This window comes from Rhinolophus hipposideros, assembly GCF_964194185.1.
Source record: "Rhinolophus hipposideros genome assembly, chromosome: 4".
NCBI lineage: Eukaryota > Metazoa > Chordata > Mammalia > Chiroptera > Rhinolophidae > Rhinolophus > Rhinolophus hipposideros.
This window is the reverse complement of record NC_138050.1, coordinates 63895658-63956605: the sequence shown is the minus strand read 5'-3', so window position 1 is coordinate 63956605 and position 60948 is coordinate 63895658. Positions and strand designations below refer to the sequence as shown.

Here is a 60948-nt window from a genome sequence, read left to right as displayed (position 1 = left end):
TGGGAAGAGCTCGGCTACTGTCAGGCAGTAAAGATGGGCGGGGGTGGAGGGGAGGTGGGCGGGACTCCTGGCGACGTCACCGGCTTGGGTCCGGCTTCTACAGTCTCTGGCCTTCACCGCCTCCAGCAGTGCGCTGCAGAGGCCTGTCACCTCTCACTCAGTGTCCTGACTGACACTGAAAACAAAGCTTCACTTGGTTGTGTTTATGCTCGGACCCTTAGGCAAAGCTTCTCGTTCTGTGTATGCAAGATAAAACCAAAGCTCTCAGGAATGCTGACAGCCGGGTGGTGTCGGGCAACACCCTCATGTCAAGGCCTCTTCTTGGACCTTGGCCGTCTCTTTTTCTGACTCCTCACTCCAGAGATTGCTGTAGATCGTTCTGCTCCTTTTAACATCTTGTCTCCGCCAAATTCTGAGCGTGGGATTCTCAGGTTGATGCGGTTCCCGGCTCTGGCAGACAAACTGCGCATGCTCAGATGCAGTGACTGGCAGAGAGCGGGGTGGGGTGGTGTTGGGTGGCCAAGGTGGTTGTTTATCCCAGCCCGGGCTGAGGCTTCCGCGCCGCGCAGAGCCTCCCGGGAGCGCGCGAGGCTGGTCGCCTAGGCGACTGGGGAGCAGGGGCGGGGCTGCGCCCCGGGGCCCCGCCCCGGGTCGCCGGGCCCCGCCCCCGACAGCGCTGCGGCTCCAACGCCGGCTGGGGCGCGCGCTACGGCGCCGGAGAAAGCGGCGGCGGCGGCGGCCGCAGGAGGGAAGCTGGGCGTGGAGGCGTGAGGGGCGGGGCTGGCGGGCGGCACTGCGGGCCCGCGGCTCGGCCGGCTCGGGCGGCTCCGGCGGCTCGGGCGGCTCGCGTTCGCTGCTCGCCCTTAGTTCCTGCCGGCCCCCGCGGGGCCGCATTGCCGCCGGGATCGGTCCATGTCTTGGGCCGCCGCTCCTTCCGCCGGCGCCCGGGGGGCCGCGACGGCTGTGAGGTGGGGGCGGCCGCGGAAGGCGGCGGTGCCGGCCGCCGGGGCAGGGTCCGGGAGCTCGGCGCGGCGGGCGTAGGTCTATGTCGCGGGCGGCGGCGGCGGCGGCGGCCGCGGAGGGACGATGCGCGAGTACAAAGTGGTGGTGCTGGGCTCGGGCGGGGTCGGCAAATCCGCCCTGACCGTGCAGTTCGTGACCGGCACCTTCATCGAGAAATACGACCCCACCATCGAGGACTTCTACCGCAAGGAGATCGAGGTGGACTCGTCGCCGTCGGTGCTGGAGATCCTGGACACGGCGGGTACCGAGCAGTTCGCGTCCATGCGGGACCTGTACATCAAGAACGGCCAGGGCTTCATCCTCGTCTACAGCCTCGTCAACCAGCAGAGCTTCCAGGACATCAAGCCCATGCGGGACCAGATCATCCGCGTGAAGCGGTGAGAGGGCCGGGGGCGCGCGCGGGCAGCGGGGTTCGCGGTGCAGCCGCAGCCACCGTCCCGGGGCCGGCTCTCCCTCCCCGTCCTCTGGGGTGGCCGTGGGCAGGGGGGAGCTTTCTGGGGACTTGCCTTTGGGGTCTTATGCTTTATGATAATTTTTCTTTTTGCCAGCATCACCCTCCTCATCATCTGGAATCTCACATTTTAGTGCTTTGTGTCACAACTCAAATTTGGCGTCCCGTGGACCACAGCACAGCTCTTTTGTCTCTTGGATATTGTTAGTAGCGCTTGTGGCAGAGCCCCGAAGGAAACAAAGTTTAAAACTTGGAGGGAGGGTGAGGAGTGGGTCGGTTTGGGTTAGGGAGAGGGTGGCTGGCTGTGCCTGTATAGTGGAGACATGTTCAGATTCAACAACAGCAACAACAAAATCTACCTTTACAATATTTGACAGCAAAAATCGCTCACCCGTGTACCTACTGTAAAAATGTCAAATCGGGAGGAAAGAGACCTTTCTCATCTCATGAAAGATTGAATGGTGCCAAGGCGTTTTAGAAAAACGAACTCTGCAATTAAGATGAAACTTGAAAGGCAGATTATCGAATTATTTGAAGACATCATAACAGCTTAGTGGGGCTGATAGAATATCAGCACATAGGGGTACAAATATGCCATTCACATTAAAGAATGCGGTTTAACTTTTTTGGGGAAAGAAAAAATAGGCATTCTTGCAAACAAAACAAGTTTCTTCAAAGCTATAACTTAAGTATACTATCAAATGTAAAGTTAATGCATGATAAGCTCTTTTCTAATATAAACTCTCTTCTACAGTATACGTTTTGGAAATATGGCTGGTAGCTTAAGTGGCTTAAAAATGTTTGCTTTCTCTTAAGTTGAGTATTTTTCCATATAGCATTAGAAGTGTAATATATTATCTTACATCAAAGTTTTAGCAAATTTTTCTAATGACTATTTAATTACACATTACAGTTTTGTCTGGTTCTTATAATTAATTAATAATTGCTAATAATTTTGATTAGTGTCATTTTCTTTCTCCAACATAATCCTACCTATGGCCCTAAATTGGAAGACATTTACAGAAATATAGTTGTAAGTGTATTATAGACATAATCATGTTACATGTAGGTGTGAGACTACTCATTAAGAACAAGGACCAAGTCACGTGTACTCAGGAGGTACTCAAAAACGCATTACCTGAAGTGGATTTTTAATGAACATACGAGATCCAAGGAAGGTCCTTTCCCCATTGCTCCCCCTTAACTCATCGACTATGCACTGTAATAGCTAAACTAAAATTTTGTATATTATTTTTTCCATTAAGTTTCAAACTAGAATAAAGTGGGTATTTTCATGGCCTCTGTAGCTTTCCTAAGATCTGTGAATCTGGTAGCTTTTTACTTCTCCAGCTTCATTTAATAATGCTTTTTATTTAAACCTACTGTATCTAAAAATATATAATCAACATTAAAAAATTATTGACGTATTTTACTTTTTCATACTAAATTTTCAAAATCTGGTGTGTAATTTACAGTTACAGCACATCCCAATTCAGACTAGCCATATTTTAAGTGCTCAGTAGCCACATGTGGCTGCAGGCCACCATGTTGGACAGCACATGTCTAAAGTGTATATATTTTGAGGAAATGCTTGGGTCTTTAAGCCTCAGTTCCTTTAGCTGTGAAATAGAGCATAACATGCACCTCTTAGAGTCTTTTTTAGGATTAAATGAGATCATGTATTCTAAGGTGCCCAACATAATACTTTGAACAAAGAAATTGCTCCAAAATTCCAGCTGTTCTTTTATTAATAATAACTTTGTTACCCTACCCTCTTTAAAATGATTCTTAATATAAATGTAATATTAGAGGAAATAAATTTGTGATTGCATTTTGAAATTCATTATCTAGTGTAGGCAAGATGAGATTAAAAAGCAATTAGGATTAAAACAATCATTGGAAAAATTTTGTTGGTGTTCTTAAAATATTTTCCCTTAGTAAGGATCTTATGGAAAAGGGCAGAAAAATGAATATTTAACTTCAAGTGTAGCACTAATGTATAGCCAAACAGTGAAACGGAGCTTTTCATTGGATTGTTATTGTATAGAATGTTTTGCTTTTAACAAATGTAAAACAGGCCCATACTCCCTTAAGTATTTACAAGTATACAGACATACACAACCTCTTGTCAAAGCTATGTGGGCAGAAAGATGGTTGTAAGTTGTAACTGAAAGTGGCTGTATTTATAAATTCATATACTTAATTTTTTTAACTGGACTTTGAACAAGATCACACAGGTAAGAGTAATAGGGATACAGAAAATGTTTCAAGTGAAATAAAACTAGAATTCTTTCTGATTTCATAATCGCTTCTCTCATTCCTCTCAGGGTAAGCCATGGCTCTGACTTGAAGTACCTTGCAATGTGCTACTCAAGTTCTGTTGTTCTTAGGATAAAAGCCCAGCAATCTTCAACTTGACCTTCCCAGGAGAAGGGTCCTCTTGTCCAACCTCCCTGCCTTGGTAACCTCACCTTGCAATCCTCTTCAATGTCTTAGATTCCAGCACCCAAACCTCTCAGTCTCTTGAAAGTGCCTCTCTCTGAACTTTCCTTCTACCAGTGGAAATCATCTACCCTTTTTCAGAGTTAATTCCTACTCACTTTTTTGCCCTTGCTTAAAAGATTTACCACTTAGAGAAGCCTCCTCCCCAACTGAATTAACTCCTCCCCGTCTTCCCACACTAGATTAACTTCATGCCACACCCCTTTTCTCAGCCACCTGTACTTCAGACTTCAGTGACACCCTGCTTCCCTCTTCTGATAGCACTTGTGAAAGCTTTATTATTTGTGTGATAATTTACTTGCGGTTGGTCTTTCTCATTAAACTCTAATCCCATGTGACTAGAATAGTTCCTGGTATAGAGGAAAAAATCAAGAAAAATACGTTAAAAAGAACTGGTGTTCAGAAAGAACTATTGTCCTTTGGCTTCAGTTTCCCCAAACATTTTAATTTTCTAGATGGAAGAGATGATTCTTTAAACGTCATTTTGCAGGTGGAGTAAGTAATCTTCCTTCAGCTCCAACATTCTTTGAGAGTTCTTCTCTCTAGTTGGGGCAGTGGGAAGAGGTAAAGTTTAATATGAACCTTAAAAAGTCAGGAGCACATTGTCTTCCAGATGGAAGAAATGGCATGGAAATGCATAAGATATGTTTGTTAGCTGTTAAATAGACCAGATTGGCTAAACCAGGAATTTATATGAATTGTGAGAGGAGGTAAGGCTAAAAAAATGTAAAGTTAAATTATAGAAGGTTAAAGAGTTTGGACTTGATCTAGTCAAGGATCATGATCAAAAATGTTAGAAATAGTAATGTGGTGATACGGTTTAGTGGCAATAGACCAGAGTCAGGAGGAATAGTTGTGAAATATTATGATAGTCTAGTTCTGTATAAAGATTCTGAATTAGCATGGTGTCTGTAGGGACAGAAAGGAAAGAATGGATGCAAATAATGTTATAAAGAATGTGTTAAATCAAACCCAGTGGGAGACGGAAAGGTCAAAACTAACCTTGCATTTTGAACATGAGTGAATAGAGTTATGGAAGAATAGCTGGGAGAGATTATTTTAACTTTGGAGATGGTAACCATCCAGATCAATACACCTAAGAAGTAATTAGAATATTTGAATAAAGCCTGAAACATCAGTTTATGTATAAATAATTTGCATAGTTCAGATTTAGAGAGTTGATGAAATCTTTTCGGTAGAGTATAGAGGGATGGAAATGAACGGATATGGCCAGAAATAGAAATTAGAAATTAATATTGCCAAGGATAGAACTTGAGAGTTATACTCGTAAGATATATAGAGGCTTCATACTTTGCAATAGGCTAGAAAGCATGGCACGTTTTAAGACGAGGAAAAAGATTGGGAAAAGGGTTGTTGATTTGTACTACCCAAAGTAAATAAGTTACTATTATTATAATCACTATTACTATCATTACTATTACTAATATTTCTATATCATTTAAGTGATCACTTTCAAATGACCTAAATGACAATTTGTACTTTTTCTCCTCGTAATAAGTAGCCATATAAAAACCTCTAAAATAGAGGCAAGTTGCCAATTGCTACACATAAATCTTGACCCATAACATATTGGTCCTGTGAGCCAAAACCAGAGAACACATCAAATGATGTCTCTCCCAAGTAAGTGAAACTTCTGGAGTCTGCCATGATTCCTTCCTCCACAAACACCTCCTTTCCCAATTTGACACCTCCGGGAACCAAAATTATAATCAAAATCTGGCCCTCCAAGGCACAGAGCCTAATACCTAGCTATAAGTCACTTTTTATATCCCAAAGTTTTTTTCTGAAAGGGAAACTTATTTTTGCTGCATTGTAAAACTAGAAATTACAATATAGTTTTCTTTTTTGCCATCCCAGTATGGCAGATTTTTAAATTTCACTTTGCAGATGGAGTAGATGATTTCCAGTTCTAACATTCTGTGAGTACTTCTATCTAGTTGGCTCACTGGTAAAATTTAATACGAACCTTGAAGAATCAGCAGCCTGTGATCATGCAAATCTTGTCTAGTTAAGATTTGGTAATAATTGTATCAATAAAATCTATAATCAGAGGAATCATAATGATTTTTTTTAAGGGAGAGGGGGCAAAAGGAACTTAAATAGCCAGCCAATCATTCTACTGAACACAGACAAGATATCAACTGTCCCTGAATACTGATAAATCCTTTGACAAGAACATATGGGTGATTTGAAAGGTGATATGACTGACCACTGCATGAGAAATCTTTAGGCCACCATACAAATGGATGATGATGACTTTCTAGCTCTCCTTTAGGAAAATGTTGGATAATTAATCAATAAACATTAAGGAGGAGGTGGAAGAACTGATAAAATGTCTCTAGATTATACAATCAACAAAAGTGCCAACAAAGTTGGAGTCTTCTTTTGTATTAAAGTTTCCAGTAGCAATACACTTGAGTAATTAATTTCTGTATGCTATCTTTTACGAAATTATATATGGTACATTAAAATGCATAGATTATATATTTATACACATTTGTAATCAATGGTCTTTACATAAAACCAGGTAAACCTTACTTAATTTAAGGAATTGTTTTTCAAGGATAATTTTTGTTTTACACAGTTTTTCTCTTAGCCATTGTCTTTAGAACCTAAGCCCCTGGGGAAGGATGTGTGATTCCACTCTAGGGTTTCCTTTGCTTCTGTTTCAACTTTGCCCTGTTACTTGTTTCTCTCCATCTGTTCTTACATACGGTTTTCTTATGTAATAATATTTTTCTGGCCTATGCTATAAAAAGAGTTATAAGTTCTTTAAATTTTTTTTTGAAAAATATTTGTGTATATGAGTAGACTTTCAAACAAGATCAAACTGATGGACACAGAATAGTTACAAAAGTAAAATGCAGTTACTATTCCTGTATGAAATGTATCATGAAATCTTAATGGTGTGCAGAAATATGCCATAGATGGTTGCCTTTCTATTTATTTGTTATTTTGACAATGGTAGTTCATTATATTAAAATTTTTTCTCAGCCTGACAGGGAAAAGTTTCTTAAACATACATTTATGCTTTACCAGATCAAACTGAGTATTTTTAGTAGAGTAGTATCAATAATGGTTTTTGACATCTTCATTTTATTAAGGTGTATATGTAAAATATAAATATATTGGTAAAGTTTAAGGTTATCAAAATATTTAAAATAATCAATTTCTAGTTGGGAAGATTTTTAACATGGTATATAAACACACTATTTAAATAGATTTAACTTTATTCTTCTAAAAGATTGAAACCTCTGAAAATATCATACCTAATAGTCGAACTATTTTGCATTTTATTCTTGTGAGAAAGCTCTAATAAAAAACAAACACCACGATTACCCTGATTTTTAATGTTTCAGTTTAAATTAAGGGTCACTGCTATGAAATAAGATTTTTTTAAGCCAGTGAGTCAAAATAAGGTTACTGGGTATCTGAATCCAATATCAACATTATATAATATTGAAGTCAGAGTTTGGGAAGTCTAGCCATAAAGCAGCAATTTGAAGTCTTTGGAAGTTTGATGCATGTGGTTACTTAATGTTGGAAATGTACTACTCACACATGTCTGAAAACTCTCTCTGAATAACCTACTTAAAATAAATTACAATGCGTAAATTAAGTACATTTGTAAATTTTATATTCTTTTTACTCAAAATGCTGAAATGTAATCACTGGCAGAATAAGATAGATGGTGGTTTTTATTTTGCTTTTAGTTATTTCTAATATGTTTTTCAGTAACTTTTTATTTTTGCTACGTTTAATATGTTTAAGATTTGAAAACATACCAAAATTGATATTTTAGGTAGAAATACAGTGATTTATTATTTTTGTAGGTTTTAAAATTCAGTTATTTGTATTGAGCTATAATTGACATATAATGTATTAGTTTTAGGTTTTTTCACTTAGTAAAATTACCCCAGAGTAACATCGTAAACCTTAAAACATTTAAGAGTGTTATTTCTCATAAAACATAATGATTTTATATATATATATATTGCAAAATGATTACCAAAATAAATTTAGTTAACGTCCATCATCACACAGTTACAAAATTATTTTTCTTGTGGTGAGAGCTTTTATGATCTGTATTAGCAACTTTCAAATATGTAATACAATAAAATATTGTTAAATATACTCACCTAGATGTATATTACATCCCCAGTGCCTATTTATCGTATAACCGGAAGTTTGTACTTTTCAGTACCTCAGCCATTCCTTTTTCCCCACCACCACCCAGCCTGGCTTCTGCAACCACCAGTCTGTTCTCCTTATCTGTGAGTTCGTTTTTTCGTTTTTGTTTTTTTTCAAATTCTACATATATGTGAGATCATACAGTATTTGTCATTCTCTGTCTGACTTATTTCATGTAGCATAATGCCCTCAAGGTCCATCCATTTTGCCACATGTGGCAGGATTTTCTTTTTATGGCCAAATAGTATTCCATTGTGTGTGTGTGTGTGTGTGTGTGTGTGTGTGTGTAAAAATGTATACACATTTTTTTTGCCAAAAAAATACACATTTTAAGAAAAGAAGAAACTATTAATATATACCAATAATAAAAGATGAATACAAGTCGCGTTTGACTTCTGCAATTGGAAGAGGTGCTCAAAGTGGTTACCATCAGCGTCCAGACACTTCTGGTTAAGGCGAACTATTGCTTGAGCAACGTTGACCAAAGTGTTAACATCTCTTAAAATGTGTATACATTTTTTTGGCACCCCACATTTGGCACCCCACATATGTATATATATGTACATACATATATGTATATATATGTACATACATATATGTACATATATATACATATATATATATGTAATTTTCTTTATTCATCCGTCAAAGGACACTTAGGTTGTTTCCATTGCTTGGCTGTTATAAATAGTGCTGCAGTACACCTGGGGGTGCAGATATCTTTTCGAAACACTGGTTCTGTTTTCTTCAGATAAATACCCAGAGGGGAATTGCTGGATCACACAGTAGTTCTATTTTTAATTTCTTGACGAACCTCCATACTGTTTTCCATGGTGGCTGCAAGAATTTACATTCCCACCAATAGTGTCCACAGGTTCCCTTTTTCCACATCCTCGCCAACACTTAGTATTTCTTGTCTTTTTGATAATAGCCTTTATGACAGGTGTGAGGTGATATCTCATTGTGGTTTTGATTTGCATTTCCTTGGTGATTAGTGATGTTGAGCATCTTTTCATGTACCTGTTGGCCATCCGTATGTCTACTTTGGAAAAATGTGTATTCAGATCCTCTGCTTATGTTTTATCTGATAGTTTATTTATTTGTTTTTTTATTGAGTTGTATGAGTTCTTTATATACTTTGGATATTAACCCCTTTTCAGATACATGATGTGCAAATATTTTCTCCCATTCCATGGGTTACCTTTTCATTTTGTTGATGGTTTTCTTTACGTTTCAGAAGCTTTTTGATTTGATATGGTTCCACTTGTTAATTTCTTCTTTTTGTTGCCTTTTCTCTTGGTGTCAAATCCAAAGAAATCATTGCCAAGACTGATGTCAAGGAGTTTACCCCCCTATATCTTCTAAGAATTTTATGGTTTTGGGTGTTACGTTCAAGTCTTTAACCCATTTTTGAGTTGATTTTAGTGTACGGTATGTGATAGTGATCTAGTTTCATTCTTTTGTGTATGGCTGTCTAGTTTTCCCAGGACCATTTATTGTAGAGCCTGTCCTTTCCCCATTATATATTCTTAGCACCTTTGTCATTAATAAGTTGAGTATATATTCACGGGCTTATTTCCAGGTTCTCTATTCTGTTCCATTGATCTTTGTGTCTGTTTTTACGTCAATTCCATACTGATTATTATAGATTTGTAATATAGTTTGAAATCAGGGAGCATTATGCCTCCAGGTTTGTTCTTCTTTTTTGGCCATTCGGGGTCTTTTGTAGTTACAAACAAATTTTAGGAATGTTTGTTCTATTTCTGTGAAAAATGTCATTGGAGTTTTGATATGGATTACATTGAATCTGTAGATTGCTTTGTGTAGTATGGACATTTTAACAATATTGATTCTTCTAATGCATGAGCATAGAATAGCTTTCCATTTATTTGAGTCTCCTTCAGTTTCTTCCATCCGTGTTTTATAATTTTTATTTTTTAATTGTTATCTATAAAAAATATTGAAATAATGACACATTTCTCTCTCTACTTCTGTTCATTCACTCAGCAGTAGCTTTCACTTAATCATGGCCCTCAGTAAGAAATACATTTTACATTGTGACACAGTGCACACACAGGCATAAATACATGTAACTGAAACCAAAGTTTTATGAAACAATAGTTACACTTGCTATTTTGCTTATAATACTTTCTATTTTATTGTTTTGTATTTTATTTCATTGTTTTTAAATGTTCCTCTTGATCCAGTAAGTTGATCATCACCCACAATTTGAAAACTGCTATCCAAAAACATTTAACTCTAAGAAAAATAAATGGAACTATATCTTTACTATTTTGAAACAACTTTTATCTTCTCTTCCGACTTTCCTAGTTTCCAACAATGCTATATAAGTGCTATGAAAATGAAATACTTCCTAACATGAGTTAGTAAATGCTACTTTCTGTCACAGAGAAAGATAACATTTAGACACCAGAAGAAAGATACATAAAGTATATCTTTTGAGGAAGCACTTATTACTGTTGTTGTGCATATTAGAATTACGAGTATATACTTATGTAATTTTGTTCCTTCTGATAAGGCAGTGTCCTCCCATAGAAGAGGCAGGATGGGAAATTGGTTTCTACTTAGCTATTAATATTTGGAAAGTTCAGTTACCTGAGCCTGGGCATAAATTTGGGAGGATGGTTGCACCACTTGTCAAACCTGAAGATCGAAACATTTAGTTTTACCCATGCTTCTGAACTCTATCACAAGGGAACTTCAGTCCTTCTCAGCACGTTTTATAAAATGGCATTTTGACCACTTGGTACTAAGCTGAGTGGCCTAAAGTGCCTCTGGAGTGGGGCCGCCCAGGTTTAAAAAAGAAAAAAGAAAAAGAAATAGGACATAATTTATGTAATTTTATTCATTCTGATAAGGCAACATAGCTTCTGCCTTGTGAAAACTTAGAACAGAGAAAGGGCCGTTGGTAGTAGGATTCAGACTAAAATGTGATTGCAAGGATTCTCCATTGCTACAACAGTTTGCTGAGGAGATTTGGGAAACATCTTTTTAAGAGGTTTGCTGCATCTGTCCAGGACAGTATTGACTCAGCTCTCTCTTTAAGACAGTAAAAATAGATGAAGATGACCATAATAATAGATATCATAAAATCAGTTAGTAAAATTACCCAAGAGAAACATTGTAACCCTTTATTTAAAACATTTAGGAGTGTTATTTCTCATGCTTTCCTAGTAGTAGCCTCTTAAAAATTAATAATTCAGATGTGGAAATTCTACATCATATTAATAATTCAGTACATATTAGTATTTTCTTCTTTACTAGGTATCTTTACAGCTCTCCATAAGTGAAATCTTAGAGTGCTTTTACTTTGTTTTTGGATGAAGAATTTTGTTCTACATACATCCATCCTTCGGTTTTCAATGAACGTAACAAATACTATATATAATTGCTGTAATTCAGTATTTTATTTTATTGTGCATACTGATCTCATCATCTCATCTATGAAGACAGTAAGTGTTAATCTCATTAAAGCTGAGCTCCAGCACTTACTAGTTATGTATTTAGGGGCAAGCTAACATGTCAATGTCCTCATCTGCAATATGGGTATAATATAATAACTAACGAGGTAATAAATAGAAAGTTTCTTTATGTAGTAACACTAAAATATCAATAATGTTTCATCAAAAATTACAGAAGTAGTAATGAAACCCAGGCATTTATCAGACTTTATAAAACCGTATACTGCCTCATGATTTCTTAGGAATGAGACTCAGTCGCCTTTCCATGTCTAGATAAGTTATGTAGCTTATCTAGTATCACAATTCCATTTTTTCCATTGCTTTCTTCTCTGTGTCAGAAGTGCTAGTACAGTGTGGTATAGAATTTAGAGCATAGACCCTGAGTGCGTCGTGTCTTTCCCTTCCCCTGGAGACTTACTGTGTTGGCTATAAAATGTGACAGTATGTTTTTGTGACTCAAATAATTATGATTATTTTTAATACATATATTTTAAATATGAAAAATACAAAAAAGCAGTTGGGCATATAATAGTAAATATCTGTTAAATAACATTTTTCTTTTCAAAAATGATGGTGATAGTAGACCTTTTTATAAATACTAAAAACTGCATGGGGTAAAGATAAGGTTTTCAATTTGTGTGTGTGTGTGTGTGTGTGTGTGTGTGTGTGTACAGAGCTTTTCAATAAATTGATTACAGAAGAAGTTGTATCTATCTTTGCATAAAAGTCATCACTATCAATGTTAAATCTATGGTTTAAGCCACTTCATTTACATAACATTGCCCTGGGCGTTATGCAAAATAAGTACAAGATACTGTAATATCTTTGTCCTCCTGGGTACCAAAATGTACTATCAATGAATATACTTATTTGTCAATGTTGTTTTATATATGTATATCTATAGATATATCTATAGACATATAGATATAGATATATACACAGAGAGAGAGAGAGAGAAATACATTTTTAAAACAATTTGATTTCTTAAGTTTCAAAATATTTTCCACCAAAAACATTGCTTTTACTAGGCTCTTTTCTAATAAATTTTTGATGCATTCTAACTCATCATAGAAAGTCAAAAATATGTAAGACTAATGCTAAAAATTATGTACGGATAATCCCCAACTTAAGATGGTTCAATTTAAGATTTTTCCACTATATGATGGTGCAAGTGATACACATTCAGTAGAAACCGCACTTTGAATTTTGAATTTTGATCTTTCCCCGGCTAGTGAAATATGGTGTGATACTCTTTTGTGGAGCTGGCCATGGGCAGCGAGCTGCAGCTCCCAGTCAGCCATGTGATCACAAGGGTAAACAGCCCATACTCTCTAGTGTGTTCATTGTGTTGGGTTATTTTGCCCAACTGTCGGCTAATGTAAAAGTTCTGAGCACATTTAAGGTAGGCTAGGTTGAGCTGTGATATTTGGTAGGTTAGGCATATTAAATGCATTTTCGACTTAAGATATTTTCAACTTAGATGAATTTACCAGGAATGATTTAAGGAGCATCTGTATTTATTTGTTGTACTTAGATTCTTCTTGGAAATGATATCTTATTTTCTATTTGTATTTAGTTATAGAATGGTTTGAGCAGAATTACTATTTTTGAAAGCATTAGAAAAGTAAACTGATATATGGAAAATTGAAAACACAATAGATTAGTGCCCAATGGAGCTAGCGGGGTAGTTTTTTATGCAGCAGTAATTATCTGGAAAACTAAAATATTTTTTTAATATTTATTAAAACTAAGTGATGAGTGAATGAATGGTTTTATCTTAACTCTTAAAAGATGGAAGATTGATACAAGTACCTACCATCTGCCCTCACAATTTATCTGTCCTGTGTCATTTTGCTATTCCTGCCCACACATGACTCACTGCGTTTGTTAATTTAGGTCAACAATTCCTCGTGAACTAGAAATTTGTTAAAGATGCCATCTTTTTTTCTAAGTGAGCTGGATTAAAGACAGCTGCAGATTCTTTGAAACAATTTCCGGTGAAAAATAGGATCTATTTCTCCTCCTCTTGAATCTGGGCTGGCCCATGACTGCTTTAATCAATAGAATATGGCAGAAGTGATGCTAAGCCAGTTTTGGGCCTAGTCTCTAAGAGGAATGACACCTTCCACCGTGGTCTCTTAGACCAAGCTGCCATGTAAGAAGTCCAGCTACCCTGCTAGAGAACACATGAAGCGGCCACGAGGCTGCGTGGAGAGGGGAAGGGAGCTACCCTTTCAGCAGTGCCCAGTCAGAGGCCTGTGGGGAGGCCTGTGCGGAAGCCGTTTTTGAGCCTCCACCCAGCCCAGCCCTGGGTGAACACCACTGAGTGAGCCCAGTAAATACCACTTGCAGCAGAAGAATCACCCAACTGAGCTCTGTCCAAATTCCTGACCCACACCATCATAAGATAGAACCAATGGTTATACCACCGAGTTTTGGGGTAGTTTTTTTTATACCACAATAGTTACATGGAAAAATAAAATATTTTAGATAAATGTTGATATTTTAGAAATTATCTTGATAAAAGAGTACTATTGATCCTTTGGATTTTTCTGTGAAAATCTTAAAATATATTTATTGAAAGTAAGTGATAAGTGAATGAATGAATGCATCTTAACTCTTAAAAGGCGGCAAATTGGTGCAAGCAACTACCATCTGCCCTCACAATTTATCTGTCCTGTGTCATTTTACTGCTCCTGCCCACACACGACTAACTGCACTTTTAAGATCACATTTAATTTTAGGAATCTAACATATTAAAGTTGGTTGTCAGCAGAAAATCTCAGTATATGTGTATGCCCTTTGCAGCCGCTTACAATAGTCCACACTGCCTCCTCCCTGTTCTACCTGTAGTGTGTATTGCTCAGAAAGGAGTTAACATATACCATCTAATTTACGTTAACAGAAAAAGCTTCATCCATGTATTCGGTGGAAATCTGCTCAATTTTGACATCCAGCCCCTGGCACATGAAAACCCTCAGTAAAGATTGGTTGAATTTATGAATAAAGGTCCCTTTGGGTCATTACATTCTGTATTTTCACAGTTTTCCTCCCAAATCTCTGGAGACCCCGTGTTGCTAATCAGTTTGAGCATTTCAGAATCTAATGCAAGGCATGATAAAGGATAAAAAATAAAACATTGTAGACAGTGTACATCCAAAAATGCTTTTTCAGCCTGGTGACCATGGATATGTTTCCATTGTTTCTGTGGCATTTTCATTATGGGCTGCATGCAAAAACTGTCCTATTTGAATATCACTTCATTAAGTCATTCTATTTTGTGTGCCTATGTCAAGCATTGATTCCAGCACTGGAGATAGAACTGCATAGAAAGCATACGTGGCCCTTGCCTTCCTGAGGTCCTAGATCTAACTTCATAGGTAGTACAGCTGGCTTAAGGCAGAAAGAAGACTTTATTTCAGGACTCCTAGCTCTATTCAGAGTTTTGTTATCTATTATCATTATCATTATTATTATTATTACTACTACTACTATTATTATTCCATATTGTATTACGAGGGTTTCAGAGCAGTGGCTCATATCTAGTGACTTGACTTAGCAATATTTGGATCAAGAATATGAATAGGAGGTTTAAGAGATATCAATCAAATGCCACGTATAGACCTTGTTTGAATCCTGATTCAAACAAACATAATAAAGGACATTTCCTGGACAATGTTCCTGGAACAACCAAGAACTTTGAACACTGACTGGATTAAATGACATTTAGCAATTACTAATTTTTTTAAACATAACTACAATGTCAATTATCAAATCTAAAGAGTCCTTCTCTTTGAGAGGTCCCACTAAGTTGTTTTTTTTTTTTTTCCCTGCCATCTCTTAAAGTTTTACTTACTTTTTGCCATTTATTTATTGAAAAATCTGAGTTAAGTTTTCCTGGACTTAGCTGCTGCATCCAAATTTTTTTTCATGGTTATGAGGTAATATATGATCATTGTACAATATTTGAAAAATAAAATGTACAAAATAAAAAGTAAAATCATATCACCAAGGGATAACCAATGTTAAAAAAAAAAAGAAAAAGAAAAAAGAATATGAATAGGAAAAGAAAGACACTTCTGTTTTAAAGAAGATGGTAAATTGTCAGCCTCTGATTAGAGGGAATAGTATCTATCCTGTTTTTCTTAAATCTCTCCCATAAGGATTAATGATCTTCAGGCTAGATGGTTAGATTTGTTCATCTTTGCCAGGGGAATGGAAGCCAGAAATAGGAGATAAGATATTAAGTAAAAAATTTTGTACTCTTTTACAGATATATCACCACAATTTAGAGTCTAGAACTCACTAATGGTTTGAGAGAATTTAGAAAAGAATAATTAGCATTTCTGTAGTATTTTACAGTATCCATAATACTTTAATGCATAATTCATGTGACCTGCTTAGTGTAGTGTCTGGTACCTACTAAATGCTCTACTGATGACAGCTAAGATTAGTAAAGTTATCACCATCATTTTCCTTAACATAATACCTAAGTATCGTTAATATTTCTGTTTCACAGAAAAGAAAACTGATGCTCAGAAAGGTCACATGACATGTCCGAGAGCAACGCTGGGACTTATTTCTAGGTCTTCTAAATCCAAATCTAGTTCTCTCCCCCTTGCAGTGCATTCCATCTTGATTTTAGCCCGAGACTAAATTGTGGTTAGCCTCGACTGTTACCATAGGGATAGACTTCATCTGGTCCTCGTAGAGTACCCCGTATTTCTCAGAGGTGGTGGGTTAGGGAAATGGGGAGAGGACTGTGTAAAAGGAATGTTTTAAGACAATTAATGTGCCCTGTAGGATAGAACAGAGTGGTAAGACATTGGAAGTTTGAATAATTAAGGGACTTGCATAGCTCAGATATGAGTTATTTTGGAAATGAAAGGGTGTTTGCAGTGAGAATGAAAATGAAGGGACAGATTTTCTCACATCCAATTCTTGCTCTGCCCATCCCCTATGATCAGTATATACCGTGTGTCCCCGAAAATAAGACCTAGACGGACCATCAGCTCTAATGCGTCTTTTGGAACAAAAATTAATGTAAGACCCAGTCTTATTTTACTATCATATAAGACTGGGTATAATATAATATAATATAATATATAATGTAATATAATACTGGGTATAATATAATACCTGGTCTTATATTAATTTTTGCTCCAAAAGATGCATTAGAGCTGATGGTCCTGTTAGGTCTTATTTTCGGGAAAACACAGTGCTAGACTAGTTGTTACAGCTTCTTATCCTAAACCTGATTACTACTAGAGACTACTGAAGACTTTTTTGCTTTCCACTCATTCTCCCATGTGCCAACCATGACTTCCTGTTTCTAACGTCTTTTACTTCAGTGTTAGCTTGAATCTTGTCAAAGTATCTGTAGCTCATCATTCTCCATTGGCTCATCATTCACCATAATCTCTGCCAATAATAATAGTTTCCAGCTCCTTTCTTCATTGTGCATTTGTTTTGTTTTTGTCTTTTCTGTCACCTGTTACTTCTCCTGGTTCAAATGAAAAAAAACCTTTTTAATAGACATCACCAATCAATCTTACGCCAGTTGAACCAACCGGTTAAAACATGTAATGTATATTTGATGTAATCTTCCCCCAAGCTGTTTTTTGCTGGAGAAACGAAATGCTAATTCTATTGATCTGATAACCTGAGCTTTCTAGAAAGCTGATAGAGATTCAGTGGTTTTCTTTTTTAAGTTTTATTTGGTACTGTTTAGTGATTTGGAAATAAGGAATATTTTAAGATATTACTACAAGAGTAGAAAAATCTCCTGGGACATACAATCTTCTGTTAATTTTAAAACTTCTTAAAGTCTTGGCTCTTCATAGCTTCGATGAATCTTTAAATCTTTAGTCAGAGGTAGCTTTAAACAAGTATTTGTAATTGAACTTTAAACCAGATACATATGAATTTTAATTCATAAACATTTTTGCCAAGAATTGTGAAATGAAGGAGTACTGAGAAGATATATCCTATCATCCAGATGTGAATTTAGATAGCAGGTCAAATAACTTGCAAATTCCTGAGCAATTAACTCAGTTTAGTCTTTTCAAGTATTAATGTAATAGATGGACCTGTTTCTTAATGCACGTGTTTCAGATTACAACTCTCAACTAAAGTTAAAATTCATGTTTTATGCCTGAATACCTTTGTTCCTTTGATAGATGAAAGCTGTGTGTTCTTCACATGTGTGCTTGCATTTTCCCTGCTCTTTAATTTATATAAGAAGAATCATACTTTTGTTTATAGATTTTTAGATGATATATTTTTGATATGGTGACTGTACATTAAAATGCAGATTGAAATTTAGCTACACATTAAAGTATCAAATATCAATGACAGCTTTCCTCTACGTTATTCTGGATAGCTTAGATTTTGTGCTTTAAAAAAAAAAAAGAGAGAATCAACTGGTTTATTCAGACAATTTTTGCGTTTCATTCCTAAAGGACAAAGTCTTAGGCTTCTAGTTGCGTACACTTCCTCCTAAAATAATACATTACTTGTGTGGATAATCTCTATTTCTAGTAAATAAAAAGCCAAATTCAATGTAGTCATCATATTTTTTTTCTTTCTAACATGGATATTTAAAGTACCATGATATCTTCATGTGCCTGAAAAGAATTGTGATCAGACAGATGCAATTTATAGATCTGATAGTAAAGAAAATGTTCAGAATTATCATTTTTATTTCCAATAATGTACTTTAGTACTAATATTTCTTTTGTTTGTCTTTAGCCAATTGTGAGCATAAATTAAACATGATAGGAGTTGCACAGAACTTTAAAATTGATAAGCAGTATTCAGCTGAGTAATAAACTGATTGACTTAATCGTGCACTTATGTAACTTAAACCTCGTAACCTTAAACCCCAACATGCATGCTCACTCAGTTTTTGTCTTGAAGGTTATTTTTACTACTGTTTAAATGAGGAAATCTTTTAGATAATTATCTTATTTATTGATTTTTTTTTTTTTGTATTTCAGTTTGTTTTTTTATTGAGGTACATACGCTATGTAACCAAATCACAGATGAAGGTATAGGACAGACATTTCAAGCAACATTTCCACTTGTTTCCTCATGTTCCAGCCCGGACACTTCCATGCTCACAGACCAACACATTTAGTTTTGCCTGTTATTGAGCTTCTGGCTTCTGTCCTTCAACACCCTCTTTGGGAGATTCATCCATGTTGCTTGTAACAATCTTTGGCTTACCTTTTCACTTGCTTAATAGTTTCTTTTAATGAGCATAAATTCTTAGTTTTAATGAGGTACATTTTATTCATCTTTTATGGTTAATTCTTTGTGTCCTTTTAAATATATTTCCACCCCAAGGTTATGAAGATCCATCCTCTGTATTTATTTCTAGGTTTATGATCTGACTTTCGTTCTCTGACTTTCGTTGTATGACTAGTATGAGATAGTGGGTCAAGAGTTTTTTTGTTGTTGTTTTTTTACATATGGAGATCCAGTTGACCCAGAACCATTTATTTAATAGACCATTTCCCCAGTGAATTATAGATGCATTTTGTTATGAATCAGTCAAATCTGTACATGTGGGTTTATTTTTAGGCTCCCTATTCTGTTCCATTTTTTCTCTTCTCAGATCTAATCCTCCAGCTTTGTTACTGTTTTTTCCTAGATACTTTGCTTTTCCATAGAATTCTTTGCATTTCCAAAAATCATCTGTCAATTACCACACACACAAAAAAATTACCAAATACCTGCTGTTACATTTGATTAGGATTACATGGAATTCATCAGTCAACTTAAGGAGAATTGACATGTTAATAATGTTGAATTTTTCAGTCAGCGAATGTACGAGGTTAGACAGTTCAGTTTGCGAACTTGTTGCAATGATGATGATAACCTTTTTTTGATATCAGAGGGATTATTTATTATGAATTTGTACCAACTGGACAGTTAACCAAGTTTACTATTTGGAAGTGCTGAAAAGGCTGCATGAAAAAGTTGGATGACCTGAACTTTTCAACAACAATTCATGGCTCTTGCATCGTGACAATGCACCAGCTCACACAGCACTGTCTGTGAGGGAGTTTTTAGCCAGTAAACAAATAACTGTATTGGAACACCCTCCCTACTCTCCTGATCTGGCCCCCAATGACTTCTTTCTTTACCCAAAGATAAAGGAAATATTGAAAGGAAGACATTTTGATGACATTCAGGACATCAAGGGTAATACAACGACAGCTCTGATGGCCATTCCAGAAAAAGAGTTCCAAAATTGCTTTGAAGGGTAGACTAGGCGCTGGCATCACTGCATAGCTTCCCAAGGGGAGTACTTCAAAGGTGACCATAGTAATATGCAGCAGTGAGGTATGTAGCACTTTTTCTAGGATGAGTTTGTGAACTTAATTATCAGACTTTGTAGTACATTCTTCCACTTATTTAGGTCTTCAATTTATCTAAGCACTGTTTTGTAATTTTCATCATGAAAATCTTTTACATCTTTGATTAGATTTATGTCTGGTATCCGATCTTATTTTGCACTATTATAAATGCTTCTTAGTGGATTTTCTAGTTGTTTTCTAATTCTAACACCATTGATTGCCATATATAGATTGGGCTTATATCCACCACCACCTTGCATTTTTAAACATTTTGTAAATTATGTTTATTTTTTGTTTGTGTTGCCTTTTTTTTTTTTTTTTTTTTACCTTTTTTTGCCTTTTGCACTGACTGGGAACATAATTATACTTAAATGTTCTTTTTTTTTTAACTCAGATTCTTTTTATTGGAAAGCATAACCTATGTAAATAATTACATTTTTAAATTATTTTTACTTTTAGATCATTGTAGATTCACATGCAGTTGTAAGAGATAATCAAGTCCATGTACCCGTTAGTCCAGTTTTTCCCAGTAGTCATGTCTTGAAAAACTGTTGCGTAACATCACTAAAAGAGTATTGAATTGATAGTCAAGATATACAACATCTCTATCCCCACACAATCGTTCATGTCGCACTTTTATAGCCACATCTACTGCTCCCCACTCCTTAACGACTGTTAACTATTAATCTGTTTTCTTTTCCTATAATTTTGTGATTTCAGGAAGGCTATATAAGTGAAATCATACAGGATGTAACCTTTTGGGATTGGATCTTTTTATTTAATTTCCAGGAGATTCATCCAAAGTGTTGTATCAACAGTTCACTCCTTTTTATTGCTGAGTAGTATTCCTGGTATGGATTTCCACAGTTTAACTGTTCATTTCTTGGAAGACATCTTCATTGTTTCCAATTTTTGTTTATCATGATTAAAGATGCCCTGAATATTTGTGGACAGGTTTTTGTGTGATCTTAAGTCTTCATTTCTTTTAGATAAATGCCCAGTGGTGCAATATCTCGTGGCATGGTAATTAGCTGTTTCATTTTTTACAAAACTGCCAAACTTTTCTAAAGTGGCTGTTCCATTTTACATTCTACCATCAGTTTATAAGTGATCTAGTTTCTGTACATACTCACTAGCATTTGGTATTGTCACTGTTTTTCATTTTAGACATTTTGATACTTATGAAGTGAATCTCATTGTGGTTTTATTTTACATTTCCTTTATACCTAATACATCTTTCATGTATTTGCCATCCATATCCTCTTTAGTGAAATACCTATCCATGGTTTGTGTCCATTTTCTATTTGGATTGTTTGTTTTTACTGTTGAGTTTTGAGGGTTCTTTTAAAATATATAGTCTATAGACACTAGTCCTTTGTCAAATATAAGGTTTGAACTCAGTCGTTTTAGGAGGTATTTTTTAAGTTTGTTTCATTTTTTGTAGATTTGTTGGGATTTTCTAAATAGATAATCATGTCACCAGCAAATAGAGGTTTATGTCTTGTTTTATAGTGTCTACTTTTATTTATTTTCCTTGCATTACTGCTTATTGCATTGACAAGAACTTGTAGTGCTATATTGAATAACAGTGATGAAAGTGGACATCCTTGCCATATTCCTGGTCTTAAGTGGAAAAGATTCAGGCTTTCACCATTAAGTATGATGGTAGCTATAGAGTTATATAAATGTGCTTTATCAAGTCAAGGAAGTACCCCCCCTCCCAATTTTTCTGAGAGTTTTATTATGAATAGGTATTGAGTTTTATCAAATGCTTTTTCTGTATTGCTTGATAGGATCATGTGAGTTTTCATCTTTAGCCTGTTAATACAGTAGATCACATTGTTTTGTTTTATTTTCAAATACTGAACCAGCCTTGCATTCCTGAAATAAACCCCACTTGGTCCTGTGTATAATTCTTTTTATATGTTGCTGAATTGTATTTGCTAAAATGTTATTAAAAATTTTTGCATCTACATTCATGAGGGATATTGGTTTATAGTTTTCAGGGGGTTTTACTATCTTTGGTTTTAGTATCAGAGTAAAACTGTCTTTTAAATAAATTGGAATGGGTTCTGTCCACTGTTTTTCTGGAAAATATTGGGTAGAATTGGTGGTAAATTTTTTAAGTGTTTGGTGGAATTCTCTAGTGAAACCATCTAGGCCTAGAGATTTCTTTGGGGGGAAGATTTTTTTCATTTTTAACCTGGAGATTTTTTGGTACTTATAGGGTTATTTAAATGATCTATTTCATATGAAGTGAGTTGTGACCATTTGTGCTTTTCAAGGAATTGGTTCAGTCACCTTCAATCGCCTTTGTACATATTGGGTACCATTCGTCTTTTCCCTACATGAAGCCAGAACAATCAGTGCTTTTACCAGTTGCCTTCCTTTTACCTTCTGCCCTGCCCCCTGAAACACTAATATTTTCCAAATTTTATTTTTAGAGTTGGAACACTTGGCCTAAGAAGAATATAATGCTGGAAAGACCACGTAGAGAAATATAACACAATAGTTACTTTTTCCTCCCTAAAAGGCCTAAGGAGGGACAGTGTTGGAATTTTTATTTATACTGTCCCTCCTATCAAAAAGTATTTGAGGCTTCTTGTGCAGTGATGTAATATTTTTCTAAGGCTTTTAAAGACTTGATTAGAGTAACAATTTGGAAAGAGCTAAAAAGAAAATCTATTTACATTGTTGAGCACCATTCACAAGCGTTTAGAAATAATAAATGTCCAAGGGTTTGGTAAAAGTTGAAGGTTAGAATCTCATTCTGTTTTTGTTAGGAGTAATGTGAGAGTATGTGGAAAGACCTTCAACAAGGTAAAAGTTGAGTGGCAAATGATTTTTATGTTACATAGTAAATGAACAGTTTGTATTTGGAAACAACGTACGTCTTTTAGGAGCATAGTCTCTGAATGTCTGCAGGGTCTGTCGTGCTTTCCCTCTGTCATTCTGTATTGTTAATTTGTGTTATCTTTTTTTCTTGGTCAGTCTGGCTCAAGGTTTATCAATTTTATTGATCTTTTCAGAGAACTGCTTTTTCAGTTGCATGATTTTCTATATTGTTTTTCTGTTTTCCCTTTGATTTTTCTTCTTTGTTCTTCTGCTTAATTTGAATTTATTTTGTGCTTTTTCTAGTTTCTTAAGATAGAAGCATAGGTTATTGATTAGAGACCATTCTTCTCAATATAAACATTTAATGCAATAATTTTCCTCTGTGCACTGCTTTAACTGCAGCCCACAAATTTTGATATGTTTTTATTTGCATTCAATTAAATGTTTTCTAATTTTCCATGTTATGTCTTCTTTGACCCATGGATTATTTAGAAGTGTGTGGTTCAGTTTCCAAATATTTGGAATATTTCAAATATATCCAAATGTTTCTGTTACTGATTTCTAATTTAATTCCATTATGGTCAGAAAATATATTTTGTATCATTTCAGTTCTTCTATATTTGTTAAGTTTTTATTTATAGCCAAAACTATGGTCTATCTTAGTTAATGTTCCAGGTGCACTTGAGAAGAATATGTATTCTGTTTTTGAGGGGTGGAGTGTTCTATAAATGTTAATTAGATAAAGTTGATTGATAACCTTCTGCATTGCCACATGGTTATCACCATTGGGCTCATCTTTCTGGTAAAGTGGGCAGAGAAAAAAAGAGAAGGAGAAAAACTAGGGATTTTTCCCATCCTCTTTAGACCTTAAAGAGACCTTTTCCTATTTTCTGTAGATAGAAAGATTTCTAATGAAGTTTTAGCTTCTGGCACTGCCCACCACACCAGCTCTGCTAGGAACCCACTGTGGGTGAGGTGTAAAAGAAAAAAGAAAAAGGAGGATTCCCCCCCACACACATTCTCCAGCTCACAGAGACCCCTTTACCCTGATCTTCTGGTTAGAAAGACAGAGTTTCTCCCAGAGTTTTGGCTGTGTGCACACAAGTGAGTGCCCACCCTCAGCTTAAGGCCACAGAGAAAAGGGAAAATCCAGGAAACTCATTTCCATATGGATCTTCTTTTCAGGTGTTGATGCTCCTCCCCAGTCTGCCTTCTTTTCTTTACTTTTCAGAGTTTTTCAGTAGTTGTTTTTGTGTATTTTGTTTTGAGTTTTTATTTTTAATCAGTGAGAGGCAAAGGCTTTAGTGGACTTAACACCATCTTGGCTGCAGCACAAGTTCTCAAGTGGCTTTTTTTAAGACTGTATTTCTTTAAAATAATTTTAGGTTCATATCAAAATTGAGAGGTAGAGACGGAGACTTCCCATATACTACCTGACCCCAAACATGCATAGCCTCCCCCATTATCAACACCCTGCACCAGAGTGGGACATTTTCTACAACTGATGAACCAACACACTGACACATCATCGTACCAAAAGTTCAGTTTACCTTAGAGTCTACTGTTAGTGTTAGAACACTCTGTGGATTTGGACAAATGTAAAATAGCATATAGCCATCATTATGGTATTATAAAGAGTATTTTCGCTGCCCTAAAAATCCTCTGTGCTCTGCCTATTCATCTGTCCCACCTCCTGGCAACCACTGATCTTACTGTCTCCATAGTTTTGCCTTTTCCAAGAATGTCATGTAGTTGAAATCATACAGTACGTAGCCTTTTCATATTGGTTTCTTTCACTCGGTAATATGCATTTAAGGTTCTTTCTGGTCTTTTCATTGTTTTGATAACGCATTTCTTTTTAATACTGAATAACAGATACTTCATTGTCTGGATGCACCACAGTTTAGTTATCCATTCAACTACCGAAGCGCGTCTGGGGTGCTCCCACGTTCTGGCAGTTACGAGTAAAATGGCTATAAACATCCATGTGCAGGTTTTTGTACAGACGTAAGTTTTCAGCTCCTTTGGGTAAATAACAGGGAGTTCTGGATTGTTTGAGAAGAGTATGTGTAGTTTTGTAAGAAACCACCAAGCTGTCTTCCCAGTGGCTGTACCATTTTGTATCCCATCAGCACCGAGTGAGAGTCCCTGCTGCTCCACATCCTCCTGAACGCTGATGTTAGCAGTCTGTGGATATTGGCCATTTAATAGGTGTGTAGTGGTAGCTCCTTCTTTTAATTTGCATTTCTCTGATGACATATGATGTGGAGCATCTTTTCTTATGCTTATTTTCCAACTATGTATCTTTGATGAGGTGTCTATTAAGATCTTTGACCCATTTTTTAATTATCTGTTAAAGTTAAGTTTTCTTATTGTTGAGTTTTAAGACTTTTTGTATGTTTTGGATAACAATCTTTTATCAGATGTTTCTTTTGCAAATATTTTCTCCCCCAAATGGCTTTTTAATACAACATTTAAAATGCCCGAATTACATTGTCATGATCAGTTGATCCCTTACACTCAAACTATTAGGAATCCGTTCTTCTGATACAGTGTCAGCTCTTAATTCTATGAAAGCAGATTATTTTTATTTCCATTGGTATAGAATATCTTTTTAGTATCATTACTCTCTTAATTTTTACATTATATTTACAAATTGCTCTCTGTTCTTCAGTGCATTATGAAACCAAGAGAAAGAGAAAAGGATTGCATTATTCATGCTAAATTACCAGGAATGCCCTTTTAAGATGAAATAGTCACTTCAAAACCAGTCAGTTTAGACTTTTTGTATGGACAGCCTTCTTTAGCTCATGCTTTCCTTACAAGAAGTATTGATACTTCATGCTGTGGTAGCAGCCTTCAAATCCTAGCCAAAAACAGCCCTCTTTCTTCAGAACTGCCATAATACTTTATTGAAAGATTGAAAATATCAATCCCAGGCGTGGGAAAACAAGCACTCTTAAGCACTCTTGGTTTTATATAAATTTCTGCTTGTACGTTGTATGTGTGTATGCACAGCAATCTGATGAACTAATGTAGAAATGTGATTTTTCTGGTTCAAAGCATGTGCTACATACACACACTCTTTATGCATATCTTTGGAAAGAAATCACATTTATAAGTGTAGTTCATCAGATTGCTCTTTATGTTAGTGAAAAATTAGGGGATGGGAATCCTTCATAAGCATTAATGGGGAAGGAGTAATTAAATTGTGATACAGTTACAGCATAGATTCTATAAAATGAAATGCTTCATTTAATAAAATGCATATCATATTGTATATCATTATTATATATCATTATATTGTATATACATTATAATGTATATCATATATTGAAATGGAAAGCTTCATGATATTAAATGAAAATTGAAGTTACTAAACACAATTGGTATAGTCTTTTATAAAAATGTATATCAATGTTTATATAGATATGCATAAGAAAATAGTCTGAAAGAATATACACCAAAATAGTTACAGTGATTAATCTCACGGAGATAAGATTATGAATGTTTTTCCTTTTCCTCTCTATTTAAATATTGCCAGGAATTTTTTTTTAATCATTATGTATTATTTAAGCAAAGAGAGGTGGAAGAAAACCTATTTTTATTTTTGAGAAAAGATTTATATGTTCTAAAGGGTGAGAGAACTAGAACCTAATGAGAAGGGACAAGACGTTACAGGTTACAGCTCACTTATTAGATAGGGATAAACTTTTTAACATTAACATTTAACAGAACTGACAGAAAGGACAAAATGGGTTGCCTAAGATGCAACTTCTGCATCACTGAAGGTGTTCAAACATAACCATTTGGTAAGGTTGTCATGGAAGTGATTAAAGCATCAGGTGTTTTGACATTTTGCCTTGAGACTCTCTTGGTAAATGAGATTTTTAACAATGGGTGGAAATTGAACAAGGGTTCCTATAAAAATCTTTTGATTATCCTTTCTGAATTCAAAGAGAATTGTATTTCAAGCTGTTTATGAAAAAGTGACTAAGACAACAGCATTTTAAAATGCATGTGAAGGATGGTCTTCTTTTAATATGCTACAATACAACACTCTCTAAAGGACGTTAAAGAAACTGACAGGAGTGGTATCTGTCTACAACTTATTGGTGAATAAATGAGGGGAAGATGGAATTGATTCTGGACTTGCTACAATATAAAACCAAAAACTGTATACATACAATATTGTTTCAGGTCACAAAGTAGTAGATTAGGCCAGTGATTTCCTAAACCCTGCTGAACTTTGCAATTAGTCTTCAGTGCTTGTCGATATAGATATATTATATATTCTTAATTGGATCTTGGATCCTAATCCCACAAATGCAAATTGAGTAGCTCTGAAGTAGGGCCTGGGCATGAGTAATTTTTTTTTAATTTTCAAGTTATTTTGATTATCAGCCAAGCTTAGACACACACAACCAGAATAAAATATACATGCACACATATCGACACATATACTTATATCAGGACAGTTAGCAAAAAGGAGGAAACAACATGAGATCCATTAATAAACACATCATATACTTTTAACTATTCACATTGACAAAGCTACCTCACTGAGAAGCCCATCAACATTTTATAGCTAAGTGATGCTCGAGCCACTATTTCTGATGTTTCATTCAGTGCATTAAGCAGTGCTGCTTAAAGGAACTGGTTTTATTTATTAATAGATTATGTAATCATGCTCATGAATACAATAAACAATGTGAAAATTCATGTTAATGAAACAAGTGTTTGTCCACAAACTATAAAGTTATTTGCACTGCAACAGTCACTATATAACCCTCATTATGCTCGGAAAGGACATGTCAAGGAAGATATGCTAAAGGACATGTCAAGGAAGATATGCAACTGTTTAAGATGTGGACCAAGGTGGTATCCTGCTCATGATCAGGTTAACAATAACACATAAATTGAATAATACATAAATTGAATATTTTTAGAATTTTGCATCTTCAACTTCATTCCCAAATGACATGTTTAGAAAAGGGGAAAAATGAAGATAACCCACAAAACTGTTAATAAATATGGAACATGGAATGAAAGTAACTGCCATCACCACTAACCAAGTGCCTAGTCTTCCTCAACAATACGGTTGGCTCTATCATAAGTGCCGCATTGGTCTTCTGAGGCCACTTCTGCTACCCAGATTCCTAAATTCTGCTTAGCCTCAGACGAGCAGCTTTCCTACTCTGTGGGATTGCTGGCTGCAGGAGCTGCAGGAGGTTGTTACAGATCAAGCCCACAGTAATGTGCTGTTCCTTGAACCACCACCCACGGTCCCACAAGCCTTCACTGTGTCTTGTCCATATCCTGCCTGGAATGCTCTTCCCCCAGATTCCTGCTTGGCAAATTCCCTCATTCCCTTCACGTCTTTGCTCACATGACACGATCCCAATGAGGCCTGCCCTGATCATCTGATTTCAGATTGTGCCTGTGCTCCCAGCGAGTCCTTCCTGATCTACATTGTTTTTTTTCCCATTGCACTTAACGCCTTTTAGCAAACCTATAATTTAACTTACGTTTGTCGGTGTCTGTCTCCTTCGCTAGACTATCACCATTGTGAGGGCAGATATCTTTGTTTCATTCATTGATGTGTCAAAGGTACCTAAAATAGTATTTAACACATATTAGGCTCTTATTAGATACATATGTGTTAAATGGATGTGATACATTGCTTTTTTGTTACTAGTTAGGAATGCAGCGGTGGCAATTTTTAATAGAGCCTTCAGTATTCACATAATTAAAACCATCCGTTCCCAGACAAGAAAAAGCTAAAGGAATTCACCACCACCAAACCAGTATTACAAGAAATGTTAAATGGACTTCTTCAAGAAGAATAAGGAAAAAAATTAAAAATATGAATAATAAAATGGCAATTACTACATATCTATCAACCATTATTTTAAATGTAAATGGATTAAATGCTCCAATCAAAAGATTCAGGGTGGCTGAATGATGAGAGGGCAGGACCCTTATATATGCTGCCTATAAGAGACTCATTTCAAATTGAAAGACATGCACAGACTGAAAGTAAAGGGGTAGAAAAAGATATTTTATGAAAAAAAATGCTAGGGTAGCAAAATTTATACCAGACAAAATAGACTTAAAGCAAAGGCGATAACGAGACAAAGAGGGACCCAGCAATTCCACTTCTGGGTATTTATCTGAAGAAATCCAAAACACTTAACTCAAAAAGACATACACATCCTGCATCCATATGTTCATTGCAGCATTATTTACAATAGCCAAGATAATGGAAGTGATCTAAGTGTCCATCAATGGAACATTACTGAGCCATAAAAAGGAATGAAATTTTGCCATCTGCAACAACATGGATGGACCTAGAGGGTATTATGCCAAGTGAAATAAGTCAGAGAGAGAAAGACAAATGCTATATGATTTCACTTATATGTGGAATCTAAAAAACAAAATAAATGAACAAACAAACAGACTCACAGATACAGAGAACATTTTGATGGTTGCCAGATGGGACAGGTTTAGGGGATGGGAGGAGGGAAGGAATTAATAAGTACAAATTGGTAGTTACAAAATAGTCATGGGGATGGAAAGTATGACATAGGGAATACGGTCAATAACATTGTAATAACTATGTATGGTGTCAGATGGGTACTAGATTTATCGGGGTGATCATAAGTTACATGTCTAATCACTATGTTGTACACCGGAAACTAATATATTGTATGTCAACTGTAATTGAAAAATAAAAAAATATTTTTTTAAAAATCCCACATTTTTGTGTTTGAACAGTATTGTCACTGAGATGAACTTTCTAACTCCTGAGTCTTTCCCGCCTCTGAGTCAGCTCACTGGCAGTAGCTGCTCTGCGTGTAGAATTGAAAATCTTTGCTGCTTGGTTTCTTGGCCCCTTGGAATTTGATGAGATTTTACCCTACATTTTGGCCTTACTTTTGATGTACCCTTTCATAACTCTTGTAAAAGACCAGCCTGTTGGATGTTGTTCTTAGAATAGTGCTAAGCTCTCAGCAATTACGTGGTAAAGGATATGTGTTGATTATGGGAGTGACCCACTATGTCTGTTCTGATTTTTAACTTCAAAGCTTAAGAACACCTTAGAAATTATCTAGTCCAGTTCAGTTGATAGTTCAAGAAACTGAGGAACAAAGAGATGACGTTAGTTTTCTAAATTTACAGAACTAGCTCGAGGCAGTGCTGGGACTGGAGTACGTGGTCTGAGTTTTTGTTTAATACACCACATTGCTACAGCAGAGAACTAGACCCATTTCCTCACACCCTCTTTTGTCAACACAATGCTTTGCTTCCTCCCTTTTCCTTCTCACTCATCTTCCTTAAGGAGGGTCCAGGTTTCTCTAAACCTTACCTCCACATATAGGGCCTAATTCATCATCTCAGCTGAAAACCTCGGATTTCCTTCCCCACAAGTATCCATATTTTGAGAAGGCAGCTATGCTTTTTTAGTTCCTCATTACTGTGGTACCCAGTACTGCAGGGCCGACTAGAGAGGGGATAGGCTTACGTCACTTGCCTGCTTTATTCCTTTTGACTCTCACCTCTTTCTCTTTTGCCTGTCTGTACCCCCATCCCACCAGCACCCCAACTTGGTTTGCCCCTCCTCAGGAGCTGCTCACCTCCCTTGATCAGTTTCTCCTGCTCTTAACACTTGCTGAAGCTGAGGCCTCGTATCAGCAGGCAGGACGTAAAAGAAACATCACCCTGCATTTACCAAGTATTTGGGTTTTTTCTACATTATCTCCTTTGACCTTTTCAGCAACCTTGTGTGTTAAGTGATAACAGTTATTTTTATTCCCTTTTTCACTGACAAGGAAGTGGAATACAGGTGAGTAGAGTAAATGATTTGCTCAGTCTTGCAATCTCTCAGTGGCAGGCCTGGAAACAGCCTCCAAATCCTAGTTTAGAATCTTTTCTACTGTCCCATAGTTTAGTGTTAACAGAGAGACAAAAAATGTATCACTGACTGGTATTCTGAAATATACATAATGTCTTTTTTTCCTGAAGATCTTACTCAGTCTTTTAAAGTCCTGAGGATATTAGTCTGGATTTCCCTAGTGTCTTCAGCATCTTGGTTCTAGAAAAGACCAATGACTGTGGTTAGTAATATAATGGACAGGTTCTGTGATACTCACTAAATTGTCGTCTTCATTTAACAATTATGAAATGCTGTTCCATGTGGACTATGTTTGCAGTGTTTTGTTGCCCTTTTGAGAATCTGTTAGTAAGATGTATTCAGATTCGTAATTCAGACGGTGTATCATACTCTTTGATATTTTTATAAGTTTTGAACATCTACCTATTTGTAGTTTTTAATTAAAAACATAAATATTTCTTTACATATAAAACCTGATAGAGTACAGTATTTAAACTAACAGTATTTGTTAAATTATATATTTATCACTTAACTAATATAAAGTGATGTTTTATCCCTTTTTTATTAAGTAATATAGAAATTGAAATTAATTTTTAACTTAATTAAATTCAGCCAATACATTTTACCAAATTATATTAAGATTTATTTTACTTCACTGCCAAACAAAGCATTTTAAAGCACATTGTGATATATAGATATATATAGATACAGATTTTCATAAGAAAAATGAAATGCAGTTATATCTTTACAAGTAAAACAAATTAGGAACTGACAATGTTCTGACACGACAGGCAGTGTTAGCTTCCTGCCAGGCATCTCTAGAGCAGGTCAAGAGGGCTTGTATGCAAAGCAGTGTTTGTAACACTGCTTTCTCACTGTCATTTGTCCACCCAGAGGCCAAGGGGTACTCATAATTGATTGTACGTAAGAGTCCTAGAAGATGTGTAAAACCCTTGTGTCATATGTTCAGAGCTCTCAGTATGATCCGAGGCCAGAAAGCATAAGGCACAGTTGATATACAGTAAATTTATATAAAGTTCTTTGGTATAAATTGGAGTTGGCCAAAGCCATTTCCTGCAAAATGATAATTTTCAAAGTCTAGATTTACTGTAGATGTTTTTATGTTTCAGATTGCTAAATGGCACACTGCCTGGAGTATGCCCTCATGATGAGACCACTCAGTTTGATCTAGTGCCAGAGAAAATACTGAGACTCTGTTGGGAATCTAGTTTGCTTTAGCATGAGTGGAGAGAATGATCTTGACAGGATGATGAAACTGTGAAAGTATTGTCACTAACATTAACTACCTGCCTATTATTCAGTTTCCTGAATGAGAAAAATTCTATACGAATCCTGCCTCAGTAAATTCTAGACCATGTGGTAGTTTTCTAACAAATTAGCTGTGTCCAGTCATATTTATCATCACTTGTAGGCAGTTTTGCAGTTTACTTCCTTTGTAAATTAGAGATGCATTCTGCTTAGGGGAAAGTACACACACACACACACACACACACACACACACACACACACACACTGATTTATACTAAAATCACAGAAAGCTTTTAAAATGATGTTTAAAGTCAAAATGAAAATATCAACATTTCTTAGAACAAACGTAAATAAAATAGTAAATTATTATGCAGAGTAGCACCATGTATTTTTATACCATGAGTAACCATTGTAGAATCATCTTATGGCTCCAGAATGATTTAGGATCTTTTTGTTGTTGTTGTTCTTTTCATATCATTTGAAATCTTTATTAGTTTAGCTTTTTCCGGACATGTTTATTCAGTGACAATTTATCTTAGTCTGGTCTGGCTGCTATAACAAAAATACCATAGACTAGGCACTTTAAACAACAGAAATTTATTTCTCACAGTCTGGAGGCTGAAAAGTTCAAAATCAAGGCTCTGGAAGATTCAGTGTCTAGTGAGGGCCCACTTCCTAGTTCATTGATTGTTTTCACTGTGTCCTCACATGCTGGTTGGGGGGGGCAAGGTGGCCTCTTTCATAAGGGCACTAATTCTGTTATGACCTAATCACCTCCCAAAGGCCTGATCTCCTAAATATGATTACATGGGAGATTAGGTTTAGCATATGAATGAGGGGCACACAAACGTTAGTCTGTAACACATCTGTTCTAGTTAGGAAGAATAGAGAGAAAATCAAAGAGTTAATGATTGAAATATTTAATTCTTTCAAGCGAAAAAGAACCATAATTGTCTTTCAACTGACTAATGTATAACAGTTTTATAAAGGGATAGAGTGTAGTTGTATTTAATGGTTTCCATCCTAATGATTTTTACTAGCTTTTTTCTTATTTAGGAACTCTTAGAACGTGATCGGTTTTGTATATTACAGAGCATAGTAGAATGCTGACAATTATAAGTTGTTTATTCAGTAGGGCTGTTACCTCATCAACTGAAATTTTGAGTAAGCATCTCTTACAGTGAAAAAAGTTTATCTAAGTGCATTTATCCTGAGAATAATTTTCCAAATATATCTGGAAAGGTAAATTGACTTTAAAGGATGTATAATTGATTAATTAAAACATCATTTTGAAAAACCTATTTGTGATCCACTGTGAAAGCAGCTTCTCAATGCCCTTAGGTAGATGTCAAGCCAGTGGAGCAAATAATTTTTCATGCAACTGCAGAGAATATTTGTAATAGAACATAGTGAAAGGAGAGAAAATACATTTTTACCTGCTAACTTCTAAACTATATGTGTGTTTTGTTTATTCTCTTACAGGTATGAGAAAGTGCCAGTCATCTTGGTTGGGAACAAAGTGGACCTGGAAAGTGAGAGAGAAGTGTCATCCAATGAAGGCCGAGCCCTTGCTGAAGAGTGGGGCTGCCCCTTTATGGAGACTTCTGCTAAAAGTAAAACAATGGTGGACGAACTCTTTGCAGAAATTGTGAGGCAAATGAACTATGCCGCGCAGCCTGACAAAGACGACCCATGCTGTTCCGCATGTAACATACAATAGCATTCAAAAATGGCTCTCCTGGACAGGATTTGCCCCATATCATAGGCGATACAAACGTCGTCTACTCGACTGCGGAGTTTGCAGGACATGTGGTGTGATCTACAGTGAAATAGCTGCCCTTATTCAGAATTCAGCCGTGATTGTCAGTTGACGTCTCTGAGTAACATTTGGGTTCAGTAACTACAGTTTTCACCATTGTCCTCAGTCTCCTGTATGCACCTGCAACTTTAAGGCATAGCCAATCGATCTACAGGGTGATCTCCTTTGAAAGCTATGATGGCATGGTCCCTGAGTTGACAGAAGCAACTATTGTATAAATTAAAAATAATCACAAGAGAGAACCCAGAAGAATTCCTGTGACCACTTACAATTAAAATATTTTGTCTTCTTTAAAAAAAAAATAAGTAAAGGAGAAATATTTTCCTACGAGAGTACTGAATTTTCAGGCATTGAGATAGTGCTTCTAACCAATGTATTCTGTCAAGTAACATAATAACAGCTGACCTGCCAGCAGCATTACAGGGAGAGATTCTTTGCTCAGCCGACACATTTCTGTTTTTCAAAATTGATGCTTAATTGTAGATGTTATCCTAATTTGTGACACGGAACTAATTCATGCATCAATCCTTAGTAGAGCATAAGTCAGAACAGGTTGTGTAAAAATACAATCTGGTTTTAAATGTGTTAAATCACCTGCTTTGCCACAGAAAATGGAGGCTCTCACAAGGGTTTGATCCGAATTACAACCCCAAACCCACCCTCTGTTAACCAAGCAGGTATGGTCTTGATTACTTTACTGAACAAGAAGGAAGAGCAACTGTGATGCAAAGAGATTGCCTCGCCTTACTAACGAGAAGCGTTCTGATAGACTGACTAGTACCATCATGTAAGGAAAATGAAGCCATGCTGCATCCACATGTTCCCATTTGTAGAACCTCACAGGACACTACAAATATCTTGCATTTTTACGTTTGTTTAAGCAGCAAATTCCTTCTTGCCTTTAAGGGCTATGGTTGTGGTGTGATTCTTGGTTAACCTGCTTTCAAAATCGAGTTTGCTCTAGCAGAGCTTTATTGCAGGCATTTAAAAAAATTGAATAACCATGTGAAATAATTTGGGCTTAAAAGTAGAACGTAAATTATAGAGTGGAAGGTAAGGGACAGAAAAACCTTTTATCTTTCATTTTCCTGGAGAATTATATTAAGATTTTCTTATAACAATTTTGCTCTGATTACTGAAGTGGCAAATAAAGCTAGAGAATATTTTGTTTTGAAAAGGTGCTCAAGCTCTGATACTTTTGGTTTTCATAGCCGTGAAGTATTTATCATTTGCATGAGTAATGGCACAGGAAAAATCTATTCATACATTTTACAATCAAGTGTAGAAGGGTTTTTAACTAACTTCAGAGTTACAAATGCTAAAGAGAGTATCTTGAGCTGATTCTCTGGAGATAAATTTGGCCTTGAACTGCAATATCACTGAGCCTGTGATCTACATACTGCCCCACGTTTTGTTGGTTTCACACTCTTGTGCAAGTAACCTCTGGTCTTATGTGTGTAACTGAGAGAAGACTGTATGTGTGCATGTGTGTTTATTGTTCCTAAGAATTTGGCACAAGTTGGAGATAATTGCCTATACTGAAAATCCGTACTGCAGAATATAAATTATTTAAATGTTTATTATACATAATTGAAATCATTGGTGCCCACACCCCCCCTCCCCAAGTGTTTAGTAAATTGGCATTAAGCTTAGAGGATAGAAAAAGGTGGACTTTTCATAGATAAGAAAACGGACTATGTGGGGGAAACCAGGCCATGGTGATCAGCGTCTTTGAATTGTGAATGTTTGCATTCTTCAGTATAGGTTTTCTTATACCCCAATTATAAGCACCTCATTTATAGAACAAAAGCTCTAACCAGTTCTGTTGAAACAAATTTCATTGTGTAAAATTCGACAGCATGTAGAGAAATCAAAGATTCGAGAAATACGATTTATCTACTGAAACAAATATTTTGTTAGTGAATTGGTTGAGTTTTAAAGCCTCTCACTTCTCAGAATGATTGATTTTTAGAATTCCATATTTAATAGCAATTTATCACAACTAAAATTACTTATTAGAAACATCTAATAACATTCACATTATGGATTGCTATGCAGATAAGAAAAATAATATGAACAGTATGGCAAAATGTAAGGTGGAAAAGATTATCTTCAAATTGGGGTTTTACTTAGAAGTGATTGTGTCAGACAATAAGGTGGGCTTTTACTGTAAAGATGTTACTAATAACTGACTTAGTGGCTGCCTGATCACAGTGTTTCCACACAGCCTACATATTTAGTGACAAAGCATCAAAGATCCAGAAACGGGGAAACCCTCGTGCGCTCTTACTGTTGGTATTTCATCTGGTATGACTATAACTCAGCTTGAATGAATGTGTTTGTTGAGATGTTAATAAAAAGCTTAAGAACAAGATTAAATTTGTTGGCACATGAAGTAAAATAGTGGCTACAGAGAAAAGTTGGTGACCTTGTGTCACTATTTATTTTATGCCCTGATCAGACTAGCAACTAGATAAGTGAAAGTTTTTCTAACATGCCTTAAAAATATTATGGTTTGATCCAAAGACCCACTTTTTTTTTTTAGCTATTATGCTAAGGATTTTTTTGTTTTTGTTTTGTCTTATTTTTTATACAAAGGCAGCATTTGTTAAATTTTTTTTCTTTTATATTGCAGCTTTTATTTTGGTTCTTTTACGCTGTGGTAGTGATGGTAACTGATGCCTTTCATTTTGTTCCACTTACACAAAACAAGCCAGCATCTGATCAAAAGTATTACATAATATCTTAAACTATTGAAAGGTGCTTTGATGATTTTCTCCTTTGGTTTATAGAATTAAGACTGAACTTGACTAATCGCTATAGTTGCCATCACTTTTCTGTGGTAAAACTACTGATATCTGCTTTTCTATATAAAGAAATGTTGCCTAAGGATGTCTGCTCTTTGTTTTCAAGAGTTGTCCAGTGGGAATATTGTCTGTGCGTGTATGAATATGAAAGTGCTATTTTGTTTATTGTGTTGAGTTTTTGTTTGTTTTGTTTTTTAGTTTTTTGTAGTCTTGTGTTAGCTCTGGGTAAGCTTTAATTGTCTCCTTAGCCAATCAAATGTTAAAGACTATGGGGGAGGGTCTATTTTTTTTTTAATGCGTCATTGTGCATCTATTAAATCTTGATCAGGGTTTCAAGAATGACTGCAGTGGGTTTTGGAAACAGACTTATCATTATTGATTTGGGGTTTCCCAGAGAAAAATATAGTTCACAGTTAATTGTTGAGCTCTAATACAACTGACCATTTAAAATTGAACAACAGTTTATTGTTTTGTAACAATGTCAGTTGTTAAACTTTGACGTTTCAATTAAAACATGAATTGTAGTTATAACTCAATGCAAATTCAACAGTTGTATTTGGAGTTAAATTATTTTAACAAATAAATTTATTTAATGAAATTTTCACGATTTTATTTGGTTTTGTACATGTTCATGAGTGAAATGTATTTAGTATAAACAAAAATAACTAGAAATTGCCACCGAATGAATTTAATACTCGTCATACAGAAATAGTCAAGCTGAATAAAATTGAGAATTCGTCATACAGAAAAGGTTAGATCATTTTCATACCCTTTAAAAATTAAAATAACATGAGAAAGTTTTTAAAATCGGTAATCACAAATACAAACTTATAGGTTTTTTTTTCCTATTTTTGAAGATAGCTGGCTAATGCTAATGTTAATAGAATTGTTGTAGATAATAACATTAATTAGCAGTTGCTTTATGGTCCTGCTAGTAGCACTAAAACATATCAGTGTCCTTCTAGTGATGGCTTGGGGCTGTCTTGTGGTTCAGGTTTTGGGGAGTTGGAGGTGCCAGAGCTGGAGGTAGCCATCTGTATGGCTGTAGGGCCTGCCTGTTCTATATGGGGCCCTGTGAATGTTGACAGATGCTGTTATTTATATAAAGCCTCAGCTGCTCTGATTAGGAGCCCATTTCATTCCCTAAGCCAATTTAAACTATACCGTTTGGTTACGTTGCCTTCAAACTGTTGAAATCCCCTGGCAACATTCCATCAGTTTAGAAGCTTCATTGTTTTAGAATACAAGAATAATTTGAAGGAACATAACAGAGGCACTATAGACAGAATCTTAAGTATTTAAAGGAAAATGTTTCTATATTTTAGTATAATAGATAAATATCTGCCAGTTACCTTTATATTCTCATTCAAAGCCTTTGTAAAGTATTTAAATTGATCAAATTCTAATTTCAACTGGGAGAATTTCGTTGTGACTGAAAAATTGTCTTTTGAAGTTCTCCCAAGTTATACTGTTTATTGATTGTTAGAAGTCCATGAATGGAAATATAAATAGCTGAAGGAATAAAGTGCCACCCAGTGTGGAGCCCATCTGACCTCTGGGACCTGTGAAGCAGAGAAAATTATCACAAACTCCCCAAAACAGCTGCTGGCCTCTTATCTGTTTCTTAATTTCAAATATCTATGCTTCCATGTAAATACTAATAAAACGTATTGGCTCTTCATTTGTTAAATGGATAATTTAAACTGGTTTTACATTTTTCAATATTAACTAAACGTTTTTCTGGTTCTGTTTTGTTTTTTTCCTTTGAAGTATTAGATTTTAAAAGATCTGCTCTTCCAGGTAAGATGATGTGTTATTTCTTTCAACATTTTCTTAGAACTGTACACTTCATGTTACCTTCTAAGGAATCCCCCAAGACTTATTAGTGGAGAAGAAGCCAGAAAACATATCTGCTTGAAAGATGAAATACAAATAACTACATGTTTCCCCAAAAATAAGACCTAACCGGAAAATAAGCCCTAGCATGATTTTTCAGGAGGACATGCCCTGAACATAAGCCCTAATTCATCTTTTGGAGCAAAAATTAATATAAGATCCAGTGTTATTTTTGGGGAAAGACAGTATTTAAGTACACACAAATTAGGAAAAAAGAAACTGAAGAAATGATACTTGGTTTGTGGGAATTTTTTATAAGATCCTCCCACTTCAAAAACTCATAAATATCAAAGATTTCATTGCTTTATCATATGATTACAATATTATATTGACGGTATCTGGGGTATGGTTTACATTTTCACCTTAAAAAAATAAGATCTTAATGAAAAACACAAAGAATAAAGAGAAAAGCCAATTAAATCTCCAAATCACCAACCAAGTTAACATTTGTAAATCATTCCAAACATCTTTCTATGCAGATATCCACATACAGATACACACACATAAGTAAAAAGATAAATAACTCAATGTTACTTATGAGAAACTGGCTCTAAGTACTAAAAATGAATCACCCAAGGTCACTCAACTAATCAAGTGGCATAGTTGAGGTGCAGACCCAAACTTCTAACTTTAAATCACCTTTTCCCCACTGTTAATTCTTTTACTTAAATGATGTCACTTATTCCAGGCTCATTCAGCTATTATTCATTGAGGCTAATTCCTACATCTGTCATGGTCTACCAATACACAGAGAGGCACATACATATAATCCCTGATATCAAGGACAATTGTTTTAGTCCATTTGGGCCACTATGACAACATACCATAGACTGGGTGGTTTATACAACAAACATATATTTCTCACACTTCTGGAGGCTGGGAAGTCCATGATCAAGACTCAGGGCCCACTACCAGGTCGCAGACTGCTGTCTTCTCACTGTAACCTCTCGTGGTGGGAGGGAGAAGGCAGCTCTCTGAGGTCTCCTTCCTGAGGGCACTAATCCCATTCGTGAGGGCTCCACCCTCATCACCTCATCACCTCATCACCTCCCAAAGTCCCCACCTCCTAATCCCATCACACCGGGGATTAGGTCTCAGCATATGAATTCCGAGGGGATTCAAACAGTCTACAGCACTAGTCTTGGCTCCTTGCCTTTACCTCAAGCAGATGCAAATTAGCCTACTGGCAAGAAATCATTCATCTGTACCTTTCCTACTTTTGCGTGCCAGTGTTCCAGTTATCCAGGCCAAGCCAAAGCCCTAGGCACAGCCCACAGAGGCTGTTGCTGACTCAGTTCTTTCCCAGGCCAGCACAACCAGCCTGAGCTCTTCTATCCCTGGAATTTGAGGTGTCTATATGATGGGTGGGGTGGGTAGCAATACAGCAGGGCTCCGGGGCTCTGCCATTACAGGGTGTGCCCACTTCCTAAGGAAGTGTTCAGGCTAACGACAGGATCTCTGAGGGGCTTCCTGGAAGGCCAGCAGTGCGGGCACGGAGCTAGTTTGGGGGCAGTAGCAAAGCGGAGGGCTGCAGAGGGACCTACATATCATACTACACTGAAGAATAAATGCTAGGTCGATGGCTTCAGTTAAATATTAGACATCTTTAGGTTTTAGTGGGATTTTTAGTTAAAAACGTCAGGATTGGAAAGCATTTTCCAAGACCCTCCTACAAAATGAGGGGTGAGTGATTCACATATACTTAGAGCAATTGAAATAAATCATTGTTTAGTGGGAAACTACTAAAGCCAAGAAATTATATACTGTTAGTGGAAGGACATGAGAATTTCTGTGAAGAGAGTCACAAAATCTGAATAAGACAACAAAAGAGTGAAACAAAGCGACTGGGGGTTTCATTTATTTAGTCTGCGGTCATCTCTACGCGGTAAGAAAGTGCGAAAGCCATGGCCTAGAACCTGTGAGCCCTGGATGCAGAGGGAGATCTGCCCATGGAATGTTCCAGTACATGGACATTTCTGACCTTCTTTGCATACATTTTATCCCAAGTGTGTTCTGAAGAGGTCTTAATACCAGGAGATGTTTTGTAGAAAACGATTCTAGAGTCAAGTAAGTTTGGAAACTGCATAATACATCTCATATCTTGGAAAAGGCCCTGGAAAATGGCGCTGTTGTTTCCCAAACTAACCTGATCCCAGGACTCGTTCTTCCTGTAATACATAGAATGCTTTGGCACAACATTTGGGAAATGTTGCTGTTAGATAGTCGCACTTCAGACCCTGCTGTGGGGTCTCTGTCCAGGTGAGGGGGCCTGGATCACTTGTGAATGTGAGAATTCTAATGAGAGAGACAAAACGAGGCACTGTGGTCTCTGTCCACTTTCCTCAGACCCATACTTAACCTGTGCCCTCAGAGCTTTCCTTTTTGAGAAAGGTAAGAAGAGGGAGAAGGAAAGATAAAACCAAGAAAAGTAAGCCTAAAATAATGACAGTTTTCTCCTAAAAACCTATACTGGCCGGTCTATATGTCTACTCCAAGGCCAGCTCACAACAAAGGGTCTTTTCTCAGCAGATAGTGGCCTGGAGCTTGCTCCCCACACCACAGTACCAACCCCGTTGCATTGTAACTTGCCAGTGTCCTTGACCTTGGCCCATACAAGGAAATGGTAAGTTGGGGTACCATTAAGAAAACATTGGCCAACATATCCAGGAATCCCTGAATCTTATCCTTGATTCTCCCCATGCCATCCCTGCAGGCGGTATAAGCTCCTGTGTACCCACCCTCACCCACACACACACACCCTGAAACACCAGCGTGAGGGAATGGTCATTACTTGCTGGAACTTTCATTTTAAGGCTGCACTGCAGAACACTAGTGCCCTGACTAGATCCCCACAGACTCAGGTTCCCACAGGAGTCTAGTCTGAGAAGCAGACCCAAAGGCCTCTGTTTACTTCTGTCTGGGAGCCTGAATCCAAATTGTGAATTTTGCCTCTGTAATGCAAAGAAAGGCCAGAGCACCTCTGCTAGTGAGAAGAACCAAAAGATAAGGAAAGAGCAGGTTTGATCCAGTGACTGCCGAGGGGCTCCCCTCCACCATCTGTCCAGTGCTGGTGGGAGAACGTGAGGAGGGAACACAGGCAGAGGATGTTCCGAGCAGAGCTGCCTCTAGACTCACCTCACTCACAAGGGAGAAAAGAGATGAGCAGAGAATCCCTGGCGTTTATTTTGGAGGGGGCCATCTGGGCAGGCTGCTACTCTGGTTCAGGGGGGTTTACTCCACCCATTCTGCAGCCAACCTCCTTTGGGAGTGAAATAAAGAGAGATAAAAGGATAAACACATGTGGGAGGACAGCTTTTCCTCCACCAGAGCCCAACAACACCTTTCTTGTAAGTAGAGTTTGAATTCCTTTTTCCCTCAATTTATTTTATTTGCTTGTATCCTTACTACCTTTCAGTTCATTTGCACACTGTATTAGTTATCTATTGCTGTCGGGCGGGGGACCCTGCTCGCTGCCCCATTTGTCGTGCAGGGTCTCAGCTCCCACTCTCCGCCCAAGAACGCAGGACACGGTAAGGCCAAAAAGGAACACCCACGGAGCCATAGATAGGGGAGTCAAACCAATATATTCTCGCTGGCGGCTGGGCTGGAGACACAGGAAGCAGGATCTACATAATCTGCCTAACAGCAGTCCGCGCTTGCCAGCCACCATCCTCTTGCTAGCCCCCATTCCTTTCCTTTCTGCTAGCGTAGCCACAGCCGTTATATTAGTGGCCAATGGCCTACGGGTTACAGCTGACGGCCAACTAGCCACAGCTGCTGGCATCTGATCACAGTTGATGGCCATTTACTACCCGAGCCAGCACCTTTCTATTGTGAGGCCGAGAGCCTGGAAACTGTTTTTGGGGGCTTTGTCCCCACAATTGCTGTATAACAAATGACTCCAAAACTTAGTGGTTTAAAGCAGCAAACATTTATCTTACAGTTTCTGGGTCAGGAATTGTCACGCGGGGTACCCTGCTCGCTGCGCCATTTGTTATGCAGGGTCTCAGCTCCCACTCCCCGCCCAAGAACGCAGGACACGGTAAGGCCAAACAGGAACACCCATGGAGCCATAAGTAGGGGAATCAAACCAATATATTCTCGCTGTTGGCTGGGCTGGAGACACAGGAAGCAGGATCTACATAATCTGCCTAACAGCAGTCCACGCTTGCCAGCCACCATCTTCTTGCTAGCCCCCATTCCTTTCCTGCTAGCATAGCCACAGCCGTTATATTAGTGGCCAATGGCCTACGGGTTACAGCTGACGGCCAACTAGCCACAGCTGCTGGCCATCTGATCACAGTTGATGGCCATTTACTACCCGAGCCAGCACCTTTCTATGTGAGGCCGAGAGCCTGGAAACTGTTTTTTTGGGGGCTTTGTCCCCACACTCCACCCCTACAGGGTCTCGCCTCACAATCTACGCGACAAGTGTCTTCCGCGAGGGTCCCTGTGCGAGGAGCCTGGATGTGAATGCAATATCCTGGACACAGCCAGGCTCTCTGAGCACAGCCAGGGTTTCTCAGGGCACCACCACAGTACTTCTGGGCACAGCCAGACATCCTGGGCTTCTTAGGGTACCACTGGTCTCCCCGGGCACAGCCAGGGTTTCTCAGGGCACCACCCCAGTACTTCTGGGCACAGCCAGACATCCTGGGCTTCTTAGGGTACCACCTGTTTTCCCCGGGCACAGCCAGAGTTTCTCAGGGCACTGCCACTCTCTCTGGACACAGCCAGACTTCCTGGACTCAGCCAGGGCCTTTCAGGGCATTGCCACTCTCTCTGGACACAGCCAGACTTCCTGGACACAGCCAGGGCCTCTCAGGGCACTGCCACTCTCTCTGGACACAGCCAGACTTCCTGGACACAGCCAGGGCCTCTCAGGGCACTGCCACTCTCTCTGGGCTCAGCCAGATTTCCTGGACACAGCCAGGGCTCTCAGGGCACTGCCACTCTCTCTCTGGGCCTCTCGGGGTACTGTGCTGGAACAACAGCGGCTCACATCAAGGTGCTTACATATTATCAATGGCGGCCAGTCAAGACACAAAAGCAAACATCCGCCAGTCCCACTACATGGTGGTATGTTCCCAAACAGTCAAGCGTCCATTAAATCAGGGATGGAAGGCAATTCCCCATAGTCCATAGTCATTCGCCAGGGCTGTCCTGGGGGTGAGGGATGACCTTGACCTCACCCTCATCTCCCACGGAGAACTCAGCAAGCGTTTCCTCCTGGGACTAAAAGTCCTGCATCCGGGCTGCCTCAGCAAGCAGTTCCCAGCCCACAGGGCGGCAACAACCTTCGCTTTTTTCGCTTTCTCCGGCCTCTGCTGGTTGGGGAACCATCCACCTCTTTCCACCCCTCCACGGGAATCGAGCTCTCCGGCAGCTGCTCCTCCTGGTCTTCCTCAGACTGAGCTTTCATACGCACAAACTGCTCCACTGCCCTTCGGAAAGCTTTGGCCAGCACCGTATCCTGCCGACTACGCCATGTGTCACGCGGGGTACCCTGCTCGCTGCGCCATTTGTTATGCAGGGTCTCAGCTCCCACTCCCCGCCCAAGAACGCAGGACACGGTAAGGCCAAACAGGAACACCCATGGAGCCATAAGTAGGGGAATCAAACCAATATATTCTCGCTGTTGGCTGGGCTGGAGACACAGGAAGCAGGATCTACATAATCTGCCTAACAGCAGTCCACGCTTGCCAGCCACCATCTTCTTGCTAGCCCCCATTCCTTTCCTGCTAGCATAGCCACAGCCGTTATATTAGTGGCCAATGGCCTACGGGTTACAGCTGACGGCCAACTAGCCACAGCTGCTGGCCATCTGATCACAGTTGATGGCCATTTACTACCCGAGCCAGCACCTTTCTATGTGAGGCCGAGAGCCTGGAAACTGTTTTTTTGGGGGCTTTGTCCCCACAGGAATCCAGCCATGGCTCCGGTCACTCACAAGGCTGCAATCAAGCTATGGGCTAGGCTTCTAGTCACCTTATAGCGAGACTCAAGATGGGTTCACTCCCAAGCTCCCTCAGTGATTGTTACAAGGATTCACTTTCTCTAGGACCGTTAGACCTCGCTTCCTTGCTGGCCAGAGGCTACCCACATGGGCCTCACGATAGGGCAGCTCACAACGTGGCAGCTGGCTTCATCCTAGCAGGCAAGTGAGAGAGCAAGAGAGGAGTGGGAGCAAGACAGAAGTCCCAGTCTTGTATTTTAATCTCAGAAATGATGCTTCACCACTGTGGGGACAGAGCCCCAGAAAGCAGTTTCCAGGCTCTCGGCCTCACATAGAAAGGTGCTCGCTTGGGTAGTAAATGGCCATCAACTGTGATCAGATGGCCATCAGCTGTGGCTAGTTGGCCATCAGCTGTAACCCGTAAGCCTTTGGCCACTAATATAACTGCTGTAGCTATGCTAGCAGAAAAAGAAAATGGGGGCTAGCAAGAAGATGGTGGCTGGCAAGTGCGGACTGCTGTTAGGACGGCGGGTTGCAGATTATGTAGATCCTGCTTCCTGTGTCTCCAGCCCAGCCACCAGCGAGAATATATTGGTTTGACTCCCCTATCTATGGCTCCGTTGGTGTTCCTTTTTGGCCTCACCATGTCCTGCGTTCTTATGTGGGGAGCAGGACCAGAGACCCCGCCTCCTGCTCCACGCGACAACCACTTTCGCCGTATCATCTTAGTTAAAAGAAAGTCACTAGGTTCGGCTCACTCTCAAGAGGAGGAGATGATAACAAATGTCCCATGATGATTAATTTTATGTGTCAACTTGACTGGGCCATGGGGTGCCCCGATATTTCACCACCCATTATTCTGGGTGTTTCTGTGAGTGTATTTTTGGATCAGATTACATTTAAATCAATAGACTGAGTAAAGCAAGATTCTCCTTCTTAATGTGGGTGGGCCTCCTCCAGTCCATTGAAGAGCTGAATACTACAAAAAGCCCGACCTTCCTCCAAGTAAGAGTGAACTCTTGCTGCCTACTAGCCTTCAAACTAGGATATTGGCTTTTTTCTGCGTTTGGTCTCAGACTGAAACATTGGCTCTTCCTGGACCTCAAGTCTGCCAGACTTTGAACTGGAGCTGTACTATTGGCTCTCCTGATTCACAGACCTTCAGACTCAAACTGGCACAATATTGGCTCTTGTAGGCCTCCAGCTTGCTGACTCACCCTGCAGGGATTGGGACTTGCCCACCTCTATAATCTTATGAGCCAATTCCCTATAATAAACCTTTCTATAGTTATATAGATAGATGATGGAAAGAAGGGAGGAAGGGAGGGATGGAGAGATGGAAGGAGGGAGGAAAACATAGATACATCCTATTAGTCTGTTTCTCTGGAGAATTCTCTGGAGAGAATACTCATGGAACACAGGCATGAGTACCAGGAGGCAGGGATCACTGAGCGCCATCTTGGAAGACTGCCTTCCGTGTACTATTAGGAATTTTATACCATCCTGTCTCCCTACTTAGAGAATTATGATCTAGAGTCTAAGGATTTCACTGTGTATACTTTATGTCCCATTTATCTTGATTTCAATTCCTCCTCTACTATCATGTGTACCACCATGTCTAGAAAAATTATCAGTGCACCACAGACATACACAAAGTCCATATCAACTGCAATGCCAACTAGAAAGACAGGAACTAATTATGTTTAAGTATTGAATATTAAATAGGCATAAGTTAAAAATCTTTTTCTTCATCAAACCAAAACAGTTTCCCAAATATCCATCTACTATACCAGTACAGTATTCAAAGGAAATTGAGTGGCCTTCATTAAATGATAAACTAGCATTATTAACAGAATTTTCTTCCATTGGTGAATCCTGGAAATTATTCCACTATTTGCAGTGGTTGGTGGGAGGGTTGAGTATTGACGTGTTAACTCTAACCTCTTTATGTCAAAGCTAGTGACTAAGACAAATTAATGAAATTAATTTTTAAAATAGTAAATATCTGATTCTCTTTTTTTTTTCTTTGTAAAGTTGGTTCATAATTTTCAGTAACAAAGCAGCTTAAATCTCTGGTAACAGTTGATTTACTGTCAATTTACTGAATTTACCTGGTTGCCCATTAACTGATTTGGTTTACAGATTATCCTAACAGGCCCATAAAATGAGATTATCTTCCTTATAGATAGATTTTTTTCCCCAGAGAGCCTTGGTAATGAGGAGGCAGCTGATAAGATCTGGTGATAGATATCTGAGTAGGAGGAGCAGTTCTGATTAAATTAGGAGCATGAAACCTGTAGAGTGTTTCTCTCCTCCTCCACTAGACCACCAAATCCCAAAGATTGGTTCTATATGCTGCAGAGGAGCTAGTCAATGCACTAATCAAAACTACCCAATTTCTAACATCACCTGCATCCCACTATTCCTGGAACAATATCACAGGTCATTGTAGCACCTTCACCAAATTTAATCTATAAACAAGTTAATCTGTGATGAGTTAATAAGGAATTTACTAGTTTGAGGTCCTTTTGTTTTCTAACTGGCCATAAAATACCTGTAGTAAGATGCTCAGAATTTCAATGTCCACTTCAATGGACATTGAAATGTCCATTTTCCATATGTAACCATTGGACATTTCCAAATGTCCACTTTCCATATGTAACCACCAACCACATCAAGGTGTAAAACATGTCTGCCACCCAAAGGGCTCCTTCATGTTCCTTCTCAGTCAATACCCACATTCCAAAGGTAACCAGTGTTCTGACTTCTATCACCCTGGGTTAGTTTTGCCAGTTCGTGAACTTCATGTGAATTAAATCATATAGGATGTACTTTTCTGTGTCTAGATTCTTTTGTTCAGCATGATATCTGGGAGATTCACCCATGCTGCTACATATAGAAATAGTTTGTTACTATCGCTGTACAGTATTTTAATATATGGACATATTTAAATTTATGTATGCAATCAACAATTGATGGATATTTGGGTTGTTTTCAGTTTGGGTCTATTATGAATAAAACTGCTATGAATATTCTTGTAGATGACTTTTAATGGACACATGCTCACTTCTCCTAGGTAAATATCTAGGAGTGGAATTTCCAGGTCACCATAGACAGTTTTCTCAAGTGGTTGAACCACTTTATACAATAACAAGCAGTGTGTGAGAACTCCAGTTATATTATGTCACAGCATGGATGCCCTGGGAAGCAGGCTCTGCAACAGAGCTTAGTGAGCAGCATGTTTATCACAGAGTGCCCTTGGTATGAACTCCTGGGAGAGGGAATATTAGGAAGTAAGATTGGACAGAGGGAGAAGTTAAGCTACACTGCAGGGCCAACAAGCTCGGAGTGGGGGTGGGGAGTTAGAACGGCCCCTCAGAATCATTCCACGTTGGGCCAAGTTGACTAGTCCTTTGTGCCCTCCATCTATCAGCCACTGTGACTTTGAATGAGATGCAGCCAAGGCAATCTCTGAAGGATTGGAGACAGAGGCTATCAGCACTCTCAGCAGCTGGGGCAACAATCACTTCATTGAGAGGAGATCCAGGCGATGCCTCACAGTATCTACCAACTCCACACACCCACACACATACCTAGTGCTGTCAGTGTTTTCCATTTTAGTCATTCTAGTGGGTGTGTAGTGGTGTGTCATTGGGGATTTCTCTTTGTATTTCTCTAAAGTCAAGAATATTCCTGTGCTTAATTAACCATTGGTTATCCTCTTTTCTGAAGTCTTTTGCCCACTGTTTAAATGGGTTGTCTTTTCCTGGTATATTAGTAGGAATGCCTTATATTTTCTAGATATGTATTTTTAAATATACTATCCCAGTCTTCACTTGGCCTTTTCACACCATTGTTGGATGGAATCTTTTCCTAAACAGAAGTCCTTAATTTTAATGAAGTCAATGTACCAATCTTTTCTTTTATGGTTAATTATTTTTGTATTATTTTAAAGAAATCTTTTTTTACTTCAGAGTTGTTCTCAACCTCCAGTCCCTGAACAATATGATGAATTGATCATATGTGTAGAATAATTAGTTTAATCATATGGGTTTGTTCAACAAATATACAGCTATCATCATGAATTAGTCTTTGCTTCATATTATTAATGAAATATTAAAACATTTAATTGACAACTTTGGTTCTTGGCCAGTGTTTTCCTAAATGCATTTCACCAAGCACTGAGTCTTGAATAGGAAAAAGGATTCCATGATCAAGTAAGTTTGAGAAACACCTGGTTAAAGGAGTGTTTAGTATTCTAATGTGCATTATGTAACTTAAAGAGAGGTGGTAGATGCATTCTACCTCCAAATTATTTGAACCACAGAATGGTTTTCTCCTCGGAATATTTCGCAGGACTAATGCTTCACAGGTCACTAGTTTAGTAAATACATCTAAGACAAAGAAAGGTATGATGTCCAAAAAAAAAAAATAGAAGCTAAAAAAAACTGAATCTAAGAGTCCATAGTTATATTTTTATATGTCACTAAAAATAAGGAGGAATAAGCCATTTTTATATATCCATGTATATATCCTTTTTATAGAAGGATACTAGTTAATAAACATGGAAAGATTGGTAGAATGAGAAAGTCATCATTTTGCAACCCCCCACATAAAAGTAAATGTAAGCAAGGTTGCTAAGACCATTGGGTAGAAATGTTATGGGGAAACAGGACATTCCCATGGTCCAAATGCATCATTCCACAAATTACTTCTTAACCACTAGATGAAACAGGTACCTTTAACATGGAAAAATCTAGCTGACACCAACTGAATCAACTGATCAGTTTTAGCACTAAAATAGAGCAAGGGCAGGCTCTCTAAAAAACCATTAGTTGGAGACAAAGGACCAGTAAATCAAGAAGAGACAAAGAAACCAGGCAGAACCAGCCAAAACCAAGATGGCGACAAAAGCCACCAAGTAACATCCAGCCAGCCACATTATATGGTCATTATAATACATGCCCATGGTAAATGACACTCCCACGAGAACCATGACAACTCTGGAGAAGACCATATAAAGATTAAAAAAAAAAGAGGTATGCCGGCCCGGTGGCGCAGGCGGTTAGAGCTCCATGCTCCTAACTCCGAAGGCTGCCGGTTCGATTCCCACATGGGCCAGTGGGCTCTCAACAACCAAAAAAAAAACAAACAAACAAACAAACAAAAAATTAAATTGTATAAACTTTAAGCAGAGAACCCTATGATTTCACTGATATGTGGTATATAAACCAAAAACAAGACAAACAAATGAGAAACAAGAACTCATAGACACAGACAATAGTTTAGTGGTTAATAGTTTAGGGTAAGGGGGGTGGGGGGAGGGAGATGAGGGTAAGGGGGATCAAATATATGGTGATGGAAGGAGAACTGACTCTGGGTGGTGAACACACAATGGGATTTATTGATGATGTAATACGGAATTGTACACCTGAAATTATGTAATTTCATTAACAATTGTCACCCCAATAAATAAATTAAAAATAAAAATAAAATATGAGGAATGATAAAAAAATAAAAATAAAAAAAAAGGAGGTATATCCCCAATTCCCGGAAAAACCCACCCCTTCCAGAAACTAATAGGAATATTTCTCCCCCTTATTCCCATACTAAAAAGCTTAACTCATAAAAACCACACCCGCAGGGAGGATGGGGCTGCTTCTCACTCAGAGGCAACCTCTGCTCTGCCTATGGAGTCGATCTTTATTCAATAAACTACTTTCACTTCATTTCCTGGCTCACGTTTGCATTCTTACCTGCACAAAGCCAAGGGTCCGCTTTTCCTGTGATAGTAGCACCAACAATGGGATCAAAATCTATCATGGACCCCTGCTGTGATGCAATGGGAAGCACTTACTGTGGCATTCTTGCCCCAAACATCTAATCTGAATCAAATCATGGGAAAGCAATCAAACAAATCCACGTCATTCCACATTCTTATGGAATGCGACATTCTGCAAGAATAGTTCTGGGTGCTGCAAAAATGATTGTGTCAAAAGATAACAACAGTGAGGTGAGGTGGGGTGCCGTTCTACATTTAAGGAGAGTAAAGCAACATTTTGAAGAAAAAAATAACGGACACAATGCCTCAACATTTTTCCTGCTTTCTGGTCCTTCACATGTACAATATGGCTCCACTGGCAATTTTTCTTGCACGCAGAAAGTCTCAAAAGACTGGAACACGGACCCACCTCTATGGGAGAGCAGCAAAATCTATGTGTGGATCTCTGTAGAAAGAGCCAGTCTTTCCCCTGATCTAGCAATTCGGAACCTGCTTCCACTGCAGGTTGTACTACACTCTTTCCTGTTCAGGTTCTCTGAATGAAGTTAGGGCTTTTCCTTACACAGGAGTAATACCCATGTTATTTGCAGCTGGACTCAAAGAGCCGGTCTCCTGATTTTCGGCTGACCAACTCAGATTACAGAGAGCCCAGGTTCTGCTGCTCTATGGCCAAAGCGAGAACAAATAAGTAATTAGGGAGTTCATCCCAAGACCTGAATGAAAGATTTAGGGTAGATCTCAATTGTCCCTTTAAACCAATTCAGTTTCATTCCACAATTCCCCCCCCCCCCCCCCCGCCTCCTTTCCTCCCTCCCTCCTTTCCTCCTTCCCTCCTTCCTTTATTCCTTCTTTTTGCTTCAGTTGCCACCAGTATCTTCCATAGCACCATGTGGCAGAAAGTAACTTCACTGGGTGGTCGATCATAAATTCCTAATGAGCAGGTCACAGTGAGTAGTCACACCCCAGGCATAGAACTTCTTTTATAAATAAATAAATAAATAAATAAATAAATAAGGGTTATCTTTGCTTGAAGCAAGCCCTGTCCATTGTTTCTGTGAACCTAGGTTACCACCCCTTTGAAATGCCTCTTTTTAGACCCCTCCTTCTAAGCATGACCCTCAACAGAGCACCTAAACTGTTATCCAATCCCCGCCTTGCTTTCTGCCATGTTCCTGCAATCTTCCTTACCTTCCCTCCTTAATTTCGAACACATAAAGGAAACTGCAAAACTGTCACTCTCCAGAACCTTTGAGATCTTGCTTCCCAGCAATTGCTGGTAGTTTGGGCTCAAATAAACTCTTATAAAAATTATCTACAGGTTTGGATACTTCTTCTGTCTACAGGTGGTTGCTCCGACTGTTTATTCTAGCTATGGCTAGGAAAGTCAGCTCACTTCAGCAATGCCCCACGATTTCATTCACCATTCAGGGACAAGTGATTGGTAACTAAAACAAAGCAAAATAAATAAATAAATAAATAAATAAATAAATAAATAAATAAATAAATAAATAAATAAACAAACGCCTTCACTCGTACCACTACTATTCATTGTATAATTTTTTTAAACGGCAAACTTTTTCCCCACAAATAGCGCGTAGAACAAAACCTATTTCTCAGTATTGATTTTCAACCAGTACAACAGTGATAGTTGATATTTGTCATTGTGTATGTTGCGACTCCTCTTTTAGAGCCTTTAAGAGCTGTCCAGGGCCATGGCCTTGGGCTGCGTGGGAAGGGCAGAAAGAAGCCCAGGGCCCATACCCAGGACTGGTGGGATACTGGAACCTGGCTAGAGGACCAGGGCAGATGCTCCTTGGGACTCAAGCAAGAGTCTTTTCAGGGTAAGTCCTGGCAGGAGTCCTCCATGAGGAAATGTGATACTAAAAGGTGAAAACCCTAAAATAATGGCTGGTCTTCTCATCCTCACATGAAGGAATTTCAAAGAGTAGCAAAAGAATACAGATTTTCTTGTTTTAGTCCATCTGCACAGTTCCTAACGTTCCTTCAAGATGACTGTGTCTTCTTTCTCCTTACAATAAGTTGTCAGCCTCAGTACTGAAAAATACATTGTCTGACATACCAGCACATTAATAGCTTAGAAAAATGTAATTAAAGGTAAAATGTACTAGAACTGAACAATATAAGATGACCTAGTCACTCACTTTTAATTACATTTGGATGGATTCTTTGTTGCCATAGAAACTCTATCTTTGGAAATTTTGGAGGCAGGGATTTCCTCCAAGTTTCAGTTTTGCATCTTAAGGAAATGTCTTTTCTATTTATGAGTTTAGAAGCTGTGTTGCAACTTTCCATTGGAATAACATGCACACTTAGCTATTGTCAACTGTGCAAAACAGTTTATATAAAAGGCATTGTTTGCTTTTCATTGTTATAAAATGTTACAAATTTTACTGTTAATTACAAACTATTACAAACTATTTCTATATGAAACTATTGCTTTATTGTCTGTAGGTTGTTTGATTCATTTAATTTCTATGTTCAGTAAGGCAGCCACTAGCCACCTCCGCATATAACTATGTAAATTTATGTTAATTAAAATTAAATAAAGTTAAAATAGAATTCTTCAGTAGCACTACTTGAATTTCAAGTCACACTAGCCACAGTTTAAGTTCTCAATAGCCTTAGGTAGTTAGTGGCTATGTATAAGACAGTGCATATATAGACCATTCCCACCATTGCAGAAAATCCTATTGAATGCCACTATATTAGAATAACAATTACCTGTATCAGACCTATTCCATTTTCTTTGCTCAGAAACAAGAGATTAAGAACACATGCATGGCTAGTTTTATGAGTATGCAACCTGTGTAGTCACAAATGGCTTTGCACTTAAGAAGGACCCCATGCTTCGTTTAATGCTCTGTTGTCACATTTTTTAAATTCTTAATAATTTTAACAAGGGACTCTGCATTTATGCACTGGGATCCTCAAATTATGTAACCAGTCCTGCACATATAAGATAGAGCTCAGATGCTGAGTTCTTTGTTTCTGTTCTCTTGCAATTTGTTCTTTTTCCACCTCCTTTCCTATAATCTTTAGAAAGTTAGAAAAGACAGTTGGTACATGGGATAGAATTCAAGTGCCTGGAATCCTTTAGGCCATTTCATCAGAGAACCTCTTCAGGGATTCAGCTTTTAATAATGTCTGTTCTCAGAAATTCCAGAAGCCTAAAGCTGTGTACTGACACCTCTAACATTCAGAGAAAGTTGTATTCTCTTTTGAACAGGTGTTTTCTAACCTAGATACTGAGTTGCCCATAGTGGAATTCCTTTCCCTTAAACAGCCTTATCAGAGCTCAGGTTTAAGCTTTAGTCTTATTAGTTTTATTCATCATCCATTCATTCCTCTATTCTCACAATCATTCGTTCAACAAATATGAAGCATCTGTTATATACAAGACTGTATAGGTCTGAATAAAAAATTATGTGACACACACCTACTCTTGCCATTTGGTAAATTATGTGCTGCAATTAACCCAACATTAACAACAGATACAGGATGAAAAACCAAATGTACCCTGAGTATCATCAAAGATTTATTAGCTACTCTGCATGTTTCCATGGTCACATTAAAACAAAAACAAGAAAAATAGGATGACTGTAGCACCAGTTCCGACTGATTCATGTATTATGTTATGAAGAAGGAAGTTCTCTTCCAACCAAATTTTGGTTAGATTTTTTTTTCTTTCAAAATGTGTACCTACTAGAAAAAAAGAAAAAAAATAGCCCAGATAACAATAGTCTTAGTAATAATAATACGGTAAATGCCAAGTCATTTTTGTTTACATTGGAAATTCATTTCGTGAGATGCTTTTCTAAAAAATTTTATTCTTAATTATGTTTGAGTTAAACTAATATTTGCATTGGTGTTTCGTTCTGTGAGCTTGCATGACCTATGTACCAAATAACAGAGAAAAGACAGTATGTGATTAAGCTGGCCAATAAAAATTTGCAATGCTAGAGAGAGCCAGGCTGAGAATTGAAGTATCATTTTTAAAAGTATTTATCTCTCCTTTCAGTATTTTAGGGGCTTGCAGAAAAGCATACCACATAAATTGACTAGGAAATAAAGCAAAGGGAATATAAAGTAGAAAAACTAGGGGGGAAAGGGGGAGGTAAACTTACTGTTCACAATGCATGCCAAATGTCATGTATTTTTGAAAGCTGAGCTCTTCATACTTGATTCTGAATTCCCTGGAAGCCAAAGTTTCCAAGAGGAAAACAAACTATGTGATTTGAAATGTCCTTGAGATAAAGATAACCAGTTCTGGAGATTTGTTCCAGATGTTTCCAGGGATCCCCATAAAGGGCACACTGTGTGATGTAGCAAATAATACCTTCAACTACATAGTGGGGACTATTCTGTTCTAAGTCTTATAATCCCTGTCACTCATTTATTTTTTCAATGCTTAATGTTTATAGAATAATTTTCTGAATTTTCATCAAAGAGGCAGATTTTAAAATATTCTAGTTGGAGTGTTACAGGAAGATGAGGGGTTTTGTTAGTTTCAGATTTCAGGCACAGTGATAATACCAACTGATAGTAAGTGAACTTTTTAAAATGAGGTGAATGAGGAAAGGACCCTTGTGAGGTGCCTCAGAGCTTAGGGGTTGATGTTATTTTACAGACGGACCCTTCTCAGATCTCCCATTATAGGGAGAATGGTGTAGGCTGAAAGTGCAGGAATAAAAGAAGACACAAAAGGAGAGCGGGGCGGGAAGACACATTAGGGAGCAGAGAGCAGTCCTGAGAAATTAGGCCTGTTGCATTTAGGATCCCACACAGGACACCGAGAACGTCCTAAGGGAAAATGCTAGGCATTCAACAGAAGCAGGGACAGAGTCAGTCCATGGGTTCTCTGGGCATGACAGTAGGGCAATATGTGTGGGCTATTAAACCCGTGTGTGTGTGTGTGTGTGTGTGTGTGTGTGTGTGTGTGACCTTTTTATTATTTAGATAAAATTGACTTATGGCATTGTATTCGTTTCATGTATTTCTTAATAGACTTAGTTTTTTAGAGCAGTTTTAGGTCCACAGAAAAAATAAGCAGAAGTACAGAGTACTCTCTGCCCCCACATATGCACAACCTCCCCCACTACCCACATCTCACACTAGTTATACCACACAGTTGTCACAATTGATGAACCTACAGGGACACATCATTCTCATCCAAAGTCCATAGCTTATATTAGGGTTCATTCTAATGGTGAACCTTCTATAGATTATGACAAATGTATATAGTGAATGACATGTATTCACCATTATAATCCCACATATATATATATTTTAATTGGGATATAATTGACATATAACATTATATTGGTTTCAGGTGTACAACATAATGATTCAATATTTGTATATATTCCAAAATGATCACCACCGTAAGCCCAGTCAAGCCTGTCACCATATATAGCTACAACATTTTTTTCTCACAATGAGAATTTTTAAGATCTACTGTCTTAGCAACTTTAGTAACTTTCAACATACAGTTGAAAACTATAGTATTATTAACTATAGTCACTGTGCTGTACATTACATCCTCATTACTTAGTTGTTTTATAATTGGAAGTTCGTATTTTTTAACCACCTTCACCCATTTCATCTACCCCCAACACCTAACTCTGGCAATCAACAATCTGTTTTCTGTATCTGTGAGTTTGTTTTTATTTTTTTGGTTTGTGTGTGTGTGTGTGTGTGTGTGTGTGTGTGTGTATGTTTGGATTTCACATGTAAATAAGATCACGTGGTGTTTATCTTTCTTTATCTGACTTGTTTCATTTAACATAATGCACTCAATATCCATCCATATTGTCACAAATGGCAAGATTTCATTCTTTTTATGGCTGAATAATATTCCATGGTGTGTGTGTGTATGTGTGTGTGTATATATATATATATATATATATATATATATATATATATCTCACAGTTTTCTTATCTATTCATCCATCAATGACAAGCTCATATATTTTTGTCCTCGGGAAATCAACTTCCCTGTAGTCCTGTGGCTAGACTTGACCATGAGGTTGTCAAGAGCTCAGCACATGAGAATAGCCAGAACCAAGTGCTCTCGTTCCACAGCAGAAATCAGTGGGTTCTAGGGCACTGGAGCTGGGTAGATGGTGGATTTTCAGTTCAAGAGCTTTTTCCTTATTAACTACAAGGTTGCCTTTCTTTAGTACTGGTCTGTAAAACTATACATTCTAGTGGGAGGTGGAAATAGCATGTATAACAAAAAATAATGGACGGTGAGATAAATCTAATTAGGAAAAGCCAATTATAATCTTACCTCAGAGGACTGAGATACTTAGGGAAATGAATTGAATTTTAAAGTTAATTAGGCAATAATATATTGCACCGTTTGTTGGAAATCTTTTTAAAAATTTATGTGTTCATTACAGACTTACAATAGCCACAAGTTTCCAAGTTTTAAATCCATATACATGCTTCCATTAAATTGGCCATGAAAATGCTGAAAACTAAAAACTGACAAATTGCCAAAGTCAAGGTGGGATTTCCACTAACTGAATTATCCCTATAATTTACTACAGCTTAAAACACACATCCCCAATAACTAAAAGGCAAAATACTAGAAATAATTTCAGTATGGTAAGGACAAAAGAAAGAGAATGTCCTTATAATTACCATATCATCAATATTTAACACTGTGCTAGAAGTTTTACCAGATTCAATAAATAAGAAAAAATAAGAAATAGTAGAAATTAAGAACAAATATATTTCAGATACACAATTGTCTATTTGAAAAACCATAGAAAATCAACCAGAAAACTATTTTAACTAAAGAGAACACAAATAAATATAGACAAATTAGTGCCAATTGCTATAAACAATAAAAATATAATAAAGAAAGGATGTCACTCATTATTGCAAAAAAAAAAAAGGCAAACAAACAAATAAAAACCTTAACAAGAGAGGTGAAGAAGCTATGTCGCAGGAAACCACAAAACTAAATTAGGTACCAAAGAGACATCTTGACAAAATGTTGCTGGAGGATCCAGTACTATTAAGATGTTATTTTTCTTGAATTTAACGTATATTTTTAATACAACATTAGTCAAAATGCCAATTTTGAGGGAATTGATAAAATAATTATGACATTCACCTGGAAAATAAATGAAAAGGAAAAGATCAGATATTTTAATAATGTAGAAAAATGCTGGAAAGGTGGATATTGGGTACCTGATCTTAAAGTGATGAAAAATAAATAAAATGTTGTATATGTTTTAGAGTCAGACGTGGCTGAAACTACCAACCCTTATTATGTTGGGTGAGTAGTTATATTTTTCTAAGACAATTTCTTCATTTAGAAAATTATTATAATTATATGTATAAAGCAATATATAATTATATGTAATATATATAATAAAGTATGGTTAGAATTAAAAGAGATAATTTTCTTTCTTAACACAATACCTGCCACTTTTTTACTGTATTATTATTGTATTAGGTAACAGAACCTTTAGAGATAACATGTTCCATGAACCAAAAGAGGGTCATTTTCCAAACCTGCCTGATAAAGCAAATAATTTATAATAAAGCCATTTTATAAATCTTTACAGACTACAATAATAGTTATTGCTAGTAATGATGTGGTGAGGTGGGCCGTAGAGTGAAAAATGGTACAAAATTTCTGAAGAGTAATTTAACAATACCTCTCAAGAGCTTCCAACATGTTTCTACTCTGTGATACAATAATTTTATTTCTAGGAATCTAACCTAGGAAGAAAATGGATAAGGGCAAATATGTTAATTGCAAATATATTAATTACAGTATAATCTCAATTTTGTAAGATAAAATCATGTAGCTATCTATATCTGCATATGACAGAAGGAAATATAATGTATTATCTCTGGATTGTTGAATTTCTTTGTTTTTTTATATTTTACAATAAGCAATTATCTGTTTTATAAGAGAAAATATATGTTATTTGAAATAAATCTCTGAGAACAGCTAGGCCACTATAAATCAAGAAATTAAAGAAAAAGTATAAGTTCTAAACATTCTTTAATTAAAATAAAATATGTAAATCTACTTCCTTGCCTTAGTATTATTTAACTAGTTTAATATTTCGGCATTGAAAAGAAAAAAAAAGAACCGGTGTTATCTCTGAAAATATTAATCATTCTATAATATTTAAAGAGTTAGAATGCTACAACTAATGTGTTTTAGGGAAATAACAGAATATTCCCTGGATATCTCATATATGTACAAAATTACTGTTTTAATTACTGTTAATGGAGTTACCATTCTTGCAATTTATTTTTCTCTTAAAAATTTAACTAAAAATTAATTAAGAGTCACAATTATTTGGATTCTTATTAACGGAGAGTCTTCTATATAATGAAAATTAGGGAATACCTATATATAATAATTTCCTGTACCACTGAGGAAATGAGTATGAACCTTGGGACATGTCAGATCTTGCTGAAAATTCCAATTTACTCACTTGCTAACTTCTATGTCTTAACTTTGTCCAAATTATTTTACCTCTACGAACCTCAGTTATCCTAACTAAGCAATGGGGACAATTTTAAGAGTTGTTTTGAGGTCAATTCTTGACATACTTGTGGCTAAGATAGGAAAAACCAGGCTTTGTCCTAAAGAACTAAATTTAGGGGTCAAAATTTTAAGTAGAAAAAGAGAAAACAATGTGCAATTTAAAAATGTGTTATATTTGTCAGATAAGAGAATGCTCTGGTAGCAGCACAGAAAAAAAAAACTGAGTTTGAAACAGAGGTCATAAACACAAATGGCTAAAATTGGAATAACAATCAGAGTGTATTTTAAGCTAGATTTGCTAGTTTGGCTTTGTGGAGGCTTTCCCACCACTCCACCCCTTTCCTCTATATCCAGGGTAATTAGAAACTGAGTTTTCTGGTAAACTGAATATTCTGATTCCCCCATATTACCATAAGTACAAAGGCAGCTTGCACATTCCCAAATAACTAAAGTCTTTTAATAAAAGGTACATCATCTGAAACTGATCTGAACATAATCATAGACAGTGAATACAAGACTGTCTGAATCTCTGAGGATTCAAACTCAAGATCTTACAGAGCCTTGGGTTGTCAATTTAAACATCATTTGCACATCACGGTAAATAAAAGCCTGGTTATTTTCACTTTATGGCTTCCTGTGTACTTTTCAAATAGGAGTTTGTGACAATAAATGTTATAATTATACTACTGAACAAAGATAGATTACAATAGGTTGGGAATCTCCTGTATTGGATCAGAAACAAATTGAGGCAGATTTTGCTGAGCCCACTGATTGTGTGGCTATACACAGAGGACTTACACATTGAAAATGACTCTGCTTTGGATAGTTGCCTTGAAAAGTGCATAAAAATCAAATACTGTGGCATTTTTATTTTGGTTGTTTGTGTTGTAATTGTACACATTGACCTTTTGAAAGTCAGAAATCTCCAGGGCTCAGGCAAATAGAACATAGCAGAACACATTTTATATCCATACCCATTGTCTTTAAAGTATTTGACAGATGAAAAGCAGCTTAAGTGAGAATTCATGAGGGGAAAGAAAGAAAATACTTAACGCAAATAAAATATTCAGAAGTCTGTAAAGAAATTAATTTTAAGAGGCGAATCAATATGAAAAGCACAGTACTATTTGGCACTGATCTCCCTGACTTTTTTGGCCTTGGGCAGAGGGACAATGTTGATAGAAGAGGAGCTAAAACTGACTGCTGGCATGTGGATGTAAATTTTGGTCCAAAGTTGTGTGAGTTAATCATCTAGGGGGAGAAAAGGGATAGCATTTAGTTTTGGCAAAAAGAGCTGAAGAGTTTGCAGAACAGTGGGCCTGGACAATGAAAACCTTGGCCCAATGGTAGAAGGCAGAAACAATAAAATCAAACAATCCAAGGGTTGAAAAAGATTTGAGAGGTCTTCTTGTTTATCCATTAGAGGTGAGTGCTAATTAATCAACCCACTGTTGTGGCCTGCTCTAATTGAAGGATTTCTCAGAAGCCATTCCCAAACTCTCTTAGAAACCAGTTACAAAAATTAAAAGAAAAACTTCCAGCCTAGGTTTTGCACAATATTGAACAAGTATCTCAAGCAATATCTGCTAAAGATAAATCAATTTGAATTCACTTTAATTTAAATGTAAATGGTACATACCACTGTGAAGAAGGTATCAGAAAACCAAACATTGAAAAACAATTCAACATCCAGTTTCCTTCTTGCTCATGACAGAGCATTCACCCATTTTAAAACCATCATTTAATCTTGGTAAATTCTATATTTCTTCATTATTTTTCATTAGCCTTAGTATCATAGAACTTGAAGGTAACCTGAATATCACCTCATCAAAACCCTCAGTTTTATTATCCATGAGGATACCAAATCCCAGAAGTTTATAACTAATCATGACTTACCGATATCCCACAGTCATAAATGCTTCATGTCCCAAACTGAGCTTATTGTGGGACAGTAAATGTCTCCTTTTTCCTACATCCTCTCTTTTAAATAATAGTAGAAGTTTTCATTATCTTAGCTACCTTAACTCTTTTCCTTAAACCCAATTATCTGTCATCTTCATTGATCCAGCCAGCCAGCCATCTTTCCACCTATTTATTCATCAAATCTTTACTTGG

General features: G+C 37.4%; 1 protein-coding gene across 1 annotated transcript; it reads left to right on the top strand.

The window, feature by feature from the left end:
* Positions 1–837: 837 nt before the first annotated feature.
* Positions 838–38336, top strand: RAP2A (RAP2A, member of RAS oncogene family). Its single transcript, XM_081045642.1, has 2 exons — positions 838–1400; positions 33514–38336. Exons 1-2 carry the CDS (start codon positions 1087–1089, stop codon positions 33749–33751), a joined length of 552 nt encoding a protein of 183 aa, XP_080901768.1. The 5' UTR covers positions 838–1086; the 3' UTR covers positions 33752–38336.
* Positions 38337–60948: the final 22612 nt, after the last annotated feature.

Excerpts from the sequence above, each read along its gene's own strand:
- RAP2A (XM_081045642.1), top strand. The coding sequence starts at position 1,087 with ATGCGCGAGTACAAAGTGGTGGTGCTGGGCTCGGGCGGGGTCGGCAAA. Across the intron at positions 1,401-33,513 it reads CAGATCATCCGCGTGAAGCG|GTATGAGAAAGTGCCAGTCA; the intron begins GTGAGAGGGCCG and ends ATTCTCTTACAG.